The sequence below is a fragment of the Gossypium hirsutum genome, chromosome D03 (genome assembly GCF_007990345.1).
Source record: "Gossypium hirsutum isolate 1008001.06 chromosome D03, Gossypium_hirsutum_v2.1, whole genome shotgun sequence".
NCBI classification, from domain to species: Eukaryota; Viridiplantae; Streptophyta; class Magnoliopsida; order Malvales; family Malvaceae; genus Gossypium; species Gossypium hirsutum.
The window spans coordinates 48,795,048-48,867,136 of record NC_053439.1 but is presented as its reverse complement, the minus strand read 5'-3'; the positions used below and the strand labels follow the sequence as shown (position 1 = coordinate 48,867,136).

The following is a 72,089-nucleotide window of genomic DNA, read 5'->3' as shown; positions in this document are numbered from 1 at the left end:
CATATGAAACAAGTGGAGTTCACCTCCGTCGAGTGATAGTGAATTTGATATTTTTTTAGTCACAATTTTGAGTTTAATACAGTATAGGGTTTTGTCATTAAATTTTTTTAATCTAATTTCTTCTTTTTAGATTTAATGAGGATTTGCGAAACTTTTAGTAAAACTTTCAAAACAAATTGGAGGCTTAATGGAAATCAAAAAAATTTGAAGGCTCTAATTCAAAGTTTTAGAAATTGTAGAGGGTTTATTCAGAATTTTTAAAATTCTTGACTGATTTAATTAAAATTTTTAAAAAAAATTCAGGAGACAAATGAAAATTTTCAAAAACTTGACAGAGGGGGCAAGGCCAGAGAGGTTGAAGGAACTTACTTATGAAATGAGATTCAACCCAATTTGGCTCCGGACTGAAGGAAAACAAATTATAAAAGAGTAGATTAAAAAATGTTAAAGTGAATAGGAGGTCCTTATATTATAGGGATTAGATCAAATTAGTCCTTTTATTATTAAATAGGCTAATTTAGTCCTTTTACTATTAAAAAAGAATCAAATAAGTCCAATTTGTAACAGAGTTAACATTTATATAACTATAAAAACTTTAAACATATTAACTCTGTTAAATAGTAAAAAAATAATTTTCAAATAGAAAATGTTAACTCTATTCCAATTTGACTTTATTTGATTCTTTTTTAGTAGTACAAGGACTAAATTAATCCATTTAATAGTAGATGGACTAATTTAATCAAGTCTCTATAATAAATGGGCCTTTTAGGGAAATATTGTTTTTATGGAGTTAAAGCTATTTTTAGGCTAAAATTCAATTTAATATTGATTTTAAAGTCTATGGATCATTTTTAATTTCTATTTGCATTACTTTTATTTATTAAATTCTCTTATCACTTTGAATTAAAAAAAAGTTAAAATATGCCATAAGTCACTGTAATTTTCATAAATTTAGAATTTAGTTTTTGTACTTTTATTTTTAAGAATTTAGTCTCCTTACTTTTAGCTTTCAAAATTTAGGTCTAATTGTTAGTGTGACATTTTGGAATAAAAAAAATACTCATTTGATAATCATGTAACTAAAAAAATGATATTATAATGAGCTTGAATCTAACAAAATAATTTTATTAGTTAGACTTAAATTATGAAATCTAAAAAGTAAAGGACTAAATTTTAAATTTACAAAAAATACAAAGACTTGAGGCATATTTTAACCCAAAAAAATTGCCAAAGAATATTACTTTCATTCATGTTATTTTATTATGTAATATGAAATTAAATTAAATTAATATAAATATGTTAATCATGATGTCACATGTAAGCCATATTTCAAGATTTAATATGATTAATTATGTGTTATATTCAAGTTTTAATTAATATCCAATATGGATAAATCCCAAAATATGGACTTTGGTTAAATATCCAATATTATACGTGAGTTTTGATGTTGTGTAATTTTATACATGACATTTTAATTTGATTCAATTTTTATAAATAATTAATATCTTTGTCGATATAACACCATTTTACATTTACATTTTACACATAAAAATAATTATACTTATCAAATATAAAAATAAATTGGTGTATTCATTTATTTAAATGTATACAATTGTATCAAAATTAAAGTTTCATATTGAATCAAAATCAAATTTTAATGTGTACAATTACACAAAAGCAAAATTAATTAATTGCTAATGTAACATCCACATGGCAACCCACATGTATGCCACATTAGCAAAGTTAACATATGTTAGCTTTTCCATTCATTTTGGGTGATTTGACAAACAATACAAATTTAAAGGTTAAAAGAGGTGAAAAAATAAATAAAAGGCTAAAATGGGTTTTTTTTATAAAATTGGAAGGCCAAATTAGTCATTATACCTTTTCAATATTCTACAATTATATTGGATTCTAACTAAAATTAGACAAGAGCGAAGTTTTTTCAATGTTATATTTTTATTCACGAAACTCAAAATGAAATATTATAAAAAAATTGAAATCAAAGTTTTATTTAGGGATAAAGTAATATTTAATTTTTGAATTCAGTAACTTTTTAAAATTTTATCTGTGAACTTAGATTCTATTAAAGTGTGGTGATTTATCAATCTAAGATTATGTCATATCAGTACATGAAAATTTTAGAAAATTTTATACGAAATCTAAAATAAAAATGGTAAAGAAATTATAAAAGTTTTAATTTTTTAAATTTTTTTAAAAAACTTCAAGCAATGGTGTGGTGTAATCTTAAATTTCCACGTCATCATATCTTAACTAGATCCTAGTTTAGGAACCAAATTTTAAAAAAAATATCAAATTCTTGAACTAATATGGATAAAAAAAAGCTCAGGGTTCAAGATGAAAATTTACCAAATTTAACGATTAAATGTTATTTTACCCCTTTTATTTAAGAAACGTAGAAATTGTCGAGTAAAAAACAAGACAAAACACAAAAGACGTGCCGAATCAGACACAAAGGGTGAGGGCCCATTGCCAACTGTCTTACTTAACGCTTTAACCTTTTTCCACACGGAATAGAAAAAATTGTGATTGAAGAGCGTGTTTCTTCACTTTCCTTGGCTTTATCTACACTTATTTTTGGTCAATTTTTAATATTAGTCCTTGTATATATTTAACTTGATGATTTAATCTTTATATTTTAATTTGATATAATTTGATTCTCCTAAAATCATCAATATTATTTTTTAATATAAATAAATAATACCGTTAAAAATATTGGGTAATTAATCGATGTGAAATTTAAAAAAGATACATTATGAAGCTAAGTTTGATTTTTTTTAAAATAACAAATTAATAAAAAATAATTATATGATTAATCTCATGTATTAAATGGTATACTAAATCATAAAATTAATAATCAAAATATTGATACTAATTTCTACCAAAAAAAATATAGATACTAAATCTCAAAAGTTGAGCATAATACACAATGGCAGAGCCAGAAAATTTTTTTGGGGAGCCGGAATTAAATTGTATATTTTTACAATAGTAAAAATATAATTTTACCATTTTAATAGTCTATATCCTTATAGTTTTTAAAGGATTCAATCAAAATTTATTATTTTTTGAGGGGCCAAAGTACAATTTTACCATTACTAATTTAAAATTTAATAAATTATAAAGGGCCTATATAGAAATTTTTTATTTTAGGGACAAGCTCCTGCTATCCCCCTTGGCTATAATACATTAACAAAAACAAATAGTTTGACAAAGTAGGTCAAATTCTATAAAAGATCCCTGCCTTGCTCATTTTTTTATGTAATTAACAAAAAAAGTTAGCTCATCTAAAATAACTACACATTTTGAAAATTAGATGAATTAAACCCGTAAAAATGTAAAGTATGGGTACCTTTTATAAAATTTGTCCAACTTCAAGCTCGGCGCAAGAGAGAATATGAGGCAATTTCTAGACTCTTTCCCTTCCATTCTATATGCATGCATGCATGCATTTGTATATATATATGACGAACGTTTTCCTAAGCAATATTAATGATTTGAATTAAAATAAAATTTTAATAATAAAACCACGTTTAATTTAACAAAATTATATTACGAATCAGCTTTGAAATTAATGGTCCACATCTATCCGTGGTTGATGGTTCGATCATTGTCTTGACTATAAAGTAACTTTAAACCTCGTGATTAGTATTTATCCTTTTGGCCTATAGAATGCGAATCATTAATTACTAGGTTCACTCCAGTAGATACTTATGAATTTTGAAAATTAAGTTTGGTACAAGAATCAATCTTATTCTTAACCAGAAAGCCATATGCTTATAGTTTTTTTTTTTGAAAGAAAAAGTACTTAAAGTAATTACAAAATTTAACTTATCCACCCTTGCAGGGAGACTTCAAACAAACATAAATCGTATGTTTTATGGTAAGCTAGTTTAATCAGTCTATTCGCATGTTGGTTATCCTCTCTAGAGATGTGACGATTGTGCCAGTGACTTAAACGCGTCAGCAACTGATGAATTCTCCGAACCAAAGTAGAATTAGAACCATTTGAAGTATTCTCCTAAATAGCTAGACCCCCCTCAAGATTATGAGTTTGGATTAAGACACTATCATAGCCTCGATCCATCCAAAATGCCCCACAATTTAACATCGAAAATAGAATAATTTTTCAAATATCTGTTAAACCAAAATCCACTCCCCTCTAAAGTTAATGATCAAACTTTTGCATGGCCCCTCAAAATTTGTTTAAATTTAATGTTGGTATTTTACGAAAATCAAGAAGTTAATTTATTTAGATAATATTATTAAATTTTGTCCTTATTATTTATTTAAAAATTTGCAGTTGTATGCTACGAATTAATAAATATCAATAGTTCCAAGTTGAAGTATTTACACAAAAAGTAGATAACTTTTTTCCGTTTGTGTAAAGTATGAGGATTAAATTATTATAAATTAAAGTATAGGGTTAATTTCATAATTTTTGTAAAGGAGGGGTTAAATTTAAATTAGACCCATTGGCTACTTTTGACTACTTAGACTTCCAAGGAAATCCCTAATTTGCCACTATACGCGTAAGCCATATACCTATTTAAATACATACAAATGGTTTGGTTCTCACTTCTCAGACACTTAAAACGTTAAACGCGGCTTTCTCTCTATTTCTTTTTTGCAGCGAGTTACTGAGTCAACACCACGATGGCCGAACGAATCTACCCCGGTGACTCACCACCGTCTTCCGGCGAACACTCGAATCCCAAACCAGCTCCTCCTTCTTCAGATAAACCTATTCCACAACCCGGAACTTACGTCGTCCAGATCCCGAAGGACCAAGTCTACCGTGTTCCTCCGCCGGAGAACGCCCGCCGCTACGCTCATCTGTCGAAACGTAAGTCGAGTCGCAGCACCTGTTGCCGCTGCTGCTGCTGCTTTTTAACAACTATCCTCTCTCTCCTCCTTGCCGCCGCCATTGCCGCCGCTGTGATCTACTTCGTTCTCAAGCCCGAAGCTCCAAACTACTCCGTCGAGAGCGTTGCGATCAAGGGATTCAACCTCACGTCACCTTCTCCGCTATCGCCAGAATTCGACGTCACCGTCCGGGCAGACAACGGCAACGACAAGATCGGCATTTACTACGAGAAAGGTAGCTCCATCAATGTTTACTACCAAGACGTTAATCTCAGTAACGGCGCGTTGCCGGTTTTTTACCAGCCAACCAATAACGTAACACTGTTCAAAACGGCGCTGAAAGGCTCCGGCATCGAACTAACCGCCGCCTCGCTTAGGTCCATTTCCAATGATCAAAATAAAGGAACGGTGCCGTTTACTTTGAAGCTGAGAGCGCCGGTTAAGATTAAAGCTGGATCCGTTAAGACGTGGAAGATTACCGTTAAAGTAACGTGCAAGATAACAGTGGATAAGTTAACGGCGGCGTCCAAGATTGTATCCAAGGATTGTGATTATGGAGTAGATCTTTGGTAAGGTTTTTTTTTCCTTGGAAATTCTTTTTAATTATATGATAAGACGTGACAGTAATGGCATACATGATGGATATTTTTAAATGACATTGAATGACATTACATGTTTATGTAATTGTTTTTAATTATTTTATTTGATTAATCTAAATCATTAGAAATTTAAATATAACTCGAAAATAAGACTCGATTTTGTATTCAATTAAATTCAATTTAATTTGAACATATTCAAACTTAAATTTCGTATCAACTCGAAGTAATTTAAAAATCCAAAATGATTCAAGCAAATAATTTGAAATGATTTAATTTTGATATAACTAAAACAAACTCGTAATGACCTAATTCTCATATGTGAATGATTTGAGCCTATAGAAGGTTCAAACTCGTAATTGCCATAATATGAAATTAGTTTAAATTCAGAACTTATCGAAACTAATTTGATTAAAAAATTTAAAATCAAAATTGACCCAATCCATATTAATCGACCTAAAACTAACACGGCTTAAATATATAAAGGGTGAAAACTTATTGGAGTTCTATTATTGTTACTATTGTGGTAAAAAGCAAGAGACTTGTTGGATGTGGCTGAATCATATATACTATATCTTTTATTCCAAATCTTAACTCGATCAGTATGTATATTGTTACCAATACAGGAGGACGTAAGTTCAAATGTGTTAAAGCGCATTATCTTTTTACCCAGGGTTGAGGAGAAACAATAAATTTTTTAAAAAAGAGTAGATATGATCCCATCTATTTTTTACCAAAAAAAAAATCACCCTGCTTTGATCATTGCTCCGAACATTGCATTCTACATCTCAACAGATGCTTCTACAAATGTCTTCAATTTTTCAGAAGGAAAGCTAAGCTTGCCCTAGAAGAAGCCTTCAAAGCCGAATGTATCCATTATAAGATATTTCATACCTTTATAGACGATTTCAATCCTTGAAGCTTGCTGTACCAAGCTCATGTTATGTATATCAAAGGGTTGATGTTTTTTTTTTTTCAAATGTTAGGTTTCAAAGTTTTCTCTTAAGGCTTTTCTAGAGGTTTTTGAGATATCGAAACACATTTTTCGAGGTAAATTGGTAATTTTATTAGTTATTATTGTCGAAGTGATGACATAAAATTTTTCTTCTTTTTCAATTCTCTTAAATATTCAATTTGATTGTAAATTTATTATATGTTGAACATGATTGACAATATTTTCACATAAACCTGATTGGATGACCAAATAACAATAAAACAACTAGGTTAGAGATTAAATCTCGGTTTCTAACATATCAAAGGAACTAAAACTATAATTAGATTGAAATACCCTGTACTCATCCCCTCCCCCTATTGGTATCAGAGGTGCCGGTGTAACGACTTTCTGGAGAAAGTAGCGTAATATTTATTGTAAGTTTTAATCTTTGATTTACATTTCTGTTTGTTTCAAGATTATTTGTTTCAAAACCTATATCTGTTAATCTGTCTTCTTGTTGTCGTTGAGTCCGGGGTGGACGTTTAGGCGTTTGGTGAAGACGTTAGGATTACAGGCTGGTCTTAGGTACCCGAAGCAAATAATATGGAGCAAATCGAGTGTCAGTTTAAAGATAAAACTTGTGATCATATTATGCATATAGACTCTAGAAATGAAAATAACATTTCATCTCTGAGTAAGGGTATTAATAGTCTTGTTGATATGACTTCTTTTTATTTTGGTAAATTATATAGTAAGGTCAGTTCTGTATAAGAAAAAGTAAATAACATAGGTAATATAAAAGATTTAGACTTAAACCATGAGTCTAAAGAAATATTAACTAATATTAATAATAAATTAGATCAAGTTTTTAATAATAATATAGAGTCCGATGTAGATTTAGGTCCTTTATATTATGGTAATGGTCAAGATCATATTTTTGTTTTATCTGATGAAGAAAACACTTCATCTGATGAGTCATCATCTATGATAAAAAATTATAAAAAACATAAAAAACGTAAAAAAGTTGATAAACAAAAAGAATATGATTTCCAGTCCTATAAAACACTTATAGAACATTGGAAAGAAAAATTTACTAATACTAATGATCAACTTGAAAGAGTTGAATATTTAAAACTAATAGAAAAACTTTATGAAAAACATAAAGATCTATTTTCCATGTTTAATTATCATTATATGTTAAAATATGATGATAGTAGTAGTACAAGTAATTCTGAAAAAACAGAATTATATAAGAAACAATCTGATGAAGAAAAAACTTCAACAGATCAGGAAATAAAAAATAGAATTTTATCTGATGAAGAAAAAACTTCAACAGATCAGGATGAAGACATAAAAGTCTCAACCTATACTTCTGATGGAGAAACCACTTCATCTGAAGAAGAAAATATAGATATTCCTGAACTCATGGATACTGAACAACCAGATCCTCGTGGAAAAAGAAAGTTAGAATCTGATGGTCAAAGAAATGATTATTCTATTAAGGATCAATGTACAACCAGTATGTTGACTAGTAATATTAAAAATTTAAATATTAATGAGAAAAATCCAAGAAATATAAAAAATTTTATAGAAAAATTAGGAGTAAAACCCAATACTCATCATAGACATAAAAAGAAAAATTATAAAAAACATGTTATAAGAAAACTAGAAAATAAAAAATTTTCTGGTCATAGTAAGAGTCAATATTTTAGAAGAAAAACTTCTAAAGAAATTAAAGATATTTTACATATGAAAACAATTCATATAGTCAAAGACTTTTCTAATAAAAGAAAAGAAATTGAAAAAAGAATTAAAAGTCTTGAAAAACAAGATTTACAAATAAGTCATAAAAAGGAAATAAATTCTTATAAAATTAAAACTAATAAAAATGAAAAAATATTTTTATTAGAAAATTCTATAAACAATAGAATAAAAAAAATACAAACTATTATTCAACAGATGAAAATTGAAAAAAATGATATCATTACTTTTTCAAATTTTCAACCTAAAAAATATTATACTTATATTGAAATTAGTTTTCAATTTAGAGAATATAAAAAGTATTCTTTACATGCTTTATTAGATACTGGAGCTATTCCTATAGAAAAATGGGAAGTTATGAATAATCCTATAAGAGCAATAGGAATAGATGGTAACGAAACCATAATTGAATATAAAGCTAGAAATATACCAATCTACATAAACAATGTTAGATTTGTTATCCCTAAAATTTTATGTTTTCTTGAAATGCATGGAGACATATTACTTGGTAATAATTTTATATATCAACACTTACCTTTTTCTATAGATAGAAATTTTGTTATTTTATCTGTAGAAAATTTCTCAGTGGAAATACCACTTGTAGAAAACCATAAGTTTGTGTGTGATCAAAATTTCATTCCAACAAGGAAAGAACAAATTAAACAACTAGAAACAAATCATTGGTTGTTTAAAATTCTTGAAAATAATTTTAGTGAAGAACCATTAAAATTATAGAAAAACAGTCCAAGATACTGTGAAATAAAATTAATTAATCCTAATAAAATCATTAGGGTTAAACCTATAATCTACACTAAACAAGATATAGATGAATTTGATGTTCAAATATACGAATTTCTAGAAAAAGGATTAATAGAAAAAACTAGTAGTCCTCATTCCAGTCCAGCTTTTATGGTAAGAAATCATGCTGAAATTAAAAGAGGAAAAGCTAGAATGGTTATTAATTATAAGAGATTAAATCAGAATACTATTTTTGATGGATATTTTATTCCACGAAAAGAAGTATTAATTAATCAGGCTAAACATGCTAAATACTTTAGCAAATTTGATTGTAAATCGGGATTTTGGCAAATCATGCTAACCGATGAATCAAAACCTTTAACAGCCTTTAGTGTCCCTAATGGTCATTATCAATGGAAGGTAATGCCATTTGGTCTTTGTAATGCCCCACAAGTTTTTCAAAGATGGATGGATTCCATTTTTAATAAGTATAAAAAAATTTGTGTGGTATATATAGATGATATCTTAGTCTTTTCAAAAACGCTTGAAGAGCATAGAAAACATCTAAATATTATTTCTCAAGAATTCCTAAAACATGGAATTATATTAAGCCCAAAAAAGATAGAGCTTGAGAAAACAGAAATTGAATTTTTAGGATTAAAGTTATCAGCACATGGTCTTCAACTCCAAGATTATATTATTGTAAAAATAAAAGAATTTCCTGAAAAGATTGAAGATAAAAAACATCTTTCACAATTTTTAGGAATTATTAATTATGGAAGAATTTTTTTCCCAAAATTAGCTGAAAAAATAGGAGGATTATATGATAAATTAAAAAAGAATATTTGTTTCTGTTGGACTAAACAAGATGAAGAAGTTGTAAAAAATATAAAAACAGAAATTACTTATAATCCAAAAGTTTATTTACCTAAAAAAGGTGATAAACTAATTTTAGAAACAGATGCATCACAATACTATTGGGATGTATTCTAAAAGCTAAAACAGCTACTAATAAAGAAGAACTAATATGTGGTTATAGTTCAGGAAAATTTAAACCTAATGAGGTTAATTATATTATTTATGAAAAAGAATTATTAGCCATTAAAAAAGGGATAAAAACATTCCTTATTTACTTAGCACCTGAAAAGTTCATTATAAGAACTGATAATCAGGCAGTTAAACAGTTTTTAACTAACAACAGTTTAGAAATTGTTCCTAAAAGAATTAGATGGTATAACGATTTATGCACTTTTAATTTTGAAGTTTTTTATATTAAAAGTGATGAAAATTTACTTGCTGATTTCTTGAGCAGGCCTCATGGATAGAGGTAAACAACCTCTAATTATGGGTGAATGGACTACCGTTCATAAAAAACCCAACAAAGGGAAAGCAGAAGCAAACTCCAAAAAAGGATTTGTACTTGCAAAAACACCATTTTATCCTAGCCAAGGATATTATGTGTCTTATCCAATGGTAAACTAACCATTTGGAACAAATGTTTTAAATTACCCGATGGTAAACCAACAAATGGAAAATACTTTTTCATTGACCCCAAACACGGTGAGTCAATTACAATGGTCCCAAAATTCGAATTCAGTATCACAAACAAGTTATGCTGAAGTCATTAAGGGAGCAGAGAATTTGTTGAATCAACAACAAATTCAAGATTTAAATGATCTTTCAAAAATTAAAGATTTTTATAACCCTGGTCTATTACCAGAAATTTATGATTTTATAAATGAAATATGGAAAACCCATGTTTCACAACAAAGAGCCAATTTCCGTAGAGCTCTTACCAGATTTTCATCATTCTTAGTTGAAAAAACAACTAAAGAGAATGAAGCTGAAGATTTATTATTAAAATCTATTTTATATAGAGAATGGGATGAATTCCAGTTAGAATTCATTGATATTAAGGAGATAAACAATCTTCTTGATATTTTCCAATATTTTATTCATAAAGGAAAAAACAGTCCTATTATGAATAAGGTATTCAGGATTTGTTTATATAACAAATCTAGACAAATTCTGCCTGTGGAAATATTCAACAAAATTAATGGAATTATCTGTAATCAACAGATTCAATTCCAAAAGGCTTTTTCTGAATATTTTCTACAATCTTATGTTTTTATAAATTTTATTGGAAATAATTGTCCAACTATAAAATGTTTTTATAAATTTTATTGGAAATAATTGTCCAACTATAAAATATAGATTGGATCACGAACCATTTGATATAACCAATATTGAATGGGGTTTTGTTAGAGAAATAATAGTACAAAATTTCTCTTTTCATCTTTTATTAGATTTTCCAGCAATAGTAAAATCATTTTTACAAACCATCATAAACAATGATGATTTCTTTTACTATTTTTATATTCAAATTAGTACTTTTATAGGTATTTCTGAAAAAGAAAAATTTTTTCAGCCATACCAAATATGGTTTATTCATACTATGCTTGATAGTCCTCGATTATCAGCTTTAAATGAAGACAAAGAACACCTGGCAAAATAATTGACAAGTGTCAAAAAGATCCAAGCTATTATCAAATCCAAATCGGAATTGATTTAATGGCTAAAGCCAGATATCTTCTTCAAGAAAGAAACTACTACATCAGAACTGATGGAAGAAGAATAATGGCATATTATTCTAGAATTGGTGATAAAGACGAAGAATCCATTCAACTATTAAAAAAGATAGCAGAAATGGATATTAATGATTTCCCGCCTCATATTCTGCAACAAATCAGAAGCGCATGGGAAAATTGCCATCAAGATATATCTAAAGTTCATTATGATGGTTGATGAAGACAAAAAGTCATACATCAAGAAAACTATCAAAAAGGTTGAAGTCAACAAAGACAGCAACCTGATAAGAAGGAAATCCACATACTGGCAACAAAGTTTGGCAACATGGATGTCATCATCAAATCCATGATGGAGACAAAAGAAGACAATCCATATGCAGACAAACAAGTCTTGCAACGTGGAAGCTATCATCAAACCAATGATGATGTAAGCAATGATGGAAGCTACCATGACATAAGCAAGTGATGGAAGCAGCCATTAATACAAGCATGCAACGTGGAAACAACCAGGTCCATGCAATTAAAGTTACAAAAAGATGGAGACGTGGAAGCAACCACATCCACAAAGAAGCCGAATCCTTATCAGAAACACTGTTCGGGATTCAAAATACAATTATATAGAATTTTTTAATTTCTTCTATAAATAGGGAGGAAAGCTCAATTGTATGGAATCGAAAAAATTTACAAAAAAAAATTTACGATCGAAAAATTTACTAACTTCTTTACTTTTTAGTTTTCTCTCTTTTGTAAACATTTTCCTTTTGTAATAAAGAATCTATATTCCCTTCCGCTCATACTAATCTAAATACCCTGTACTCATCCCCTCCCCCTGTTGGTATCAGAGGTGCCGGTGTAACGACTTTCTGGAGAAAGTAGCGTAATATTTATTGTAAGTTTTAATCTTTGATTTACATTTCTGTTTGTTTCAAGATTATTTGTTTCAAAACCTATATCTGTTAATCTGTCTTCTTGTTACCGTTGAGTCCAGGGTGGACGTTTAGGCGTTTGGTGAAGACGTTAGGATTACAGGCTGGTCTTAGGTACCCGAAGCAAATAATATGGAGCAAATCGAGTGTCAGTTTAAAGATAAAACTTGTGATCATATTATGCATATAGACTCTAGAAATGAAAATAACACTTCATCTCTGAGTAAGGGTATTAATAGTCTTGTTGATATGACTTCTTTTTATTTTGGTAAATTATATAGTAAGGTCAGTTCTGTAGAAGAAAAAGTAAATAACATAGGTAATATAAAAGATTTAGACTTAAACCATGAGTCTAAAGAAATATTAACTAATATTAATAATAAATTAGATCAAGTTTTTAATAATAATATAGAGTCCGATGTAGATTTAGGTCCTTTATATAATGGTAATGGTCAAGATCATATTTTTGTTTTATCTGATGAAGAAAACACTTCATCTGATGAGTCATCATCTATGATAAAAAATTATAAAAAACATAAAAAACGTAAAAAAGTTGATAAATAAAAAGAATATGATTTCCAGTCCTATAAAACACTTATAGAACATTGGAAAGAAAAATTTACTAATACTAATGATCAACTCGAAAGAGTTGAATATTTAAAACTAATAGAAGAACTTTATGAAAAACATAAAGATCTATTTTCCATGTTTAATTGTCATTATATGTTAAAATATGATGATAGTAGTAGTACAAGTAATTCTGAAAAAACAGAATTATATAAGAAACAATTTGATGAAGAAAAAACTTCAACAGATCAGGAAATAAAAAATAGAAATTTATCTGATGAAGAAAAAACTTCAACAGATCAGGATGAAGACATAAAAGTCTCAACCAATACTTCTGATGGAGAAACCACTTCATCTGAAGAAGAAAATATAGACATTCCTGAACCTATGGATACTGAACCACCAGATCCTCGTGGAAAAAGGAAGTTAGAATCTGATGGTCTAACAGATGACTATCTTAGATTTTCTAACAAAGATTTTGAATTTTCTAACAAATATTTTTTTTATTGTAAATTTTTTCGATCCTATACAATTGAGCTTTCCTCTCTATTTATAGAGGAAATTAAAAAATTCTATACAATTGTATTTTGAATCCCGAATAGTGTTTCTGATAAGGATTCAGCTTCTTTGTGGATGTGGTTCCTTCCACGTCTCCATCTTTTGTAACTCTAAATGCATGGACCTGGTTGTTTCCACGTTACATGCTTGTATTAATGGCTGCTTCCATCACTTGCTTGTGTCATGGTAGCTTCCATCATTGCTTACATCATCATTGGTTTGATGATAGCTTCCACGTTGCAAGACTTGTTTGTCTGCATATGGATTGTCTTCTTTTGTCTCCATCATGGATTTGATGATGACATCCACGTTGCCAAACTTTGTTGTCGGTATGTGGATTTCCTTCTTATTAGGTTGCTGTCTTTGTTGACTTCAACCTTTTTGATAGTTTTCTTGATGTATGACTTTTTGTCTTCATCAACCATCATAATGAACTTTAGATATATCTTGATGGCAATTTTCCCATGCGCTTCTGATTTGTTGCAGAATATGAGGCGGGAAATCATTAATATCCATTTCTGCTATCTTTTTTAATAGTTGAATGGATTCTTCGACTTTATCACCAATTCTAGAATAATATGCCATTATTCTTCTTCCATCAGTTCTGATGTAGTAGTTTCTTTCTTGAAGAAGATATCTGGCTTTAGCCATTAAATCAATTCCGATTTGGATTTGATAATAGCTTGGATCTTTTTGACACTTGTCAATTGTTTTTGTCAGGTGTTCTTTGTCTTCATTTAAAGCTGATAATCGAGGACTATCAAGCATAGTATGAATAAACCATATTTGGTATGGCTGAAAAAAATTTTCTTTTTCAGAAATACCTATAAAAGTACTAATTTGAATATAAAAATAGTAAAAGAAATCATCATTGTTTATGATGGTTTGTAAAAAGGATTTTACTATTGCTGGAAAATCTAATAAAAGATGAAAAGAGAAATTTTGTACTATTATTTCTCTAACAAAACCCCATTCAATATTGGTTATATCAAATGGTTCGTGATCCAATCTATATTTTATAGTTGGACAATTATTTCCAATAAAATTTGTAAAAACATAAGATTGTAGAAAATATTCAGAAAAAGCTTTTTGGAATTGAATCTGTTGATTACAGATAATTCCATTAATTTTGTTGAATATTTCCACAGGCAGAATTTGTCTAGATTTGTTATATAAACAAATTCTGAATACCTTATTCATAATAGGACTGTTTTTTCCTTTATGAATAAAATATTAGAAAATATCAAGAAGATTGTTTATCTCCTTAATATCAATGAATTCTAACTGGAATTCATCCCATTCTCTATATAAAATAGATTTTAATAATAAATCTTCAGCTTCATTCTCTTTAGTTGTTTTTTCAACTAAGAATGATGAAAATCTGGTAAGAGCTCTACGAAAATTGGCTCTTTGTTGTGAAACATGGGTTTTCCATATTTCATTTATAAAATCATAAATTTCTGGTAATAGACCAGGGTTATAAAAATCTTTAATTTTTGAAAGATCATTTAAATCTTGAATTTGTTGTTGATTCAACAAATTCTCTGCTCCCTTAATGACTTCAGCATAACTTGTTTGTGATACTGAATTCGGATTTTGGGACTATTGTAATTGACTCACCGTGTTTGGGGTCAATGAAAAAGTATTTCCCATTGGTTGGTTAACCATCGGGTAATTTAAAACATTTGTTCCAAATGGTTGGTTTACCATTGGATAAGACACATAATATCCTTGGTTAGGATAAAATGGTGTTTTTGCAGGTACAAATTCTTTTTTGGAGTTTGCTTCTGCTTTCCCTTTGTTGGGTTTTTTATGAACGGTAGTCCATTCACCCATAATTAGAGGTTGTTTACCTCTATCCATGAGGCCTGCTCAAGAAATCAGCAAGTAAATTTTCATCACTTTTAATATAAAAAACTTCAAAATTAAAAGTGCATAAATCATTATACCATCTAATTCTTCTAGGAACAGTTTCTAAACTGTTGTTAGTTAAAAACTGTTTAACTGCCTGATTATCAGTTCTTATAATGAACTTTTCAGGTGCTAAGTAATATTTATTACTTTATTACAAAAACTTACAGGGTATTTGATAGTATGAGCGGAAGGGAATATAGACTCTTTATTACAAAAGGAAAATGTTTACAAAAGAGAGAAAACTAAAAAGTAAAGAAGTTAGTAAATTTTTCGATCGTAAATTTTTTTTTATTGTAAATTTTTCGATCCTATACAATTGAGCTTTCCTCTCTATTTACAGAGGAAATTAAAAATTCTATACAATTGTATTTTGAATCCCGAACAGTGTTTCTGATAAGGATTCGGCTTCTTTGTGGATGTGGTTCCTTCCACGTCTCCATCTTTTGTAACTTTAAATGCATGGACCTAGTTGTTTCCACGTTGCATGCTTGTATTAATGGATGCTTCCATCACTTGCTTGTGTCATGGTAGCTTCCATCATTGCTTACATCATCATTGGTTTGATGATGGCTTCCACGTTGCAAGACTTGTTTGTCTGCATATGGATTGTCTTCTTTAGTCTCCATCATGGATTTGATGATGACATCCACGTTGCCAAACTTTGTTGTCGGTATGTGGATTTCCTCCTTTTCAGGTTGCCATCTTTGTTGACTTCAACCCTCTTGCATGTTGTTGAGATTCATTTCTTCGATCTCATCCAAATGTAAAAAATCTGATGAGAGTCTTGGTGGTGAGTTCCACATCTCCCATGTATATTTGATTTTTTCTATAATGTGAGATGGAAATTCTTCTATCTCCATTTCAACAATCTTTTTTAATAGCTTCACAGATTCTTCATTTCTTTCCTCCTGGATGTTTCCATTCGGAAATGTCAAAATTCTTCTACCATCCGTCCAGAGTTTGTAGACTTCATCATAGAGAAGATAATAGGCTTGTGATAATAAATCTAATCCTGTTTGGACTTGAAATCTTCAAACTTATTATAACATTTATCAATTGTTTTTGACAAATGTTCTTTATCTTCATTTACAGCAGATAATTGGGGGGTTCCAATCATCCTTTTAATAATCCAAATTTGATACGGCTGATAATATTTTTCTTGTTCAGCTATACCAATTAGACTACTAATATCAATATGAAAATAGTAATAAAAATCATTATTGTTTATGATGTTTTGTAACACAAACTTTACAATAGCTGGAAAATCTTTTAAAAGATGAAAAGAATATGATTTCCAGTCCTATAAAACACTTATAGAACATTGGAAAGAAAAATTTACTAATACTAATGATCAACTTGAAAGAGTTGAATATTTAAAACTAATAGAAGAACTTTATGAAAAACATAAAGATCTATTTTCCATGTTTAATTATCATTATATGTTAAAATATGATGATAGTAGTAGTACAAGTAATTCTGAAAAAACAGAATTATATAAGAAACAATCTGATGAAGAAAAAAATTCAACAGATCAGGAAATAAAAAATAGAAATTTATCTGATGAAGAAAAAACTTCAACAGATCAGGATGAAGACATAAAAGTCTCAACCTATACTTCTGATGGAGAAACCACTTCATCTGAAGAAGAAAATATAGACATTCCTGAACCCATGGATACTGAACCACCAGATCCTCGTGGAAAAAGGAAGTTAGAATCTGATGGTCTAACAGATGACTATCTTAGATTTTCTAACAAAGATTTTGAATTTGATAATGAAAAATTTAGAATCTTTGGTAACAAATCCGAAGATATAGCTACTAATGATGTTAAACCTGAATATTTAGGAGAAACATCTAGTCAACCTGTTCAACAAAGAATAGATGACTTAAATAAAAGAAATGTTGCTCAAGGAGGACTATATTTAGATTTGACTAATATTTCTATTCCAGACTATGAAAAAACCATAGAAAATTGGGCACAGTCAATGACGATTGTTGTAAACAACAACACATGGTCAAAAGAAAAGTTCTTAAATTATTTTGTAGGAACTTTTCAAGGGGATGTTCTTCAATTTCTTAGACGATGGGAAGAGTCTGAGAAAGGAAAAGAACAAAAAGAGTTATTATTAAGTCAAATAGAAACCCCTAAAGATCTTTTGAAGGGATTAACCTCAATTATAAAAACAGAATTTTGTGGCTATTTTGATAAAAAAGATCAAGATAGTGTTGTTACCTATATCCTTTCAAAAATTAAATTATGTGATATTAGATATTTGGATGAATTTTCTAAAAAATTTCTTCACGAATATCAGAAATTAAAAAATGAAAATATAGAGTTTTGGAAAAACCAATACTTTCATAAATTACCCCCACCTTGGGATGAGATATGTATAAACAAATATGTATCTTATTTAGAAAAACATCTGGGCTTTCCTATGAAAATTTAGATTCTATAGGAAATAGAATTTATTTTGCAAGAGAAAGAATAACTTTGCATTGCTTGCAAACTAAAGCGGCTAAACAAGTCAAAAATAAATTAGGTTATAAATATTGTTCTAAAATATTAGAAAATGAATGGGAATTTGGGTGTAAACAAATATATCCTAAAACCTATAAAAAACGTAAAAAAAATATAAATTTAGAAAATGGAAACCAGGTAATAAAAAAATTTCTGGTCAAAGTCAAAAAGTGGTAAGGAAAAAGTCTTCCAACCAAAAGAAACAAATATGTAAATGTTTTATTTGTGATGAAGAAGGTCATCTAACTAACAAATGTCCTAATAATGGGGAAAATGCTAGAAAAATGATCAAAAATCTTGAAGAACAAGATTTAGAAATATGTTTCATACAGGAAACAAATCCTAATGAAATATTATATGAATTAATATCAGAAACTAATTCTGATGAAGAATATATTTTTATGTTTAATATAGGAAATAATTCTAAAAATCAATTAGAAGAAATTCCTAATTCTGAACAACAGAATATTAAATTAGGAAGTCTAATCGAAGAAGAAAAAGACTTTTCTGATGAAATGATAGAGAAGATTAACAAAAATCATATCTCTAAAGAAGAAATCTATAAGATCTCTAAGTTCAAAATCTGGACACAGAGACATAGAAAAAATTAGCGGTAATACAGTCGCTAAAGATACAAGAGGGGGATTAACAGAAATTTCACTATTTACTAAAGAAAAAATTAAGAAGATTAAAAAGAAATATCCTCAGGTTAGATATATTCATTTAGGGATAATCATGATTACTATTAGAGCAGGACATGATATTCCTATAATTGCTATCCTTTTAGATAAAAGATTTGAGAATCCAATAAAAGCACTTATTGAAGGAATTCAGTCTAATTTACATACAGGCGTAATAGGATTTAAAGTTAAACCCAATTACTTTATTTCCATTACAGATCCTCTAATAGAAGAGTGTCTTTGCCTTAGAATTCAGACAAAAAATTCTGATATTAATGATTTAGCAGAAGATCTAGCAATCAGTTGGACTTCTATTAATGAATATACAAATACTGCTGAAGTAGAAATAAAAGAGATTAATAACAAAATTATTGAACTCTTTGAACCAAACCGGTTCACTACTGAAATCCAGCCTAGATTATTAGATATAAGAGATCTGTCAATTCCAAGAGATTGGATGATAGATAAAATTAGTAATGCAAGTACTTCTAAACCAGTAAGTACTATAGAATATACGTCATCTGGAAGCAAATTATATTTTAAAAATAATTGTATAACCAATACAAATGAAAATTTAGTTTTACCCTCTAGTTCTCAACCCGAAGAAGAAGAGGATAATATTAGTACAAACAGTACACCAATAGGAATTAAAACTGTACAAATTCCTATATTTCCTTCTGAACCTAGTACTAATTCTAGAAAAACTAGAATGGAAGAAATACAGGTTTCAACGATTGATAAAAAGTCAAAAGTTGGAATAAATATAAGAATTACATTCCAGTTTAGTAAATATAAACCATATTCTCTAAACGCTATGATAGATACTGGAGCTACAATCTGTAGTTGCAGAATGAATGCGATCCCTGCAGAAAGATGGGAATTAATGAGAAAACCTATATTAATAAAAGGTATAGATGGTAATAAAACCATTATTAATTATAAAGCTAAAAATATACCAATCTACATAAACAATGTTAGATTTGTAATTCCTAAAATTGTATGTTTTCCTAGTATGCAAACAGATATATTATTAGGAAATAATTTTATACTTAGACATTTACCTTTTACTATTGACAAAAATAGTATTTGGTTATCAAAAGAAAAAGATTTTATAAAAATACCAATTGAAGAATATAATAAAATTGTGTGTAATAAAAAATTTACACCAGTTAAAATTAATTACTAATACTTGCTGATTTCTTGAGCAAGCCTTCTGGATAGAGGTAAACAACCTCTAATTATGGGTGAATGGACTACTGTTCATAAAAAACCCAACAAAGGAAAAGCAGAAGCAAACTCCAAAAAAGGATTTGTACCTGCACAAACACCATTTTATCCTAACCAAGGATATTATGTGTCTTATCCAATGGTAAATCAACCATTTGGAACAAATGTTTTAAATTACCCGATGGTAAACCAACAATTGGGAAATACTTTTTCATTGACCCCAAACACGGTGAGTCAATTACAATGGTCCCAAAATCCGAATTTAGCATCACAAACAAGTTATGCTGAAGTCATTAAGGGAGCAGAGAATTTGTTGAATCAACAACAAATTCAAGATTTAAATGATCTTTCAAAAATTAAAGATTTTTATAACCCTGATCTATTACCAAAAATTTATGATTTTATAAATGAAATCTGGAAAACCCATGTTTCACAACAAAGAGCCAATTTCCGTAGAGCTCTTACCAGATTTTCATCATTCTTAGTTGAAAAAATAACTAAAGAAAATGAAGCTGAAGATTTATTATTAAAATCTATTTTATATAGAGATTAGGATGAATTCCAACTCGAATTTATGGATATTAAGGAGATAAACAATCTTCTTGATATTATTCAATATTTTATTCATAAAGGGAAAAACAATTCTATTATGAACAAAGTATTTAGAATATGTATGTTCAATAAAGCTAGGAAATTATTACCTGTAGAAATATTCACAAAAATAAATAAAGTAATTTGCAGACAACAAAACCAATTTCAAAAAGCTTTTTCAGAATATTTTCTACAAGCTTATGTTTTTACTAATTATCTTGATAATGAATTTCCTACTTTAAAATACAGACTAGATCATGAACCATTTAATATAACTAATATTGAATGGGGTTTTACTAAAGAAATAGTTGTGCAAAATCTTTCTTTTCATCTTTTAAAAGATTTTCCAGCTATTGTAAAGTCTGTTTTACAAAACATCATAAACAATGATGATTTTTATTACTATGTTCATATTGATATTAGTAGTCTAATTGGTATAGCTGAACAAGAAAAATTTTATCAGCCGTATCAAATTTGGATTATTAAAAGGATGATTGGAACCCCCCAATTATCTGCTGTAAATGAAGATAAAGAACATTTGTCAAAAACAATTGATAAATGTTATAATAAGTTTGAAGATTATTAAGTCCAAACAGGATTAGATTTATTATCACAAGCCCATTATCTTCTCTATGATGAAGTCTACAAACTCTGGACGGATGGTAGAAGAATTTTGGCATTTCCGAATGGAAACATCCAGGAGGAAAGAAATGAAGAATCTGTGAAGCTATTAAAAAAGATTGTTGAAATGGAGATAGAAGAATTTCCATCTCACATTATAGAAAAAATCAAATATACATGGGAGATGTGGAACTCACCACCAAGACTCTCATCAGATTCTTTACATTTGGATGAGATCAAAGAAATGAATCTCAACAACATGCAAGAGGGTTGAAGTCAACAAAGATGGCAACCTGAAAAGGAGGAAATCCACATACCGACAACAAAGTTTGGCAACATGGATGTCATCATCAAATCCTTGATGGAGACAAAAGAAGACAATCCATATGCAGACAAACCAGTCTTGCAACGTGGAAGCCATCATCAAACCAATGATGATGTAAGCAACGATGGAAGCTACCATGACACAAGCAAGCGATGGAAGCAGCCATTAATACAAGCATGCAACGTGGAAACAACCACGTCCATGCATTTAAAGTTACAAAAGATGGAGAAGTGGAAGGAACCACATCCCCAAAGAAGCCGAATCCTTATTAGAAACACTGTTCGGGATTCAAAATACAATTGTATAGAATTTTATAATTTCCTCTATAAATAGAGAGGAAAGCTCAATTGTATAGCATCGAAAAAATTTACAATCAAAAAAAAAATTTACGATCGAAAAATTTACTAACTTCTTTACTTTTTAGTTTTCTCTCTTTTGTAAACATTTTCCTTTTGTAATAAAGAGTCTAAATTCCCTTCCGCTCATACTCTCAAATACCAGTACTCGCCCCCCTGTTGGTATCAGAGGTGCCGGTGTAACGACTTTCTGGAGAAAGTAGCGTAATATTTATTGTAAGTTTTAATCTTTGATTTACATTTCTGTTTGTTTCATGATTATTTGTTTCAAAACCTATATCTGTTAATCTGTCTTCTTGTTGCCATTGAGTCCGGGGTGGACGTTTAGGCGTTTGGTGAAGACGTTAGGATTACAGGCTGGTCTTAGGTACCCGAAGCAAATAATATGGAGCAAATCGAGTGTCAGTTTAAAGATAAAACTTGTGATCATATTACGCATATAGACTCTAGAAATGAAAACAACATTTCATCTCTGAGTAAGGGTATTAATAGTCTTGTTGATATGACTTCTTTTTATTTTGGTAAATTATATAGTAAGGTCAGTTCTGTAGAAGAAAAAGTAAATAACATAGGTAATATAAAAGATTTAGACTTAAACCATGAGTCTAAAGAAATATTAACTAATATTAATAATAAATTAGATCAAGTTTTTAATAATAATAATATTGAGTCCGATGTATATTTAGGTCCTTTATATTATGGTAATGGTCAAGATCATATTTTTGTTTTATCTGATGAAGAAAACACTTCATCTGATGAGTCATCATCTATGATAAAAAATTATAAAAAACATAAAAAACGTAAAAAAGTTGATAAATAAAAAGAATATGATTTCCAGTCCTATAAAACACTTATAGAACATTGGAAAGAAAAATTTACTAATACTAATGATCAACTCGAAAGAGTTGAATATTTAAAACTAATAGAAGAACTTTATGAAAAACATAAAGATCTATTTTCCATGTTTAATTGTCATTATATGTTAAAATATGATGATAGTAGTAGTACAAGTAATTCTGAAAAAACAGAATTATATAAGAAACAATCTGATGAGGAAAAAACTTCAACAGATCAGGATGAAGACATAAAAGTCTCAACCTATACTTCTGATGGAGAAACCACTTCATCTGACGAAGAAAATATAGACATTCCTGAACCTATGGATACTGAACCACCAGATCCTCGTGGAAAAAGGAAGTTAGAATCAGATAGTCAAAGAAATGATTATTCTATTAATGATCAATGTACAACCAGTATGTTGACTAGTAATATTAAAAATTTAAATATTAATGAGAAAAATCCAAAAACTATAAAAAAACCTTACAGAAAAGTTAGGAGTAAAACCCAATACTCATCATAGACGTAAAAAGAAATATAGAAAACAGGTTATAAGAAAACTAGAAAATAAAAAAGTTTTCTAGTCAAAGTTTACATCAATTTTTTAGAAGAAAAACTTCTAAAGAAATTAAAGATATGAAAACAATTCATATAGTCAAAGACTTTTCTAATAAAAGAAAAGAAATTGAAAAAAGAATCAAAAATCTTGAAGAACAAGATTTAGAAATATGTTTCATACAGGAAACAAATCCTAATGAAATATTATATGAATTAATATCAGAAACTGATTCTGATGAAGAATATATTTTTATGTTTAATATAGGAAATAATTCTAAAAATCAATTAGAAGAAATTCCTAATTCTGAACAACAGAATATTAAATTAGGTAGTTTAATCGGAGAAGAAAAAGACTTTTCTGATGAAATGATAGAGAAGATTGACAAAAATCATATCTCTAAAGAAGAAATCTATAAGATCTCTAAGTTCAAAATCTCGACACAGAGACATATAGAAAAAATTAGCGGTAATACAGTCGCTAAAGATACAAGAGGGGGATTAACAGAAATTCCACTCTTTACTAAAGAAAAAATTAAGAAGATTAAAAAGAAATATCCTCAGGTTAGATATATTCATTTAGGGATAATCATGATTACTATTGGAGTAGGACATGATATTCCTATAATTGCTGTCCTTTTAGATAAAAGATTTGAGAATCCAATAAAAGCACTTATTGGAGGAATTCAGTCTAATTTACATACAGGCGTAATAGGATTTAAAGTTAAACCCAATTACTTTATTTCCATTACAGATCCTTTAATAGAAGAGTGTCTTTGCCTTAGAATTCAGACAAAAAATTCTGATATTAATGATTTAGCAGAAGATCTAGCAATCAGTTGGACTTCTATTAATGAATATACAAATACTGCTGAAGTAGAAATAAAAGAGATTAATAACAAAATTATTGAACTCTTTGAACCAAACCGGTTCACTACTGAAATCCAGCCTAGATTATTAGATATAAGAGATCTGTCAATTCCAAGAGATTGGATGATAGATAAAATTAGTAATGCAAGTACTTCTAAACCAGTAAGTACTATAGAATACATGTCATCTGGAAACAAATTATATTTTAAAAATAATTGTATAACCAATACAAATAAAAATTTAGTTTTACCCTCTAGTTCTCAACCCGAAGAAGAAGAGGATAATATTAGTACAAACAGTACACCAATAGGAATTAAAACTGTACAAATTCCTATACTTCCATCTGAACCCAGTACTAATTCTAGAAAAACTAGAATGGAAGAAATACAGGTTTCAACGATTGATAAAAAGTCAAAAGTTGGAATAAATATAAGAATTACATTCCAGTTTAGTAAATATAAACCATATTCTCTAAACGCTATGATAGATACTGGAGCTACAATCTGTAGTTGCAGAATGAATGCGATCCCTGCAGAAAGATGGGAATTAATGAGAAAACCTATATTAATAAAAGGTATAGATGGTAATAAAACCATTATTAATTATAAAGCTAAAAATATACCAATCTACATAAACAATGTTAGATTTGTAATTCCTAAAATTGTATGTTTTCCTAGTATGCAAACAGATATATTATTAGGAAATAATTTTATACTTAGACATTTACCTTTTACTATTGACAAAAATAGTATTTGGTTATCAAAAGAAAAAGATTTTATAAAAATACCAATTGAAGAAGATAATAAAATTGTGTGTAATAAAAAATTTACACCAGTTAAAATTAATTACTAATACTTGCTGATTTCTTGAGCAGGCCTTATGGATAGAGGTAAATAACCTCTAATTATGGGTGAATGTACTACCATTCATAAAAAAACCCAACAAAGGGAAAGCAGAATCAACATCCAAAAAAGGATTTGTACCTGCACAACAAACACCATTTTATCCTAACCAAGTATATTATGTGTCTTATCCAATGGTAAACCAACCACTTGGAACAAATGTTTTAAATTACCCAATGGTAAATCAACCAATGGGAAATACTTTTTCATTGATCCCAAACACGGTGAGTCAATTACAATGGTCCCAAAATCCGAATTCAGTATCACAAACAAGTTATGCTGAAGTCATTAAGGGAGCAGAGAATTTGTTGAATCAACAACAAATTCAAGAATTAAAAGATCTTTCAAAAATTAAAGATTTTTATAATCCTGGTCTATTACCAGACATTTATGAGTTTATAAATGAAATATGGAAAACCCATGTTTCACAACAAAGAGCCAATTTCCGTAGAGCTCTTACCAGATTTTCATTATTTTTAGTTGAAAAAACAACTAAAGAGAATGAAGCTGAAGATTTATTACTTAAATCCGTTTTATATAGAGAATGGGATGAATTCCAGTTAGAATTCATTGATATTAAGGAGATAAACAATCTTCTTGATATTATTCAATATTTTATTCATAAAGGGAAAAACAATTCTATTATGAATAAAGTATTTAGAATATGTATGTTCAATAAAGCTAGGAAATTATTACCTGTAGAAATATTCACAAAAATAAATAAAGTAATTTGCAAACAGCAAAACCAATTTCAAAAAGCTTTTTCAGAATATTTTCTACAAGCTTATGTTTTTATTGATTATCTTGATAATGAATTTCCTACTTTAAAATACAGACTAGATCATGAACCATTTAATATAACCAATATTGAATGGGGTTTTACTAAAGAAATAGTTGTGCAAAATCTTTCTTTTCATCTTTTAAAAGATTTTCCAGCTATTGTAAAGTCTGTTTTACAAAACATCATAAACAATGATGATTTTTATTACTATTTTCATATTGATATTGGTAGTCTAATTGGTATAGCTGAACAAGAAAAATTTTATCAGCCGTATCAAATTTGGATTATCAAAAGGATGATTGGAACCCCCCAATTATCTGCTGTAAATAAAGATAAAGAACATTTGTCAAAAACAATTGATAAATGTTATAATAAGTTTGAAGATTATCAAGTCCAAACAGGATTAGATTTATTATCACAAGCCCATTATCTTCTCTATGATGAAGTCTATAAACTCTGGACGGATGTAGAAGAATTTTGGCATTTCCGAATGGAAACATCCAGAAGGAAAGAAATGAAGAATCTGTGAAGCTATTAAAAAAGATTGTTGAAATGGAGATAGAAGAATTTCCATCTCACATTATAGAAAAAATCAAATATACATGGGAGATGTGGAACTCACCACCAAGACTCTCATCAGATTCTTTACATTTGGATGAGATCGAAGAAATGAATTTCAACAATATGCAAGAGGGTTGAAGTCAACAAAGATAGCAACCTGAAAAGGAGGAAATCCACATACCGACAACAAAGTTTGGCAACGTGGATGTCATCATCAAATCCATGATGGAGACTAAAGAAGACAATCCATATGCAGACAAACAAGTCTTGCAACGTGGAAGCTATCATCAAACCAATGATGATGTAAGCAATGATGGAAGCTACCATGACACAAGCAAGTGATGGAAGTGGCCATTAATACAAGCATGCAACGTGGAAACAACCAGGTCCATGCATTTAAAGTTACAAAAAGATGGAGACGTGGAAGCAACCACATCCACAAAGAAGCCGAATCCTTATCAGAAACACTGTTCGGGATTCAAAATACATTTTTATAGAATTTTTTAATCTCCTCTATAAATAGGGAGGAAAGCTCAATTGTATAGCATCGAAAAAATTTACAATCAAAAAAAAAATTTACGATCGAAAAATTTACTAACTTCTTTACTTTTTAGTTTTCTCTCTTTTGTAAACATTTTCCTTTTGTAATAAAGAGTCTATATTCCCTTTCGCTCCTACTAATCTAAATAACCTTTTATTTAAGTCATCTATTCTTTGTTGAACAGGTTGACTAGATGTTTCTCCTAAATATTCAGGTTTAACATCATTAGTAGCTATATCTTCGGATTTGTTACCAAAGATTCTAAATTTTTCATTATCAAATTCAAAATCTTTGTTAGAAAATCTAATATAGTCATCTGTTAGACCATCAGATTCTAACTTCCTTTTTCCACGAGGATCTGGTGGTTCAGTATCCATGGGTTCAGGAATGTCTACATTTTCTTCTTCAGAGGAAGTGGTTTCTCCATCAGAAGTATAGGTTGAGACTTTTATGTCTTCATCCTGATCTGTTGAAGTTTTTCTTCATCAGATAAATTTCTATTTTTTATTTCCTGATCTGTTGAAGTTTTTTCTTCATCAGATTGTTTCTTATATAATTCTGTTTTTTCAGAATTACTTGTACTACTACTATCATCATATTTTAACATATAATGATAATTAAACATGGAAAATAGATCTTTATGTTTTTCATAAAGTTCTTCTATTAGTTTTAAATATTCAACTCTTTCAAGTTGATCATTAGTATTAGTAAATTTTTCTTTCCAATGTTCTATAAGTGTTTTATAGGACTGGAAATCATATTCTTTTCATCTTTTAAAAGATTTTCCAGCTATTGTAAAGTCTGTTTTACAAAACATCATAAACAATAATGATATTATTACTATTTTCATATTGATATTAGTAGTCTAATTGGTATAGCTGAACAAGAAAAATTTTATCAGCCGTATCAAATTTGGATTATTAAAAGGATGATTGGAACCCCCCAATTATCTGTTGTAAATGAAGATAAAGAACATTTGTCAAAAACAATTGATAAATGTTATAATAAGTTTGAAGATTTCAAGTCCAAACAGGATTAGATTTATTATCACAAGTCTATTATCTTCTCTATGATGAAGTCTACAAACTCTGGACGGATGGTACAAGAATTTTGACATTTCCGAATGGAAACATCCAGGAGGAAAGAAATGAAGAATCTGTGAAGCTATTAAAAAAGATTGTTGAAATGGAGATAGAAGAATTTCCATCTCACATTATAGAAAAAATCAAACATACATGGGAGATGTGGAACTCACCACCAAGACTCTTATCAGATTCTTTACATTTGGATGAGATTGAAGAAATGAATCTCAACAACATGCAAGAGGGTTGAAGTCAACAAAGATGGCAACCTGAAAAGGAGGAAATCCACATACCGACAACAAAGTTTGGCAACGTGGATGTCATCATCAAATCCATGATGGAGACAAAAGAAGACAATCCATATGCAGACAAACAAGTCTTGCAACGTGGAAGCCATCATCAAACCAATGATGATGTAAGCAATAATGGAAGCTACCATGACACAAGCAAGTGATGGAAGCAGCCATTAATACAAGCATGCAACGTGGAAACAACTAGGTCCATGCATTTAAAGTTACAAAAGATGGAGACGTGGAAGGAACCACATCCACAAAGAAGCCGAATCCTTATCAGAAACACTGTTCAGGATTCAAAATACAATTGTATAGAATTTTTAATTTCCTCTATAAATAGAGAGGAAAGCTCAATTGTATAGGATCGAAAAAATTTACAATCAAAAAAAAAATTTACGATCGAAAAATTTACTAACTTCTTTACTTTTTAGTTTTCTCTCTTTTGTAAACATTTTCCTTTTGTAATAAAGAGTCTATATTCCCTTCCGCTCATACTATCAAATACCCTGTAAGTTTTTGTAATAAAGTAATAAATATTACTTAGCACCTGAAAAGTTCATTATACTAACAAAGATTTTGAATTTGATAATGAAAAATTTAGAATATTTGGTAACAAATCCGAAGATATAGCTACTAATGATGTTAAACCTGAATATTTAGGAGAAACATCTAGTCAACCTGTTCAACAAAGAATAGATGACTTAAATAAAAGAAATGTTGCTCAAGGAGGACTATATTTAGATTTGACTAATATTTCTATTCCAGACTATGAAAAAACCATAGAAAATTGGGCACAGTCAATGACGATTGTTGTAAACAACAACACATGGTCAAAAGAAAAGTTCTTAAATTATTTTGTAGGAACTTTTCAAGGGGATGTTCTTCAATTTCTTAGACGATGGGAAGAGTCTGAGAAAGGAAAAGAACAAAAAGAGTTATTATTAAGTCAAATAGGAACCCCTAAAGATCTTTTGAAGGGATTAACCTCAATTCTAAAAACAGAATTTTGTGGCTATTTTGATAAAAAAAAAAAAGATCAAGATAGTGTTGCTAGCTATATCCTTTCAAAAATTAAATTATGTGATATTAGATATTTGGATGAATTTTCTAAAAAATTTCTTCACGAATATCAGAAATTAAAAAATAAAAATATAGAGTTTTGGAAAAACTAATACTTTCATAAATTACCCCCACCTTGGGATGAGATATGTATAAACAAATATATATCTTATTTAGAAAAACATCTGGGCTTTCCTATGAAAATTTAGATTCTATAGGAAATAGAATTTATTTTGCAAGAGAAAGAATAACTTTGCATTGCTTGCAAACTAAAGCGGCTAAACAAGTCAAAAATAAATTAGGTTATAAATATTGTTCTAAAATATTAGAAAATGAATGGGAATTTGGGTGTAAACAAATATATCCTAAAACCTATAAAAAACGTAAAAAAAAAATATAAATTTAGAAAATGGAAACTAGGTAATAAAAAAATTTCTGGTCAAAGTCAAAAAGTGGTAAGGAAAAAGTCTTCCAACCAAAAGAAACAAATATGTAAATGTTTTATTTGTGATGAAGAAGGTCATCTAACTAACAAATGTCCTAATAAAGGGAAAAATGCTAGAAAAATGATCAAAAATCTTGAAGAACAAGATTTAGAAATATGTTTCATACAGGAAACAAATCCTAATGAAATATTATATGAATTAATATCAGAAACTGATTCTGCTGAAGAATATATTTTTATGTTTAATATAGGAAATAATTCTAAAAATCAATTAGAAGAAATTCCTAATTCTGAACAACAGAATATTAAATTAGGAAGTCTAATCGGAGAAGAAAAAGACTTTTCTGATGAAATGATAGAGAAGATTAACAAAAATCATATCTCTAAAGAAGAAATCTATAAGATCTCTAAGTTCAAAATCTGGACACAGAGACATATAGAAAAAATTAGCGGTAATACAGTCGCTAAAGATACAAGAGGGGGATTAAAAAAAATTCCACTCTTTACTAAAGAAAAAATTAAGAAGATTAAAAAGAAATATACTCAGGTTAGATATATTCATTTAGGGATAATCATGATTACTATTAGAGCAGGACATGATATTCCTATAATTGCTGTCCTTTTAGATAAAAGATTTGAGAATCCAATAAAAGCACTTATTGGAGGAATTCAGTCTAATTTACATACAGGCGTAATAGGATTTAAAGTTAAACCCAATTATTTTATTTCCATTACAGATCCTCTAATAGAAGAGTGTCTTTGCCTTAGAATTCAGACAAAAAATTCTGATGTTAATGATTTAGCAGAAGATTTAGCAATCAGTTGGACTTCTATTAATGAATATACAAATACTGCTGAAGTAGAAATAAAAGAGATTAATAACAAAATTATTGAACTCTTTGAACCAAACCGGTTCTCTACTGAAATCTAGCCTAGATTATTAGATATAAGAGATCTGTCAATTCCAAGAGATTGGATGATAGATAAAATTATCTTTAAATAAAAGGTTACTCGTGATTTGTTTACAATTTCACATGGGAGGCATGTATAATGATATGCATATAGATACATTCGATGACTACTATTATGGGACTAGAATTTTAGTTTGACGAACTGTGTCAAGTTTTTTCTAGAAAAGGTGAGAATCCTCAAAAAAATTCTCTAAGGCACCGAAACTTAGCGAAAGCAAACTCGCAAGCGAAAAAACAAAGAGCGAACAGAAAAGCCACAAGAAAGCAATGCGCACAATGATTGAGTAAGTGTCAAAATGTTTGATTACTTCAAATGAAATTATACTGAGTGATTACAAATGAGTGGAAATACCTTTATTTATAGTTGCACTCCCCCTAATCCAACGGTACAGTTTAAATTACATCGACAATCAATATTAAAGCATATCTACAAGATGTGAGTCTTAAGGGATTCAAACACTGTACAATATTATCTTTTAGGATTTACAATATTTGTCCCGATTAAAATACAAGTTACTGGAATGTTTCAACCAGACTTCAAGTAAACGAGTTTCTCCATATGTTCACGAATTGGACCAGTTCAAGTGAATAAATGAACTCCACTTAATCAATTGACCTCTATGAGACGTTCTATGTGCATTCGTCTAGGATCACAACAGAAATTAAAGACAAGTAAAATTAGATAAAAATCAAGTTAACTCACCTAATCAATATATTTTAATTAATTTGGTTTAATTAATTCTATTTTGATTTTGAATTAATTAAATAATTCTATATTTGTCATCTTTATATTAATAACATAATTAATTAATTTTATATAAATATATCAAATTTATAAAAGTTATATTCACTAAACCCAAATCCATTATCCAAATAAATATATCCATTATTCAAAACTCAAATTATAATATTCTAATGATGTAAAATTATTATGGCATTATAACTTATTTGACCTTTCAACTTTATAAAAAAATCATTTTAACCCTTCATTTATTTTTATTTTTTTGCTTTTTTTAGTCCTTAAATTTATGTTTTTTGTTAATCAAAATGGATGAGAAAGTTCACGATTGTTAAATTTGCCGATATGGAATATACATGGATGATACATCAACATTTAATTAATTTTTTAAAATTTAAAAAATTAAAAAATTATTTTTAAAAATTAAAAATTATTAAATTTATTTAAAAAGTATAAAAATATATATTTTTTAAATGTTAAAGAATTAATTAAATGTTGACATGTCATTCATATGGCAATCCATTTGTATGCTACATCAGCGTGCTTTATGAGTCGTCTTAAGCCTTGCGATTCACCTTTATCCTAAAAATATATCGAAATTTTTTACATACAAAGAATTTACTTGTTACTAATATAGTCTAGCCTTTGCTCTTCTTTAGATCCCTTGTTTCACTCTGATAGTATAATTAAATCGGGTCGATGCAGAAGAAATGAATGCATTTTCAAAATTAAAAAAGGTTAATTTTTCCATTTATTTTAGAGTGATTTGACAATAAATACAAGTTTAAGGGCTAAAAAAAGGTGAAAAATTAATTGGAGGGCTAAAAAAATCATTATGCTTGTTATTCTTTATATAATTATTGAACAATATTTTTTTTTTTTGGTGAAAAAAAAAACATTACAAAGAACTACTTAGAGATATATCCAAGCCCCCTTAGAGGCATGCATTTCAAAAAATTAAAGACCACAGTTATAGCCAACAGTCATTTTTGTTAACCTATCAGCATCTTTGTTGAATTCTTTGAAAACATAATGAATCGACCAATGCACCATTTTAGCCAATAACAATCAAATTCTTCATACCAAAGTGGAATTCGAACCCTTTGTAGAACTACTCTGTAAAACTTGAACCTCCTCTTGACTATTTGAAAAAATTATCAATCTGTCAAATCCTCTATCGAGTGTAATCATTAAACCATTCCAAATACCCTATAATTCTACATCTAAGTTAGAACAGATTCCCAAAAATCAATTATAGCCAAGAATTCAACTCCTGTACCTGTCTTGTAAGACCCCTCCAATCATGGCAAACCTGGAATCCTCTTTTACTATATCATCAATGTTCAATTGAATCCAATTCTTGAATAAAGGTGGGACTGAGTTTGAAACTTGCCATTTGGAAACATTTACCTTATGGTTTAAGGTATATTGTTTAACATAGTTGAAACTTAAACCAACTCCTCTGACATTCCATGTTATTACCTGAAAAACAAATAAGTTACATTTCTTCCAAATATGCCAGGCAACCATACCAAGGAAATATTGTCAATCCACCCCTTCCAATTGCATTCTAAGTTTATTCTGTAAGTTGGCAGCTAACCACTCATGCAAACCCCCAAAGACAAAGGCATTAAACTAGTCTGCTGGTATCATCCGAGACCATGCTGGTATTACCCGAGACCATATATCCTTAGTTGCAGGACAATCACGAATGATGGGTAAGATACCTTCAGAGGCCCATCCACAGAAACCACAAGAACTATCCTACCCAATCCCTCTCTTCAAACGCTCTGAATTAGCAAGTAAACGTTGTTTGAGAACGAACCAAATGAAATATCTAACCCTCTGAAGACCTTGAAACTTCCACCGGGAATTGCCAAATGGCATCTTTCGAATTCCATGACCCCTCTCGAATTTTAAACAAACACAAAAGAACTTATTTATAAACATTAATGAACTGAACAAACTTTATTAGCTTGATAAGTGAACCTCAAAATTTTATTCATATTCATTTATTAGCTTGATAAACGATCATAATTGAACACAAACCAAACTGTTCAATGAAGATTCTATTGGTCCTACTTACTGTTAGGAGAATTGAAACTTTGTGCAAGATGAATCAAAACAATATATATGATATAAGCAAAATATAGAGCAAGTTGAGTTTCTAGAAAAATATAAAGCAACCATCATTACGTTCCCTCATCTACATAAAATCATTCACCTTGGATGTGCAGAGCTCCTAGTTACTCTTTTCCTATTAGCACCTGATGCCTGAGAGCTACACCCGGCAGTTTCCACATTGTCGAGTCTTTGCCTCTTTCTCTTGGATCTTAAAGATGGTTGACTCGGACCGGGATTGGAAGATGGCTGGCTTTGGACGGGCTCAGTTTCTTCATCCTTGACTTCTATGGGTTCCGCCTTGGGTGGCTGGTACTGCCACTGAGTATCACAACTTGGACAAACTAACATGCCCTGAAATTCATCATGCAAAACTTGTTAACGACAAGAAATGTGTCAATGATAGGAAATGAGAAAAAAATGCAAAAGAATACTCGTACTTTCTGAGAAAATCTCTTCTTTAGGCAGTAATGATGAATTCGAACTGCACAACCGTCGTTTGGGCACAATTTGGCCTGCAAAAGATTCAAAACTCCGTAAACCGACCCTCGAGAAAACAAATTTCCCATTAATTTTTTATGTTAGAACATAAAAATATGCAAAAGTAAGAGTTTAGGCAGCATCTACAAGAAAAGACAAGGCAAGCTCTGAAAAGAACCTTAAATCCAGCTTCATTGCAGACTTGGCATGAAGGAACCCCGGCATTATGGAACCAACTTCGCAGATCGAGAATGGACCTAATACCAAGTCCGATATTATCGTCTTCGGTGTAACAAAGCCACTTGTCTTTCACTAGTTGATCGAGTGTTTTTTCCTTGTGAGACACTGTGAAGTTCTTGAATGCAGCAGGGACGTCCTGAGATTGCAACCCCGAACTGTTTAGAACCTAGAGGGAAAAAAACCCCAAGATTTATCAAGTTTCGATTCGAACAATTATTAACATAAACCACCATTATCTCTCACAACAACCAATATAATCAAACCATACCACTCGATTTTTAACCCTAATTTCTACAGTTTCAACTTCTTTCTTACTCATTTTTCAACACAAATTCTTTCGATTACTGCTGTTTTCCCTCTAAACCATACCACTCAGCTACAAAAAAATATGTAAGCCCATAAAGTTTTTATACATAGTTATATATAAAGGTCAAACCTGGTTCTCCAACTTAATATTGAGAGCATCCAGGTTGCAGATAGTGCCCTCTGCTGTAACATCTTGTGCTATTGCTTCGACCTATACACAAATCAAACTCATCAATCTGCATCACATACGTACAGAGAATACCCGTCTTCCATATCAATTAGGGGGAAGGGGAATTGACTTACAATGGCCTTAAAGAAAGCAATTTGAGGGACAGAATATTTGGTTCCAAGCTTCGATTGATCGTCCGAAACATTGTTAACAACTCCAAAATAAACTCGACCGTCGTACGGATCTCTACAAGCCCTTAAATCCAATTGAACATACGAAAGTTCCCTGTTTATCTTGAGAAGATAATCATTGAATTTCCCTTGATGGGTACCTAAAAAGGGCAATTTTTCTTCCAAATAAGTATTGGGTGGGTTCAATCGTTTAAAAAAAAAATTGCACAAGGAAATAAAGAGGACCTGGGTTTTGGCCCGTGATGCCAGTGAAAATGAAGTGGAACTCTTTCTCCGTTAGAGGACCGCGTTCAAGCAACGATTGAATGAGCGTGTGGTGCTTCCAGCTTAGCACCGCCATTGTCAGATAGCTTTTTCCTAAGGAATGAAGTTGTGTTTGGATGCTGGGAAATTTTTCAGATTTTACCGGGAAATCACGGAAGTTAGGGTTTTTATATGGCGGGAAATAATGAAGGTTTTCAATTTGGGTATTTATAGTTGTCTCTATTGGACCTACCAAGGGCCATTAGACTCGGCCCATTGGATTAATTTTCTTTTTTTCAAATTTGAGCCTACGGGCCCAATCCAAGATATATTCTCTTTTAAGTATGGCTTAATTACAAGTTGGTACCTAAACTATACCCTTTTTCCCATTTGGGTACCTACATTTTTTTTTCGTCGCAAATGGTATCTACTTTTTTTTCTGCAAGTTGGGACCTCCGTTGGTCAAGTTAGTCAAACTATTAAATATATTTTTAAGAAAAGCTTAATCCATAAATTTATACCTAAACTATGCTTATTCTCATTTTGGTACTTAAATATTTTTTTTATTACAAGTGGTACCTAAACAATTATTCTGTTACCCATTTATACAAAAGTATAATATCCGTTAAAAAATTTCTACCCAATAATAATTTGCCACATTATATAAACTTAAAAAAATTAATTCTTTTTTTTCTTTTACGTTATTTCTCTTTCTTTCTTTTTCTTTTACAATATATGACAATACTAGGAACACTCGAAATTTACTCACTTGATGTCAAGATGATGGTGATTAATTTCATCAATCAAAACTAATGTTTTCATAATCAAACCGAGATAGGAATTTAACCAATAGACTAGCAACCGATATAGGCCAATTGAACCGAGCTAAAAAATAATTGAACCGATTTTCTCTATTTTACTTATTTATTTATTATGGATTTTTACTAATATTTAATCGAATTGGAAGAACTAATCAAACTAAGAACCGATTGCCTAATCGATTCGACCACCACTTTGATTCTAAAGAAAGAAAAATAATAATAATAATAAAAGCATCATAAATATATAAAAGATAAAATAATATTTTTTTCTTTTTTGCCACGTGTCAATTTTTAGTTGGTTATCTTTTTAAAAAAATATACTTAACGATTTAACTAACAATTGAACTAAGAGATGTACTAACTAAAAAATGTTTAGATACAAAAATGAGAAAAATGCATAGTTTAAGTACCAATTTATGGGTTAGGTTTTTAAAAAAATAAATTTAATGGTTGGACTAATGAAAGTAACAATTTTGGAAAGAAAAAAAAAGTACTTTAGGTACCATTTGAGACAAAAAGAAAATTTAGATACCAATTTGTGAATTAAGTCTTTAAACAATGAAACAGAATATGATTCACACTTGTACAATAAAATTTATCATCTTTTAAACTAGGATACACTTGCTCCATATACACCTTGAATGTTAAACTTTATGAGAGCTGTTTCCTTTTATTTAACATGTATATAAGTGACGCATTTTGAATATGATTAAAGTTAAATATGCCAAATTAATAACTAGATTAACAAATGGACTTAATTGATATGTTACTGATATTTTAAAACGTTCTAAAATTTAGGGGTCAATTCAAAACTTAGACAATAATTTGAGGATGTTTAGCATAATTAACCCTTAAAAGAAATGATTTTATAGATTTTACGGTACCTTGGTTTCTGAGTGGATAAAAGTATATTCACATTACTTAACCTAACATATAAATGGCCCAAAGAAACCTACTACAAACCCAAGCCAACCAGCTAGGCTTAAAACTCGAATCACACGAGGAAACCAGCCCTGCCATAAGTTGGAGGGCAGTTTCAACAAAAAGCATGGAGTCTGGAGACACGATATCATCAAGAAAATGACACCAATCACATGCGATGAGCAATTGTCACCTTACACACACTCTCATGCAATGACAATCGTGAGGATGCATATAAAAAGGTTAAGATACGATCACTGTAGTCACTGTTGCTTTGCTCAAATATCTTTCTCTCCACCTACTCAAGTAGCTTTACATTACTTCTCAAATCGTTTCTAATACAGCATGTTGATTTTTTTTATTATCAAACCAAGTCAAAGGGGCAGATTTTTTTATTTAAGTCGGAAATGAAATGATAAGCAGAAACAAATTGCCCACACCAATCCAAGAAACGATCAAATTTATGGCAAGGTGGATCAAACATCCAAATACAGAATAAACCAAAACAAAATATGGTATAAGCAACAATCTTAAACGAAATTAACTCACAAAATTCCTAGTACACAAGTCAAATAACAAAGGAAGTTCCAAATTTCGGAATAAGATGCCTTTAACATCAATGTTTCCAGAAACCCAAAAGAAATATAAACTAAATTGGAACAAAACCTAGTATGATGTGTCGTCCGCTGTTGCTCAGTGATCTCCGGGCATGCTCTTAATAATATCAGAGTCGCCTGAAAAAAACACAATATTACCACAATAAGAAGTATACATCTAGAGAATTTGTAAATTCAATATGTTATCAAACTCCTATATTTACCCGGGTCGATAATGCTGAGGCAGCACACTCTGAAATATTTGCCGCAGGCAGTGCCCAAGTCAACATTGTCTGAAAAACCAAACAACCACATTTTCAAGGGAATGGTCTTCTATAACAAATGTTGCATTACTAGAAAACTTAAAACAATAAAGTAAAATCCATTACTCTATTGAACTGGGAATAACAAGGAAGGTGACAATCAATTCATTAAAGGGCATTGGCAAAAGTTCAGTTATTCATTCTATTGTATCATATTCACAGAATATCGACCAATTCTGTCTAGATTTCCACAAATACTTTCAACTATAAGCTTTACTATTATAAACTAAAGAATCGAAGGGGGCAGGAGTGAGGTGATTAATTTTGTAGATAATCCGTTAAACAATAACAGGGTAGGTGGCTTCCATCAAGGCACAATGTCATAGAGATAAAGAACATACACCATAGACCTTATTGATCAATTAATTAAATGGCTTAGACGAACATAATTCTTTATTCATTATATCATTTCCATCAGCCGTTATAGAAAGCACGATTATGTCATGCTTTTTGCAAGTATCTTGAACTAAGATGAATTAATTTTGTCAATAACCTGTGAACTACAACAACTGGAAGATAGTTTCCATCAAATTATCATAGCCAATGATGATCGATTCATCAAAGGGCTTCAACAAACATATTAGTTATTCATTCTACCATTTCCATCAGCTGTAAAATGGAAAATGCAATTGTCTGGCTTTTCACAAATAACTTCAACTACATGATGCTCTACCATTTAAACAAACTTATAATCGGTATTCAATTCAATGTGATACGAAAAAACATAATTCAATAAACAAAGTGATTGAATAGGTTAAGGGACATACTTCCATTATAGTGGTGAACTCCAACCTTGCACAACATGGCATAATATTCAATCTCTGACTTCCTAAGAGGAGGGCAGTTGTTGGCAATTATAATCAACTTACCTACAAAAAAATTAAAATAGAATTACAATCTTCCAATTCTAAAAGATCAATGAACATTAGATTACACATCGGCGAAGAGAACAAATCCAATATCAAACTAAATCAACCAAAAAATACTAGTGTTGACCAAATAGAGCAAATAAAAGAAAACCCAAAGGCGATCTGAACCATGGTATTTGGTGTTGTTCCGGTTCACAAGTTAAAAAAACCATAATTATCCAACGGTTCAGTTTTCCGAACCCGACCCGAGCTAAACCTTTATCACCCCTAAAAAAAATACCAATGCCCTTGTCCTAATTAAGCACTATTTTAACCAAAACCAGAAGGAAATTCATTCTGCTTCAATTCACTATCCAAACCAATAGAATTTTAAAATATCACATCATTTTTATCTGAACTAAAAGTGCCAAGAATATTCAAATCAACAATCAGGTAGCTAAACAATTTAGCAATAGAAAGACAAATAAGCATATTTAAAAAAAATACCTTTGGAGTTTCTGAGAGATTTAAGAACAGTTTTGTAACCCAAAGTGTATTTACCACTCTTCATAACGAGAGCCAATCTGTTGTTAATGCTCTCATGGGTCTTCTTCTGCATTTTTCATCAAATACCCAGATAAAAAACAGGAACATTAATTAGCATACTTTTCAGAAAATTATAAAGAAATAAGCGTAAATATTTAAAATATTAAAATGGGAAACAAAAATTTTTACGGTCTTCTTAGCGGCCACCATTGTCGTCGGAGGATGGGGACGGCTTCGGGATGGAGGCGGCGGGGGAGAGACAACAGCAGCTACAAATGGTTCACCAAAAGGCAGAAGCGGAGAAACCCTAAAATCTAACGAATATATTGATTATGAATCTAGGGTTCTTAGTGGCCTCCTTATTGGGTTTGGGTTTTGGGACTTTAGGGCCCATTAGAAGCAAATAGATCGGGCCGAACATTACTGATTAAAATCTAAACCCTAATTTCCGATTAAAATGCAAAGATTAATTTTTTTTTTGGATAAATCTCAAAATTATACATCAACTTTAATTTAATGTGTAATTATATACATGAATTTTAATTTAGTGCAATTATACACGTAAAACTTTAATTGTAGTTCATATATATACTTGAAACTTTAATTTTGATTTAACCATGCACGTTTAAAGAAATAAATACATCAATTTATTTTTATATTGGATAAATATAATTATTTATATATGCGATATATAGATATAAAATAATCTTATATCAATAATTGTATTAATAATTTATAAGAATTAGATCAAATCAAAATTTCATGTATAAAATTACACAAAGTAAAAAACTATGTACACAATTACACATTAAACTATAATTCATATATAGTTTTGGTATTTATCCCCTTTTTTTACACAGTTTTCTTTTAAGAGAAAATATTTGATACACTATCAGTGGAGTTTTTAAACTCCACAAGTAAGATCAGAGAGTAACAAATATCTTATAAGAGTATTGTAGATTATTAAAAATTTATATAGAAAAAAAAACACGTGTCAATTTTTTAAAGGTCCTTGTGGAATAAAAAAATATACACTGCCTATCAGAGTACCAAATATTATCTTTGTTTTTTTAAGCATTCCTTTCAACTTATTATGTTGATTTATATTTTTCTTTTTCTTAGTTGGAATGGAAAAAAAAGTTAGCATTTTAATTTAAATAATTAATTGGGTTAACTATTTGGATATTAACTAATCTCGTTATAAAAGTAGAAGAATCTAATCATATAAAATTAAAATGGTTTAAATGTATATCTTTATACTTTTTTAAAATTTAAAGTTTAATCTTTATACTTTAATTTTGAGACATTTGAGTCTCTATATTTTTTTATTTCTAAAAAATTGTGGGCTCTTTATCTAATTTTGTCGTTAACGTTGTTAGCCTAGCAATTATTAAAAAAAAAGGAAAATAATTATTTTAGTCCTCAATGATTATAATATTTTCATTCTTTAAAAATATATTTAAAAAATTTAAAAATTCATATTTTCAATAAGAAACTAATTTTTTTAAAAAAAGTTATATATTTTTTAAAATTTCAAAAAGTTTTAAAAAATTTAATATTTTATATGTTGAATTAAATTTAAATAAAAACGCTTTTGACATGTAAATTAATTTAAGTTTAATTGAAAATACTCATTTAAATCTAACTTAATACAAATGAAACGAAAATTTTATGTTATACGAAGCATTTCCAATTTTTTGAGGCAGTGCGAGAATTGAAGTAACTACAGAGGTAATTACACCTGAATTCATTTTTTTTAAAATATTTTTATACAAGTTATAAATAGTATATTATAAGCATGAACACGTATGAGTGTTTGAGATGATTACGGAAAAAATTTATTATATTATAAAAACAATTTTTGTATTTTATAAAGTTATAAAAAATATTATTTAAATCCTGCAAATTTTCTAAAGTTATGGCCAAAAATATTTACATGTTATAAAAATGTTATAATATTTTTATTTATAAAAGGGTATGGCAAAATATAGACATAACTTATTTATGTGTTCATGCTATATATTATTAAAAAAATTATACTTATTCATAAAAAAAATTATACTTTTTTATAATTTATTTATAAAAAATAATTTTTTAAGATTATAAAAAAACCATATTATTTATAAGAAATATTACGAAAGTTTTAAGCAATTTATATCATTTTTTTATAAAGACTATATATTATAAAAAAAATTTGTTAGTTTGCATAATTCTTTCTCCAAATTAAGTTTATATAATTTTTTATAATTAAAGCTATAAATTATTTGGACTATGATTTCAAATATTATAAGGTTGATGCTAATTATACTAATAAAAAAAAGTTTTCTTACACTATATCGTAGGGTATGGTACCACATAAGAGAATGGTGTCAGATACAACCACCATAAACAACTCATAAACTTTTTAATTTGAGACATTCAGGGATTCAAAATATGGTTCAGAAGACATTTGTTATTTTAAAAAAACATTTATCATCTTAACATCACGTTAGTATAACAGAAAAATCAAGGTTGTACCATACTAGCATGTTGCATATTTCATAACTTCAATCATAGGGGCAATTGAGACAGTCCATACTTCATAGAGTACATGGAAGAATGAGATCTTGATAATTTTAATGATGTAGATTCAAATTCAGATAATGATAATGAAGAATTTAGTCAATGACTAACATATGATGATAAAAAGTTGCTATTTTTATTCGTAATCATACACATGATGATTTGATTTTAATTTTTGTTACTTATTTAGAATTTTTTTTATTATACTAATAGTTTTTTATAGTAATTAATATTTTTTAAAATATAATCAAGTAACTGTATAATTACAACTTGTACTTGTACTACCAAACATGACCTGAGAATTAGGATGTAATTATACTTTGTTAGCCAAGCACGTCTAAAGAATTACAATTTTTTATAACTACAAGAGAGTGTAATTACTAGGGTAGTAATTACACTTTCATTCAATTATTTTGTGCTGTCCAAACTCCAAACAAACTCTTAAACCAATTAAGGTGGTGCTTGAAAAGCCACCTAGTAATTGAAATAGAGTATAATTGCTTGTAATTACACTAGAGCAGTATGTTTGGGTAGCCACTTTAATTGGCGAGTCCCATTGACTGAGTGTAATTGGAGCACCGCAATTACACTTTCCACTTATTAGGAGTGAGTGTGAGAATTAAAGTAATTATACGAATAATTACACCCAAGACTAATTTTAAATATTTGTTTTTTTATGTAAGTTTAAGTTATAAAAATTTTATTATTAGTATGAATATGTTTAAGTGTTTGTGTTGGTTATAGCCAAAAAATTATTATATTATAAATCCTATAAATGATATCATAAAAATAATTTACGTGTATTTTATAAAGTTATGATAAAACATTATATTGTTTAAATATTAAAAAAATATAACGTTATGATCAAAATTTTTATTACATGTTATAAAAATATTATAATATATTAATTTATAAAAAATTTATGGCTAAGAAGTATGGACACAACTTATTTATATGTCCATGCTATAGATTATAAAAATAATATACTTATCCATAAAATAAAGTGTTTTTAATTTTTATCATAACTTATTTATAAAAAAAATAACTTTTTAAAAATAATAGCAAAAAGTTATATTACCTATAACGAGTGTTATAAAAGTTATTGAAACTTTATAGAATTTTTTTATAAAGGTTTTAGATTATAATTTTATATTATTTTTACTTAATTTACGTATTATAAAATTGTTATAACTTAGCATAAATCTTTCACTAAATTAAGTTCATATAATTTTTTAGAATTAAAGCAACAAACTATTTGATCGTTAACTCAAATATTTTATGGTATATACTAATTATTTAAATACAAAAGTTCTTTTTAGCAATATATCGTGGGGTATGATATCATTTGAGAGAATAAAGCTATACATGAACACTAGATATAGCTTACGGACTCTTTAATTTAAGACATTTAAGGTTTTGAAATGTAGTTGAGAGGACATTAGTTGTTCTAAAAAATATTTCACATATCAACAACATCACCTTAGTGTAGTATAAAAAAAACAAGGTTGAATCGCATTAGCATTGTTGACACCATTTTTTTTTTCGACAAAATGGTCGTCTTGATTTGAAACGAAACGGGATCGTCCATCTTTTATAGTGTATCGGATCACATTGAAAGTGGTTATTTTTAATAAGCGATTTGATTTTATTAAAACAACGATTTTGGTCCACAAAATTCAGAAAACGGGTTCGGGAGTTGATTACGTACGAGAAAGGATTAGCACCCTCGTAACGCCCAAAAATTGGTACCTAGTTGATTAGCTAATGTCTTGATGTCGAAAATTGAGAACATTGAAGAATTTTAAAAAATACAATCCTTGTATTAAAATGTTAAGTTTTTTTGGAAAAATGAGCATATTTCACGTTAATCGAGAAAGAGAATCATATTCAGTAAGTTAGGACACAATGTCTCAAATTCTCGATATACGAATGAATGCTAAAAATTTGCTTATTTAAAAGATATTTAGCTATTTCGGATTTTAAAAGAAATGGATCAGGCCCAGTAAGTTAGGACTTGATCTTTTCTTAATTTTCGAGATCGTTTAAAGCTTAGGTTTGAAAAAAAGACTCGCGTATTTAGATTCATCGTGAAAATCGAAACCCAGTAAGTTAGGGTACGACCTTCTCGAATTTCCAAACGCAAAACATTGCATTATTTTGAAATTTTAATAGGATATTTAGCTATTTGGTCAAACGAAAAAATTGAAACCCAGCACATTAGGGCACGTTTTATCGAATTTCCAAACGCAAAATATTGCCTTATTTATTTTTTAGAAAAAATCCTCATCTCGGAAAAACGTGTCATATCCAATGCGTTAGGACACGACTTATTGAATTCCCGATAATGAACTTTTTACTTATGTTTTTTGATTAAGGAGCATTCTCGATTATTTAGATTCAACGAATAAAATCGAAACCCAATACGTTAGGGCTCAATCCTCTCGAAGATCCCAAATACCGAGTATTACTTTTATTTTCGAAATTTTTCTTTTTCAAGAATCTGAGTAAAAATGAATGTAATGGAATAACAATGATGATAATCAAACAAATAAATAAATAATAATATCAAAAAAATTCAATCATGCAGGCACAATGTCAAATAATAAACAGATAGAAACTAAAGCATAAACAATAATAATAGACATGTAAACAAATAAATAAATGAACGAAATAATCAAAAAATTATGAAAATATAAAAGATATATATGTATAAAATTATGAAAATATGAAAAACATATGTATGTACACATATTTTAAAGCTATTTTACATGAAAATATATGTAAGTATATATGTACGTATAAATATATATATACTTATAAAAATTTTAAAAAATATGTATATAGATATGAATATATGTATATATATAAATTATAATGTATATATAAAAATAAATATATATAAATCAAAGATATGTATGTATATATGTATATATATAACAAAATTTGAAGTAAAAATATAAATAAGGATAATAATAATATTAATATTACTAATAGAATAACAAAATAATCTAAAGTTTAAATATATATATGCGTATGTATATAAGTAATTAAAATAATAATAATACTATAATAAGATAAAAATATTTAAAATTTACATAAGTATAAATGGAAATATAACAATAATAACAATAATATTGATAATAATACTAATAACAATAATAATATATATTTTAATAATAAAATAACCAAAATACAATCAGAGGGCTAAATTGAAGTTAAAAATAAAATTCGGGGTCAAATCGCAAATAAATAAAAAGAGAAAGGACCAAACTGAACGCGCTGAAAAACTAAAAGGGGGCAAATGGGAAATAATCACATTCCTGCAAAGCGCAGAGTTCCAGTAGGGACTAAATTGAAAACGCAAAAACAATCCGGGGTAAAATTAAAAGCAATAAAAATACTTGATTATAAAACCATTAAAAAGCGGAAGGGCTAAAGGTCCAATTATCCCTTCCGTCGAAAACACGCGAATCTTTCAGGCGGGTCGGGTTAAAATCCGGGTCAAGAGCAAAACGGCGCCGTTTTAGCTATTGGTGCCGAAGCCCAAAACGACGCTGTTTCAAGGCTATATTTAAGCTAAAAAATTTCCAAAAAATTTCATTTCCTTTCCTCTCCAAAAAAAAAAATTCTTTCTCTCAAAATCTCTCCTCTTCCTCTCTCTTAGCCCAGAATCCGGCGAAGGTGCCTACGAGCCACCACCGCGCCGGCCGCCGGTTGTCGGTGCCTGCGCCGCCGTATGCGGCGGCGGGGAACTGAAAGGTTCCCCTTTTTATTTGGCACGACTTCTTGGCTCCGAATGCTCCGGCGACGGCGACGAACGGTAAAAAAACTCCCTTTTTCTTTATTTATTGTGTTTCGAAATAAAAAATTGAATAAAAAATAAAACAAAATAATCAAAAAAAAGAAGAACAAGAAAGTTACTTTTATTTCTTTGAATCTTTGTTTTTTTCCCTTTTTTTTTCGAATCGGTTTCTCCCTTTTTTCCCCCAAAAATCCCCTTTTTACATTGGTTTGAACGGCTTATATAGCCGATTTTTACACATTTTTATAAACTGTCACTTCTTTCTCTGATTTTACAGGTGCAAGTGGCGGAGTTGGTGGCTGAGTTGGTGCGGCAGTGGCAAGTGGTGCTGACAGTCGCGGCGGCAGAACAGTTGGTGGCTAGGGTAGGTTAGGGTTTCTGTCACTAGTTTATGTTATGGGCCATTAGGGTTTAGATAATTGGGCCAGGGTGTTGGGTTTAATTTTGTTGGGTTGTATTTGGGTAAATTGTTTTGGACTTATGGATTGTTTTATTAATTGGGTTGCTGGGCCTGGTTGTAATTTGATTTGGTTTTGGTTATTTGGACCATATTGGGCCCTGGGCAAAATTGGCTTGTACAAGCATGTTGCATACTTCAAAACTTCATTCATGGGTGGAGTTGGAATGATCCATACTTCAAAAAGTATATAAAAGGAGATCTTGATAATTTTAATGATACATATTCAAATGATAATAACGAACTCGGTCAAGGACGAACAAATGATAATAAGGAGCATATGTTAAATATTAAAGAATGAATAACCAACAAATATGAAATAATAATAATTAAATAAAATTGTGTAAGATATTTATTTTCTTATTTTTATTAGTAGTCGCATTATCAGATACTTTTTTTAAACTAGCATAATACACAGGATGACTTAATTTTAATTGTTGTTAATTATTTTTTAAAAATGTAAATTATAAAAGTATATAATTACAATTTATACTTCTAAATAGGAGATAAAAATTATCATATAATTATACTTTATGAAAAATTACAATTATTTATAATTAAAAAAAACAGAATATAATCACTACCATATTAATTACACTTTCATTCAAACAACCAATGAAAAGGAGGTTTACTGATTCAATATCCGATCTGATTTTTTAATCATTGATTAAAACCATAAAGTTTTTACTATTGTTTATAACAGTGCATTGCCCTAACATGAGCAAACCTACAAAAATGATTTTATTTTTTCCTTCAAGAAAAAGCCTAATCATTACAGGTATGGCTAAATCCACTAAACAAAATGTGTAAACCAGACCACAACATCATGATTGAATTCACAATTTCTTTTACATGTACATGTACATACATAAATATAAACAGGTTACACAAGGCACTCGCACAAGGAGGAGGGAAAAAAATTACAAAAATCCATTAATACACAGGTTGTGTCCACAAGCAAAGGAGCATTCCCATATTACCATCATCATCTTGCTGTAAGTGACCAATGAAAGATGGCATACTTAAAAAATCCCAACTTCAATGGCTTATTATCTCCTATGCTTCTTTGGTAATGGCTCTGCTTGTGCTTCATTCTAAAAAAACACAGTAAAAGATTCCATGTCAATTAGAGAACAAATAAAAAGTGGAAGTAGACCTATCAATTTTCAGGTTTGGATCATTCTAGTTTGGGTCATTAGTGTTTTTCGGGTCTGGTCATTACGTGTCCAGGTCATTTCAGGTTCAAGTTAGTTCCAGGTCGTTTCTGTTCAGCTGAGTTTCAGGTTCCAGTCAGTTTGGGTTTGTATTGTTGACTTTTTATTATCAAAAGTGAATTACGAAGGTGAGATCTTATGAGGAAATGGTAGAGTATAAAAAGCTCGGACGGGAATTGAGGATAATACCGTATTCAGTTATATCAAATGATGCATATTGAATGATAGATAACTGCAATTAGTAAAGGAAGAGGATGCTTACACCATTTGAAAGCTGCTCTTGAATGTAGGCCATTGATCTCAACATTGCACCTAATGTATCCCTCGATACCTGGAATTTAACCTCTGATTCTCCGGTAGTAGTCTCGCTGTCTTGAAGCTATAATAGAGATGATAAAAGAAATCTAATAAGCAAATGACTGATAGCAAGCTGTTTAAAAGGTATTAAAAAAAATACAGCAGAAGCCTTAATTTGTTGTCTAATGGAAAGCAAAAAAATCATTGAACCACCACTGCATCATCAAATATAGGTGTTAAAGCAAGAGCCAAATCATCGAAAATTTAGATTCAACACAATTCCATTAGAAAACCAATCTAACAAGCCGATTAGTTAACGAGAAAACACACATGAAAATGTTATACAATCACAATTGGTCAGCCCCATAGAAAATATCATAGGTTTATTTGCTCAAATATCGTAATCATTTTGGAAGAGGCTATGGCTCAATTATGGCTTAACATACCTTCAAATTGATGACGGCAACCCTGTTAGCTGGGGTGGAAAGCTGTTCACTAATATAAGCCATGGACCTCAGCATAGGTTCTAAAGTAACCCTTGAGAGCTGAAACTTAACCTCCATTTCAGCTGATGGATTCTTGCCAAAATCTTGCAACTGTATCAATGCATAAGAGAAGGGTTTGGAATAAGGTGAAGAGTGTAATGACTAATAATAGCTATGAACTATATCACTTGGACTCGGGTGTGAGTGTCAGATACGGGTATGGTTAGATTTTTCAAAGGTTTTCCTTGTATTTGGAGATTATATCCCCATATTCAATGTGTTGGACATGGGTACTTGAAGAAAAATGAAGAGTCCAAGCAACAAAGGCTATGAAGTCCATAATTACAGACGTATCCAAAGAGTTTTGAAGAGTTCCTTGTACTTCACTTCAGCAAATAATTGGAAGGTAAATGCAACAAAGTTGTGACTGCATTTTTATGTACTCACTGGCTATTAAAAATTTATCATATGCATACCTTTAAATTAATAACAGCCACTCTATTTCCAGGCATTGAATTCTTATTCTCCATCTCCCATGTCATTGATTTTAGACAAGGGAGAACAGGCTACATCAAAGACACCCATAAATTTTATCAAGTTAATATCCTGTACTTCAATTCCAAACAAAGGATATATGAAATGGCATTAAAAAACCCGAATTACTTGTTGTACCATGTTATCTGGATGACTATCATCCCGATGGAGAGAAACAGGAGCCATATGTGGCAGATTCAAATCTGAGACAGATTGAGGTGGGGCACCAGTGTCATTAAGATTGAAACGCCGTGTAATTTCGTCTTGCTGTGGCCATAGCAAAGGGGCTGTATCTGGACCTAAAGTTGAGCTGCTATTGTCATCATAAGCTGCAGTACTAGCCTGTGATCCAGGAGGTGCAAATTTTGCGACATTTTTCTTTACAACAGACACCTTCTTCCCACCTTCCTTAAGAGCACCCATTGCAATGTTATAAGTCTCTGTAGCTATTGCCCCATCTTCTGCATATTTGATTGCTTCCCGACATAAACTATTATACCGTGCTGTCAGGGATACTTGGCCATGCAATTCACCACCACGTTCATCTGTGCCAACCCCAGACTTGGCATTTCGTGTCCACCGTTTCAAGATGTAATGAGATGGTAGAGTAAGTACATTTGTGACAGTGAAGACCGTCAAAACATGTCTACAAAGGATGCCAGAATACTCGAACATTTGACAACTACAATTAGCTCTCATTTCAGGGTAGTTTAATGTAACCATGTATGCTTTGTTGACGTCCTCAAACTTTGCAACTCTAAATGTGCTGATAGTTTCATCCCCGTCAATTCTATTAGCAGTATAAACAAATGTTTCGACTAGTTCTTCTTGAAATTTTGTGAATATTTTCCGTGTATATAGGTCTGCTGCCTGTTTCTCCATAGGAGATGGTGTCCGCAGCACAGGTGTTGTGCAAATAGTGTCAAAATCAGCTTCAATCTCCCTTTCAAACCAATTCTCCATTGCTCGTTCATACTGTCTAAAGAACATAGGAATCGTGGTCTGTTGATTCACATAACCATAAAAAAAAGAGCCATCAAATCCTTGATTGAGAGATATTGCAGCAAAAAAGGAATCCCGAAAATAGACAGGGACCCATTGAGCTCGAGCACTATATAATGATTGAAGCCAATCATGTGCACTAAGATTATACTTCTCAATAAGGGAACTCCACGATAATTCAAACTCCTCAATGGTTTCAGTCAAATTTATGCAATTATACAGTTCTACCTGAAAATTAGGATGCACTTGACAAACATGAGCAAGCTTCTCCGGGCCTTCTCTTAAAATATGCCACTTATTAATACAATGGCGAACACCAGGGAACACCTGAGACACTGCTGTCTGTATAGCTCTGTCTTGATTAGTGATTAAAGAAACAGGTTGACGATCGTTCATTGCTGTAAGAAATGTTTTGAAAAGCCAAACAAAAGAAGCCTCGGAATCATCTAGTAGTAAAGCACAACCAAACAAAATGGTCTGACCATGATGGTTCATCCCTGAAAATGGAGCAAATGGCACCCTATACTGGTTTACTCTGTAACTGGTGTCCAGTTCCACAGCATCACCAAAATGTGCGTAGGCTGTCCTTGACGTTGCATCAGCCCAAAACGCATTAGCCATTTGATTATCATCATCCAACTGTATTGCATAAAAGAAACCAGGGTTCTCTGCCTGCATCTTCTTGAAATAATCGAGCAGATTTTGAGCATCCCTCCCCAAAGTTCTCTTTCTGGTAACCGGCCTAACGGCATAACTCAGGGTCCCGAAATTCTTAGCTGAGCGATTTGCTTCTGCCAGAGGTGTGTTTCTGATGCCACGAGTATTCGCATTCATGGAGGCACGATTTCCATCCATAGAAACATACATCACACCGCTTGGTACGATTCCCACCCCTTGGCAAGTATCAACCATTGTCTTTGCAGCACCAGCAAAGTGCCTACGGGGATGAAGGTAATGCACTTTGCTAGGACTCGTCACTGAATGTCTATGCTCCTTCACAAATTTAGTAACAACCCACTTATCTCCCTTTAACTCTATTCTAAGCATTGCATCACAACTGTCGGCAGACCTTCTTTTCAGACCGTCTTTGCCACAGACAAACTCCCTAGCAACTACTGTTCCATCAGTCTTGGAACGGCTAAGCTGGCCAACTTTGGAGTTAAATCCCATATGTCTACAATACTCATCATAGTACGTTTTAGCAGCCCCTTCAGAATCAAATTCCATACCAAGATGCGGCTCGGAAATCTCATCCTCATCATCAGCTAGAGAATTGTTTAAATGATTTAATTCAGCTTCACTAGGTTCAGCATCCCCATCATCCGAAATTCCACGATGGCTCATACCCTCTTCCGGACCAATCACATGGACATCCATACTAATCCTTCGTACAACAATAGTTCATTAAGGTTCCTTACTTCGCGAGCAAGTTATGATTTAGTACATTGCATATTCTATTATTTCTTAAGCAACCTGATCTCGTTTTCTGCCAGCTGATATGAAGCAATTCGGTAAACATAATCAACAAGCCAGCACTCTGAAAAACAAACACACACAACTGTTAATCGCCAAAATGGAACTATTGATGCAAAATAGTCAATGTAAACACAAAGTGAAGAACAACTAATCACCAAAATGGCACAAACTCAACTTCCAAATTGATTAAAGGCCCTAAAATATCACTCAAAATTTGTTCTGTGACATAATTATACATACGAATGGACTCACACGTGTAAGAAAAACAATGAGTTGAACCCCGCCCCCCTCCCCCCCCCCCCCCAAAAAAAAACAATAAGGCCTTTTCCTCATATCCATAACAGCAAAGAAACAAATCGAAGTGCTCAAAACTGAAACTCCATAGATTGAACATAAGAACTAAAACTAAAGAAAACCCATTTCTCAGGATTATGTAAAAACAGAAACCCACATGGAAAAAGGGCAGAAAGGCACTGGCTTTTAATCAAATTCATGAATATTCAATGGATAACTTAAAGGAAGTGAAGAGTTAAGCAGTACCTGCAAATGTGAATCTCTAAAAAAGAAGTTGAAAAAGAGAATAAAGATGAAGAATTTAAGAAAAAAGGAGCCTTGGGTACTAGGAGTAGGATTATGAGAATTTGATTGTGACTGAAAATCCTCTTATTCATTTCATTATTAATTTTTTATTTAGAAAATGAGAAACCCTAAACTCTTGCTGTTCTAAATTTTCCAAATTTGCAAAGACGCCCCCCCTCCCAAATGGTCTTGTTAAGCAATAATTAATAGCTAAAACATCTCGGCCATCGAATATAATGCTAAAGAACAAAAGGAACCCGTTATTTTCGACCCGGGACCAACCTTTTCGGGTCAATTCTTACCCACTTTATTTGATTGAAAATTTCCCTACTCACGTATGATAGGGTGTGATGTGGTGCATTTGGCTTACTTTTTGTCTCACGCTACAGTATCATTATAATATTTAGTCTTACCGCTACCGTTATTTTTATACTAATCACAGGTAAACGCACCATTCCTCTAAACCCACCATTAGTAGTGTGAAAAAGTTCACTTACCAGTTGAAAGAAAAGGTTAATATAATCCCCCCCCGAATTTGATGAGTATACTTTACTATTTGTAATTTTTTATTATTCAAATTTGATAATTAGGTCTATTTTCGTTCTTAAATTTTTAAAAAAATATAAAATTTCTAATGATATGATACATTGATATTGTGCCATATCATCGTTTGAAAGAAAAATTTTAATGATGTAATACATTCTCAAAGTAATATATCGTTGAACTTTTACATTTTTCTAAGCTCATGGATTAAAATTGATCTAGTTGCTAAGTTTAGGGGCTAAAAATTACATTAACTCTTGAAAAAAATTGTAAGATTTGTTTGCTATGGTAGTTAAAATTAGATACGAAATATAAATTAATTGTTTGATAAAAAGTAAATTGTAAATTATGAAAGTTTTTATTTAACATTTTTATCATTATTTTTAAGGAAAAATATTCAATATATTGTTGGTGTAAGTTTTTAGACTCCACAAATAAAGTTAGGATGATGATATAATAAAAATATAAAAATATGTGATATGTAATAATTTTTAAAATTTACTTATAAAATTAAAATAATATACTGCAAGTATACCACATAGACGTTTTATGTTATTTAAATGATTTTAGGTTGTAAATAATTTTGAACTTTCTATAAAATATTTAGAATAAATTATATTAATATTCCAATTTGAATGTTAATGTTTAGGAAAAAATACAAAATTAAGAAAAGAAAGATTCAAAATATTTTACTCAACAAAAAAGAGAATGAAGAGTCTGTATAGAGTAGAGATTAAATAACGGTAACATCCCCACTTCTTTAACCAAAAAAAAAAAACAATATTTATGGTAGAAGTATTTAAATAAGTGATCTATAAATAAATAGTAGTATAAGAAATTGTGATCGTTTTTAGAGAAAATCATCAGACATGAAAATACAAAGGATTATTAGTAGGAGTATGTGATTAAGTTAAAAATTTAGTATCGAGTTCAGGGATTAAATCGAATAAGTTAGAAAAGTTTATTTTGATGGAAAAGGACTTAATAACAATTTTTCCATTATTTAAAAAAGTTAAATAGTTTCCTGATGATTTTTAAATGATTTTTTATTAAATAATAATATTTTATTAATTAATATTATAATAAGAAAAAAGAGAGAAAGATAACTCATCTTTCCTTTTTTTTTCAGTCAAAGGGGGAAAGAAAGAAAAAAATTTCTTCCATCATTTTCCTTTAAATTCAAGTGTAAGGTATGGTTTTTCTTCAATTTTTTTTTATTTTGAATCTTTGAATTTTACTTTACATATATATACCAATAGTTTTTTTTATCAAATATTTACAAGTTGTCATTAAAAGATATTGATGGAAGTTGATGGGCGACGAAACCTGTAATAGCCCGATTTTTAAAAATGTTGAAAACAGTGATACGAGATCATCAAATTCAAAAAATAAGCTCGTAAATTTTATTATTTAATAATTACGAATCAAATATGATTTTTAAGATATTGTTGAATTAGTAATTTGTGTTTTATAAAAATTTATTAAGTCAAGAAATTGAGGAAAAGAATTATTGAGACCTCGATGTTATAAATCGAGCCGTAAATATTTTTATAAATATTTACGGAGTGTCAATATGGTAGTGTTAAAGTTTCGTCAGAAAATTTTAACGTTTCGGCAGTCAATTAATTAAAAAGGACTAAATTGAAAAGATGCAAAACTTGCTAAAGTGATTAAATAGCTTAAAATTAAATAATAAAGGACTAAAATAGTAAATTGACCAAATTAAGTGGCAGAGACGGCATACCGTTAAAAAAATCAAAGATTTTTATATATTTAAGGACAAAATTGGAATTACAATAAAGTTTATGTAGCCAAAATTTATTTTAAGGATTTCAAGACCATTTTTTCTTGAAATTTCGGTGGGAAACAGCCATGGAAGAGAGTTTAGAGCTGGTCTTCCATATTTTAGCTTCAAGTAAGTGTAATTCTAACTTTTTCATTGAAATTTTTATATTTTTAGACTTTTACAATTAGGTCCAACTTAGTATTCTACTAGTTTCTCATTTTGTTGAAAGTTTAGGAAGATACCATTGATAGGTTCATATGATTTTTGTTATTTTATGATGAAATTGATATGTTAATGGATGTTTAAAGGCATTTTATTAAAGAATTTTGGATGAAAACATGTTTTAGGGATTAAGTTGAAAAGTATTGAAATTATGGAAAAATTCTGAAATTTCATGGAATCCATGAGCTGTTATTGATATGTATGAGAATTATTAGGCTAGGATCAAGGATTAAATTTCAAGAATTTCATTTTCCGAGCCTAGGGATGAAATTGTCATATATTAAAAGTTTAGGGTCAAATTGGTAATCAATATTTTACACTAAAACAGTTTTGGGCACCAGCAGTGGTTTAACTTTGAAAAATCACCAAAAATTGTGGGAATCGAATTAGAAGATGAATAAAATATGAAATTAAAGCTTATTGAGTCCAGTTTCTCATAGAAGAAATGATGTAAGCAATGAAATTGAAATTCATGAGATATAATAAATTTTGTGAGACAAGATCAGAATAGTTTCAAGTTCCCCTGTTCTGACTTTGGAAAATCATTAAAAATTGTAAAAAAATAATTATGGGATAAACTTTATATGTTTAGAATATTGAATTAGTCTATTTGCAAAAGAAAGAAACGAGAACATTATCTGAATTTTGTACAATGAGATAATTAATTTTTAGTGAAGAGGGGTCAGAACTGTCGAACAGTGAAACAGGGGAAACTTTAAAGAATAAACTGTACTTATTGGCTAAGCCAAAAATTATGAAAATTTTATGGTAAAAATATATGAGTCTAATTTCAGGGAAAATTAACGGATCTTAATTTGGAGCTCTGTAGCTCTAGATATAAATAAATTAGTGATTCTTATTCAGACAGATAGCTTGAATTTACATACAAGAAAATAGTGAAAGTATGGATAATGTTGGTTAAGTGTGTTATACACATTAAGGATGTGGAATGGAGAGGAGGAGGAGGAAAATATATGAATAACTTGTGTATAAATTGGTCATTTTCCCGATTTTAATCGATAAACGTTGAATTAGAAATGATATAATGTTTTCTTTTAAATAGTGATTATGAAATTATGATTATCGTTGTGTTATAAAATCGAATTGTAAGTTCATATGGTTAAATTTTAATGATTATTTGATAATTTTAGGAATAACATAATATGTTAATTCATATGTTTGCTATTGAATTGTGAAAATTGTAAAATAAAAGAATATATATATATATATATATATATGAAAATTGAATTATAAGTTCAAATTGAGTAGAACGTAAGGTTGAGTACTTCTGATCAGTGACAAGAGATAAGTGGTAAGTGATTCAATGTAAGACCATAGCTGGGCTATGGCATCGAAGTGTGTTATGTGATTATGTGTAAGACCATAGTTGGACTATTGCATCGAGGAAATGAAGTACTTAATTCTGTAAGTCGTTATCTAATTTGACAAATTGTGGTAAGTGTTAAGTAAATTTTATGTGATAAAACATATTGAATAGTGAAATTGAGCTCAATTATGTGATCTCGGCATTCAGAGATTGTGTTTGACAGGTTATGTTAATAAATTATGTGTATGTGAATTTAAGTGACGAAAGTTAAACAGCTAATGATATTGAGCTCATTTACATGAATCTGTCATTTGAAATTGTGATTGACAGGAAGAAATAGTGAATTGTAAATGACTTGAATTATCCGAAAATATTCTGCAATCTTTTGTAATACCTCGAAACCCTATTCCAACGATGGATACAGGTTAGAGGTGTTACACTTTGGCCAAGTTGTGGTTGGATTATGCCACGTTAAACTTATAAGTTATGCATTGAAATGATTTATCATGTGGTTAGTTCCAAAAAGAATTATGTTTAAATTCACTAGCTTGCGACTTTGGTTGAATGATATGTTTATGTATTGTGTGATATGCATAGGAAACGAGTGTGAAAAAGTAATGAAATAGTAAGTTCATACTTAAAGTGTAAAATGACGGAAAAGGGGATGATTAGTTGAATTGATGTTGTTATTTAAGCTAAAGTGATATTTTCACTGCAAAGTTGAGAATTTCATAAATGTGTCAATGAATGGTCACTACACCAAAACAGGCTTTTAGCGGCGCTTTTTTAGGCCTTTAGCGGCGCTTTTAAAAGCGCCGCAACAGATGCCGCTAATGAATGCGCCGCTAACTTTAGCGGCGCATCTTGCACAAACGCCGCTGAAGACTAAGACCTTTAGCGGCGCTTTAGTGGAAGTGCCGCTAAAGACCCTGATCTTTAGCGGCATTTTTTGTAGGTCTTCAGCGGCGCTTCTCTCTCAAACGCCGCTAAAGACCCTAATCTTTAGCGGCGATTTTCGTAAAAACGCCATTAAAGATCAGGGTCTTTAGCGGCGCTTTCCCCTAAAACACCGCAATAGACCCTGATCTATAGCGGTGCTTTGACCAAAAACGCCACTAAATTTGGCAGATTTGTAAAATAAAATTTTTTATATTTTCAGCCCTCCTGTAAAAACAAATCAAAAGAAATCATATCTAAACCAGCCAAAAGTAATAAATAAATATATTAAACAAATAATATAATAAATATCAATAAATAAAATAAAAATCGTATTATTCTTACAAAAATGTTAAAAGTTAAAATAAAAATTAAAAGTCAAAATCAAAGTATATTTACACGATGTCTAAGACGGCGGCTGTTGCGACTGCTGAAACATCTTCATCATACTCTGAAGCTGCTGCTGGAGTTCATCGAACTTTTGACGCTGCTCTACTTCCCTCGCTGCAGCCTCTGCTTCCCTCGCTGCAGCCTCTGCTTCCCTCGCTTTAGCCTCTGCTTCCCTCGCTGTAGCCTGTACTTCTCTCGCTGCCGCCTCTACTTCTCTTGCTGCCGCATCTGCTTTAAGCTGGTGCTGGAGTTCTTCATACTTTCGTTGAACCTCAGCTTCTCTCGCTGCTGCATCTGCTTTCAGTTGTAGCTGAAGTTCTTCATATCTTTTTTGAACCTCAGCTTCTCTCGATGTTGCCTCCGCTTTAAGTTGTGTAATTTGCTCAATTGTTGTCACTTGCATACGAGCCATCTGGTCTCTTAACCTCTGAACTTCAGCTTCGGCTCGACTCCCCGAAGGCATATATTGTTGCGAGCTAGATCCAAAAAATTGGGATGGGTTAACAAAAGATCCTTGAAATCGAACCCGACCATACCTTTCAAGACCTAAAACTTCAGTGATAATCCGGTTATCAATGTCGTCAATATGAACAGAACTATCACTGGAAGCAATCGCTTCGTACTCCGCCTTTTTATCCTTTAATTTTTCCTAAAAAATAAATCAAATAGTTAGGAACGCAATATATATTAAAAAACCCAATGCAACATAACTTAACAATATTTGCATTACAATAAATGAAAAAATCATTAGAAAATAAACACTATAAATAATTAAAACAAGTGAAATTGTATTAATTAAGCAAACGTACCATAATTTCTGCAGCTTCAGGAGTCATAGGGTTTCCATCTTTCTTCCTATGTGTAATGTCAAAAAGTTGAAGGCGTCCAACTTTTTGACCGGACGATAGTTCCTACAATACAATAGTAAAAATATTAATGTAAGTAGTAAATATCTCTCAATTATCAAATTGAAAATACCTCTGCATGAGCTACACACGCAAAACTTTTCGACCCAGCTGTGTGAGTGAATTTTTGTTGCTGCCTACTTTTTTTTCCAACTTCTTCACGATCCTACATTATGAAATTATTAGTACATTAATTAGGAAATACTATACACCAAAATAATTTCAAAATTTGCTAAGTTACACATACCTCTCCTTTCTTTGAAGTCCAAAATCTAACGACCTCTTCCCACTGGTACCTCAGCATTCCCGGCGGGGCATTTTGTAATCTCTCGTCCAGTGTTGTTTTTGTCTTAAAATAGTCTTTCTTTAAAGTGCTCTTATGGTCTCTCCATATTTTTCCCAATGCCTTCTTTGCATAAGCATCGGAGACCTCTAGAGCAAATCTCGCCTACAAAAAACACAACTTAAGAAAGTAAATGTAAACGAAACTTAAACCCAAGTATTATAAATGACATACACGTTTTGTTACCTTAATGTTATCGAGAGCTTGGTTCTTGTTACTCTCGGGCACTTTATGCCATGACTCGAAGTTAATTGACAACATATTTGCATTCCGTGCTAGAATGCCCATGTATCATGCTAAAAGGCGAGCTTCTGATCCAACAGGCTGACCAAAGCTATTACTGGATACTTGGACATGCTCGACTGGATCTAGGTCGTATAAATCGCTCAATACCGTACGTCCGTGACCTCTCCGCGTCCCACCAGTTTCATCTGAAAAATAAAAGTATTGTAATATACGAAATTAGAAAAAAACAAACAAGATGTCAACACACATGTAAATTAAATGTTAAATTACTTTGAACTTCTATAGGTTCCTCAGGTGTAACCGGAACATTCGAAGATCCAACAGCAGTCTGTTGTTCAGTGCTGTTTGTTTTCGCCGAGTTTGGAGTACCTTGAACAATGCGGTGCGATCGCACTTTTCTTCTAGGCATTTTATCTGCAATACAAATAAATTAGTTGAAAACTTAGCATACAATTACAACAATAATATAACATATAAAATAGTTGAAATATCATCATTCGTAGATGTAATTAGATAATCGTAAAAGCTTACTACATTATAATTCGTAAGTCTCTTCATCCATATCCTGGCGGACCCATTGAAATTGTGTACTAGTACTAGGGATGTTTTCATTTAAGTTCTGTTCTGGAAATGGTAAAGTTTGTGTTCTGTCGTCAATGTCATCTCTACTTCCACTGCCCATGTTGAACAAGTCTCTAGGGATGTTACAGAGTACAACGTACCAACCCTCATCAGTTGGGTCTTTTGAGTAAAAAACTTGTTTGACTTGAGAAGAAAATACATACGGCTCATCAATCAATTGTTGTCCTGTGTGAATCAATCGATCGAAGTTTACCATTGTGAAACTAAATTGATCTTGCTTGATTCCACGTGCAGTATTAACATCGGCCCAATCACCTCGAAATAAGACAACTTTCCATTTCCCGTAGTAATCCAACTCAATTATGTTAGTAAGAAGTCCAGAATATTCCACATTTCCCTCCACAGGATTATTGTCCCTAGCACTAGCATAACTTGTAATTGAGGAATTAACCACTATTCCACAATTTTCCGTTCTCCTCAATCTCTCGCGATATGTTGTATGAAATCTGAATCCGTTTATGAGGAACGCACTATATCTTTTAACCACCTGATTTGGACCTTGGGAAAGCCATTTAACTTCGTCAGTGACGTTCTTCCCACTCCAAACCTATTGAATGGAAAGTAAACTGAGTAATTAAAAATGTTTTGAGTAAATATTATTATTTGTCGGTGAAAGCTCCAATTACATACCGTTTGGCTTAACCATTCATGAAAAGATTCTATAAACAACTTATTGATATCTCGATGTTGTGTTCTTCGGGAGCGCGAACGAGATCTCAATATTTGTTTGTACTCACTATGTTAAAAATATGTTCAGTTTGTTAGACTATAAACAATTTTTTAAACGATGAATATTTATCAAATTTCTAGAACTTACTTGCGTAAAGGTTCCATTGATTCGTGGTGAAACAGAACATATCGATGTGCTTGAACCCATGATAAATCATCTAATTCTGCAATTTCAACTTTACCGATTGGTTCTCCAAAACTTTGGAACAAATAATTATTGGCAAAGTTATGATCCGTGAGTCCAGCATTTCTATTTGGTCTGTTCAACCTTGTTTCAACATCTTCCAAATATCTTGAACAGAAGGTCATACATTCCTCTGCCAAGTAGCCTTCGGCAATCGATCCTTCTGGATAACGCTTGTTGCGGCAATAAGACTTTAATTTGGATAGGAACCTAAACACGGTATACAACATTATCAAAAGTTGTAACGAAAAATACATAGGTGAATGAAGGACAATTTTCAAAATTGTAATTAACACCTTTCTATGGGATACATCCATCGATAGAAAACGGGTCCGCCAAGAATTGCTTCATGCGGGAGATGGATTATCAAGTGAACCATAATAGTGAAGAAGGAAGGTGGGAAGATTTTCTCCATGTTGCATAAAGTTAAAGCGGCTCGATCCTATACCTTCTGAAGTTCTTGAACATCCAAAACTTTGCCACAAATGGCTTTCATTATATTGGATAGCTCAATTATACAAGACGTCACCTTCTTTGAAATACAACATCGTAGAGCAACTGGCAGTAAATCTTGCATCAAGATGTGATAGTCATGTGATTTTAGCGAATATAGTCTTCGATCTTTAACACTAACACATCGAGATATATTAGATGCATACACATCTGGAACCTTTATATCCTTCAACACCATGCAGAACACTTCTTTCTCTGTCTTTGACATTGAGAAAATAGAAGGCGGCAACCGATATTTACCATTCGGAAGTGGATTCGGATGAAGATCAGGTCGAATTCCCATCTGAACTAAATCAAGTCGACTCTGAAGATTGTCTTCTAATTTTCCGTCTACATTCAAAATTGTACAGACAATGTTCTCGCAGGCATTTTTCTCAATATGCATAACATCAAGATTGTGTCGTAAAAGGTGGTGCTCCCAATAAGGCAACTAAAAAAAATACTTCTTTTCTTCCACAAGTCCGCCTCATTAGGATCATCCTCTTCATCGGAGTTATCATCAGCTTCATCATTTGATCTTCTATTTCTTTACGTGTTTGCCGGTTGATTCATCTTCCCATAACTGAAATTCATATCTTCCAACATTAACAAGATTTCAGATCCACTTGTCTGCGAAGGAGCTTCTCTGAACTCTTCAGTACCGTCAAATGCCGAACTCTGAAATCTAAATCTATGATTTTCCGGTAACCACCGACGATGCCCCATGTAAAAGAACTTCTTCCCATTGTATAACCATTGCGAACATGTTTGTGCAGCACAACAAGGGCACGCATAACGACCCTTTGTACTCCAACCGGATAAATTGACATAAGCGGGGAAGTCATTAATGGTCCACATCAAAGCTACACGTAAATTAAAGTTCTCCTTTCTCAGCACATCGTATATCTCGACACCAGCCCATAATTGTTTTAACTCTTCAATAAGTGGCTGCAAATAAATGTCGATATCATTCCCGGGCCCTTTCTCTCCAGGGATAATCATAGATAAGATAAGGGAAGATTGCTTCATGCAAATCCACGGAGGTAGATTGTAAGGAACAAGCACTACTGGCCAAGTACTGTACGCAGTGCTCATGATCTTGAAAGGATTAAATCCGTCAGATGCTAGCCCAAGCCTTACACTCCTAGGATCGCTTGCAAAGCCTGGAAATTTATTATCAAATGATTTCCAAGCTAAAGAATCTGTCGGATGCCTTAATAATCCATCATCGGTTCGTCCATCATGGTGCCACGTCATAGACTCCGCAGTTTTCGACGACATGAATAGCCTTTGAAGCCTCGGTATCAGCGGAAAATACCGTAAAACCTTGACTGGCTTCTTTCTTGACTGTGCATCATTTTCATCGTCGTTCCCACCTTCTAAGTTTTTACTTATCCAACGGGAGTGACCGCATACATGACAGCACTGTTGATTTCTCCGATCGCCCCAATACAACATGCAGTCATTTGGGCAACTATGGATTTTGTTGTACCCAAGGCCTAAATCTTTTATCAATTTCTTCATATCTTTGCATGACTGAGGGATTTTTGCAAAAGGAAACATTTCTCTCAAGAACTCTAACAGCATTGTCAAAGAGTTTCCGGTCCACCCTCCCAAACATTTTAATTGAAAAAGACGAACATAGAAAGACATTTTTGAAAATTTTGATCCCTCATACAGGTCGTCGTTCATGTCATTAAGTAGCGCATAAAACTTCGCCGCTTCTTCGTTCGGCTCTTCATGACGTACACTACTTCCCGATTCGGTAAAAGCATTTCTCCCAATATTACAATCATCAGAAGCCACAAAGTCCGTTGGGAACGACTGGACACCATGATTGTGCATATTAAATGCATCCCGCAACATACCTTCCATGTCATCCCCTCTATTAGACTGGTGGTAAGTAGTACTGTCATAAGACACATCCATCCTTGAAGAGGAAGTACTAGGCGGGCATTCTCCATGAAAAAACCATTGTTTATAACCCCGAACAAACCCATCAACAATTAGATGCTCATATACAACTTCACGATAATGCCAGTTTATGTTGACACACTTCTTACACGGGCAAAGAATCATGTTCTCTTGGCTTGCATATTGAAATGCAAAATTTAGAAAAGTCTGTACTCCATTTCGATAACCGTCGCTTACCCTTGACAAATTCATCCAAGAACGGTCCATTTCTTATTTCTTGAAGTCTGATTGTCACCAGAAATTACAAGGGTAAGTTGTTCAGTGGTAAGTATAAATGAGTTATGTAAGTATATCATATAATATATATATTTATGTATTAAGTAAATTATGTAGGTTATGTACGTGTATAAGTTATGTAAGTTTTGTATTAAGTAAACTATGTAAGTTGTGTATTATGTAACTTATGTAAGTTATCAAAGTAATGTATGTTATGTAAGTTGTAAGTTATTATGTATTATATAACTTCTGTAAGTTATGTAAGTTATGTAAGTTGTGTAAGCTATTTTAGTTATGTAAGCTTTGTATTATGTAAGTTATGTAGGTTAAGTAAGTTGTGTAAATTATGTAAGTTCTTGTACATACAAATTTTGGTTATGTAAGATATGTATGATGTAAGTATATCAGTATTACGTATCTGATTTATAACCGATTTAAAACTATAATATATTTTAACAAGTTCTGTAAGTAATGTAATATATACTTAAACTTATAGCGGGTAATGTATTCAAGTAACATATTTAAGTAAAATTTAGTAAAAAATATGTTTTATTTATTAATATTGTAAGCCATCTAAAATATACTTAAAAATATATATTTAAGTAATGTAATATATAAATTTTGAAAAACGATATTCGAACAATATATGTATTAGTAATAAGTTAAATTAAATTGTAAAAATATTAACATATATATTTAAGTAATGTAACATATAAATTTTGAAAAATTATATTCGAACAATATATGTATTAGTAATAAGTTAAATTAAATTGTAAAAATATTAACATATATATATTTAAGTCATGTAATATATAAATTTTAAAAAAGTATATTCGAACAATATATGTATTAGTAATAAGTTAAATTAAATTGTAAAAATATTAACATATATATATTTAAGTAATGTAACATATAAATTTTGAAAAATTATATTCGAACAATATATGTATTAGTAATAAGTTAAATTAAATTGTAAAAATATTAACATATATATATTTAAGTCATGTAATATATAAATTTTAAAAATTATATTCGAACAATATATGTATTAGTAATAAGTTAAATTAAATTGTAAAAATATTAACATATATATATTTAAGTCATGTAATATATAAATTTTAAAAAATTATATTAGAACAATATATGTATTAGTAATAAGTTAAATTAAATTGTAAAAATATTAACATATATATATTTAAGTAATGTAACATATAAATTTTGAAAATTATATTCGAACAATATATGTATTAGTAATAAGTTAAATTAAATTGTAAAAATATTAACATATATATATTTAAGTCATATAAGATATAAATTTTAAAAAATTATATTCGAACAATATATGTATTAGTAATAAGTTAAATTAAATTGTAAAAATATTAACATATATATATTTAAGTCATGTAATATATAAATTTTAAAAAATTATATTCGAACAATATATGTATTAGTAATAAGTTAAATTAAATTGTAAAAATATTAACATATATATATTTAAGTCATGTAACATATAAATTTTGAAAAATTATATTCGAACAATATATGTATTAGTAATAAGTTAAATTAAATTGTAAAAATATTAACATATATATATTTAAGTCATGTAATATTTAAATTTTAAAAAATTATATTCGAACAATATATGTATTAGTAATAAGTTAAATTATATTGTAAAAATATTAACATATATATATTTTTAATATTAATAAGTTAAATAAAAACTAAAATGTGTCAAAATCATTGTTGCCTATGTATTATCTTTGCTATTTCCGTTACAGCACACAAAACTATACAAGTAGAGAAGTGGATAATGTTGTTACTTGATCGATAGAATCATCAAATTGAACCAATCCTCTCTAACATCCTTTTGTCATCACAAAACTCATAACCACATCAAAAGAAAAAACTTGTAATTGATGATTTTGACAAATAATATTTTTCTCAATGTTTAGCAAACTGCTGATACAAATTAATCTAAACTGGACAACCTCCTCAAGATGGAGCAGTGGGGGAACCACTCGGTTTTTGTTTCCACTTGATAAACACTTCATTCAACAGAAAATAGCAAAACAGAAAACAAAAAATAGAAAACAGAAAACATAATGCAAAAAACAGAAAACAGAAAACAGAAAATAAAGAAACATAAAAATGGTACAGAAACATAACATGCTAGAGAAATAGAAATTTCTGTGACCATATTCCTTTCAAAGCTGCAAGATTTGTTACCAAGTAAAAGAATTGATTTTCATGAAAGAAATCCAAACAAATAAATACATTTGATGATTTAAGCAAAGTCTAAATTATAATCCCTCATCAGTTTATAGTTTCTGTTCCTAAATAAAGAAAAAGAAAACTATATATAATAAAGAGAATGAATCAAAAAATGTATATTAGTATATTATAAAAGAAAAAAATCAAAAAAAAAATAAGATTTGAATCTCCCATTTCGATAACCAAAAATATTACTTTGCTCTTTAGAAGTTTGAACTTACAAGTTTTGAACAGTGCTGTATGATGTTGAGTTCCTTGCCACTTGTAATTGATGATTTTTTCTAATAGTAGTATAGTAGCCTTGCCATAGCAAATATTAATAGATATCATTCAATAGGTTTTGAACACTAGTTTGCAATTTTCGACAGAACAACATGCAGTAAATGATTCAACATGGTAGCAATTAAAACTATATATATTATATATTAAAAATGTATATAAATTTTAAATATATTATCAAAGAAAAAAATAAAAAAATAAGATTGAATCTCAGATTTCACATAAAATATTACTTTGCTCTTTAGAAATTTGAACTTACAAGTTTTGAACAATGTCGAAAATTGTTCAGTTCCTTGCCACTATTGGATTTTTCCTAATATTAGTATAGCAGCCCTGCCATAGCAAATGATTCAACATGGTAGCAATGGAATTTTCGACATGGTTTTGAACAATTTTGAACAATTTTGCAATTTTCGACAGAACAGCAGTAAATGATTCAACATGGTAGCAATGGAAACTAATTTTCGACAGAACAGCAGTAAATGATTCAATTTGAAATGAGAAAATCGAAATGCTCAAAAGCCCCAAATTCCAGTAATATTCGAAAGACCCATTTTACTGTACGCAATTAGCTAGTAAATATTTGTTGAAAGCCCCAAATTCCATGTCAATATTCGAAAGACCCATATTTGTTCAAATAGCAAAGATTATCCAGAAACATTCGCGCATGAAGAAGATGAAAGAAGTAGTTGAACTTACCGAAAGGTTGCGGCACCAGACACGGACGGAGGCATTAATGCAGTGAAGCAGACGGGTTGGGAGAATGAGAGGTTGTGATGCAGTAAGAGATTAGGGAAATTTTAGGGGTTTGGGAGAATGAGGTTGGGGATGGGGAGAATCGGGTTTTAGCTTCAGTCAAAACGATGGGAAAAAAACGACGTCGTTTTCATCAAAATAATTAACCTATTTGCGACGTTTATATACCAGCGCCACTAGTAATATGATCAAACGCTGTCGTCTCCCGATCAGTTAACTCTAAGTCATTGCGTTTTAGAGAAAACGGCATCGTCTCCATAAAAATTAAAACATTTTTGCGGCGTTTACTAAAAGCGCCACTAAAAGTAAATAAGAAAACGAAGCCATTTTCCTAAACAATTTCTGTACTTTGCGGCGTTTATATACTAGCGCCACTAGTAATATGATCAAACGCTGTCGTTCCCCGATTAGTAAACTAAAACTCATGGCGTTTTAGACAAAACGGCATCGTCTCCATAAAAATTAAAATAATTTTGCGGCGTGTACTAAAAGCGCCACTAAAGATAAATAAGAAAACGGTGCCGTTTTCGTAAACAATTTCTTAAAATGAATGCAGTCCATTAACTCGAACTCCTGGCGTTTTAGCCCAATCGCCACTAATAATATAGATAAAACGGCAGCGTTGGCGTAAATCTTAAAACATAGTTAAATTAATTTGCGGCATTTTTTTAAAGCGCCACTAAAAGCAAATAATAAAACGGCGCAGTTTTTTATCAAATGGTATGAATCTCAGCCAAAAACTGCACCGTTTTATCTCCAATATTAAGAATATTTCGCGGTGTTTGTTATAAAACGCCGCTAATGTCTATTTTATAGCGGCGTTTTTAATAAAAACGCCACTACTACATTAAATTTTCTATTGAAACGGCGCCGTTTTGCCAGATTTTAATGAATAGCTTTGTTAATTTCGGTAATTTTTAAAAAAATTAGATAAAATTATCAATCTCAGTTTTTTAAGTAATATTTATAAAAATTAGGTAAAAATAAAAATTTTAGTTTTTTTATTTCTTTTTATTTTTTATTTTCATTTTATTTTTTGTAATTTTGACAATTTTTTTACAATTTTTACAATTCCAAATTATTATATTCAAATTATTATATATTGCATATCAATTTTAAATTAATAATCTTTACAATTTATTATTATCTCCTTTACATTTATATAAAGAACTTATTTAATATGTTAATTAAATAAGTACTAATTAATCCAAATCTTAATCCCTAACCCGACTCCAAACCCATAACCCTAACCCCTAACCCCTAAACTTTATTTAATATATAAAATAAAAAACACTAATTAATCTAAACCTTAAACCATAACCCAATCCCTAACCCCTAACCCCTAACCCTTAACTCCTAACCCTTAACCCTTAACCCTTAACCCTAAACCCTTAACCCATGATCTCTAACCCCTAACCCCTAAAACTTATTTAATATATACTTAAAACACACTAATTAATCTAAACCATAACTCTTAACATCTAACCCTTAACCCCTAACCCATAACCCCTAACCCCTAATCCATAAACCTTAAATCACATTAACCCTTAAACCAGAATCCCTAATCCATAATCTATAAAACTTAAAATTGTACCTCCTAAACCGGTCTTAAATCCTAAATTAATTAACCATATATATACCCTAACCATATTTATTAAACCCTAAACTATAATGATAATTAAATTAAATATTTTAAAATCAATACTATCTTATCTCTTACAATTGTATTTGAAATAATTTACCACATAAATTAAAAATCAATAGTATTTTAATTTATCCATTTTTAACAAATATTTTAAATTATTTTAAATCCCTGAGTATTAGTGGCGTTTGAAACGCCACTAAATCCCCAAAAACCAAAAACGGCGTCGTTGGGATGAAGTAGTTTTGCGGCGCTTTACCGAAAACGCCGCTAATACTATTCTTTAGCAGCGTTTTACCATAAACGCCACTAATTCTAATATACATCAAAACCAAACACTGCGTTTTGGTTAAGGCATTTTGCGGCGCTTCCAAATAAACGCCACTAATTATGTTCTTTTACGGCGTTTTTTTAAAAACGCCACTAATATTAATCTACCTCAAGACCAAACGGTGCGTTTTCGTTAAGATGTTTGCGGCGTTTTATCGTAAACGCCACTAATTCTAATATACCTCAAAACCAAACGCTGCGTTTTGGTTAAGGTATTTTGCGGCGAATAAAAATAAACGCCACTAATTATGTTCTTTTACGGTGTTTTTTTAAAAACGCCACTAATACTAATCTACCTCAAGACGAAACAGTGCGTTTTCATTAAGATATTTGCGGCGCTTTACCGAAAACGCCGCGAATACTATTCTTCTGCGGCGTTTTATAGAAAACGCCACAATGTCTAATATACAACTGAACCAAACGTTGCGTTTTGGTTAAGGTATTTTGTGGCGCATCCAAATAAACGCCACTAATTATGTTCTTTTACGGCGTTTTTTTAAAAACGCCACTAATATTAATCTACCTCAAGATAAAACAGTGCGTTTTCCTTAAGATATTTGCGGCGCTTTTTGTTAAACGCCGCTAATACTATTCTTTAGCGGCGTTTTTATAAAAAAATGCCACTTATTCTAATATACAATTGAACCAACGCTGCGTTTTGGTTAAGGTATTTTGCGGCGCTTACAATAAACGCCACTAATTATGTTCTTTTACGGTGTTTTTTTAGAAACGCCACTAGTTCTTCAGGTTTTAGCGGCGTTTTAGGTTTAGCGCTGCTAATGATCGATTTTTAGCAGCGTTTGTTAATCAAACGCCACAAAAAATGCCGCTAAAAGACTGTTTTGGTGTAGTGGGTATAATCGATAAACGTTGAGTTAAATGGTAAATACGCATTAGTATTAAATTTAATGATATTGAATTGTACATAAATTAAATGGAAATTGTTAGTGATATAATTTGAATTGTAAGCATGAGAAATTGTGAATTGAATGAAATGGGAATGAAGCATTGAATTGCTTGAGTATGTATCGAGTCTCTAGGTCCTATTATTTATGAATATAATAATTTGAGGATATATTGTGAAGAATTAGAAAAACATTTTAATAATTTGAAAGTTTTAATTTAGATGAAATTTTATAACTTGGATAAATACGTTTACAAGTGTATGTGTTCTGGTAATGCCTCGTATCCTATTCTGGTGTCGAATACGGGTAAGGGGTGTTACAAAACCTCCAAATATAAATTCTACAACAAAATAACAGTAATTAGTAATATAGAGTAGTAGGGTCAAATCCACGGGGACTGGTTGTCTAATTTTGCCTTTTTCCGTGACTAGAATTGTTGTCGCAGCCACAATCGTGCCTACGACCTATGTGTAGAAATACTGAAAATAAAATAAAAATGGGGGGCTTAAATTTATTACAATAATAAAATAAGAAAATACAAAAAATAAGATAAAAATAAATTCGAAAATGCAAAAATAAATTTAAGAAAATAAAATAAATGGAAAAATAAATATATTTTTAAGCTTAGCCTTAGCCTCGGTGTACTCCAATCTTGAATCGATCCTTAAAACAGATTTTTCCTTCCAAGCGATAAGTTGGTTATAGCAATTGAAGGTCCCTCCAACCGCCAACTCTTCCTCTCGTAGTCAATCCTGGTACCACTTGCAAATCGACCTTTATTGAATTTCCAACCACATGGTACGTACCCAAAATTTAAGACTTCGACAGTCTTATGATCTGAAAAGCCCAACTCGAATTAAAGGTCTCAACCGTGTGAGTCGTTTAAATCTGATCACTATCTCCCTTGACGGAATCCAAGTAACTTTTTCAATTTGAACACGCCAATTTGTTCTCGGGATTTTGAATACAGCACCACCGACTCAACTTTCCAACTGTACGCCTAACAATTCCAACCCAATGCGGGATTTTTGAATTGAAATCGAATCAACTTTGAGCGACGAATTTGTACTATCCCATATACCTGAAAGATAGCGAATATCGAATTGTAAAGTATTTAGTATGAGTTCACATCTCACGATTACTTTGTCAAATTAATAACCGGACTAAGGCTAAAAAGAGTTTAGTTAATAATAAAGAAAATTATGCTTTGAAAATAGATTTGTAGAATTGTGGGTGATGGAAATGGGAATGATCTTGGAAGGAAATTAAACCAAAAGGTTTAAAAAAAAGAAAAAGAAAAAAGAATGAAACATCAATATTGAATCGCTGGAGGGGAGAAAAAGAAATAGAAAATTTATTAAATGCTAAAGGCAAAGTATGTGTTCTATTGGTTGTAGGCACTAGGTATTTATATACACTTCTAGTGCTAAAATTTAGCTAGATTTTTCCTAAATATTATCACTAAAAAATACTAAATATTATCGCTAAACAATCCTAAATATTATCACTAAATAATTCAAAATTTAAAAATTAAATTTAAACTAGAAATTAAATTTAAACTAATTACAGAGTTGTACTAATATAAAAAATGCTTCAACCTTTATCCAACTATTTTTTAGAAAATCTTCAACTCTTCAATCCTCATCTAGTCATCCTTGAATATTCAATCTTTCAATAAAGCCCTCCTCTTTACTTTTTGTTCCAATTTAGCCCCTTCTTATAAGAGTTTGAATTCAACACACCAACTTCATTCCTAATAAGAAAAATCCAAATTTAATAGTATGTTTCAGATAATTAGCTAAAAATAAATATACTAAAAACGCGAATTTATCTTGTTATCAGAAGCTTAGAAAACTTTAGTGAAATAGATATATTTTTGAATAGGAAATTATTAGAAGATGTTTTAGCTTGTTAGAAGTGTGAAAAAGAAACAAAAATGGATGAAAAGTTTATTTGGTATATTTGGCCATGTTAAATGGGAAGTAGAGAACATTAGCCGCTTTGTGCAATATTGGTGCTAAATGATAGCTTGTGAACTAGTGAGTACTCTAGTGAAGACGAAATTGAAAATGGATAATCGAGTCGAATGATATGCGAATTTCGGATTAGAAAACTTAAGTTGTCAATATGAATAATGATGCATATTTAAGTTTATTTTTATTAGTTTTAGAATGGATAAATGATGTTGTTTCGTATTGAATTGCTCCTATTGTAGCTAAAAACGAAGCGAACATCTTGAAGGAGAAAGGCAAAGAAAAGGAGTAAAGCGATTAAAACTTCGGTTTTTGCTAATATCTTATTTTCATTACATAAAGCTTTAGAATATTTAATTTAATATGACTAGTTATATTTATTTTATTTTATTTTTATGAGTTTTGGTTGAGCTTGAATAATTTAGTTATTATTTATAAAATTATGTTTCGAGATGAATACTATGTTTTTCATAAGACTAAATTAGCGATCTCATAATTATGATTTGGATTTGAGTATTATGATTTTAGATGATTGAACAAGAAAATATTTAATATGTTTCAAATTGGAAGCCTATTTTACATTAGGCGATATGTGATTTGAATATGAAACAGAACTGAAATGAGAATTATATGAAAATAGAATTGAAATGGATCATGAAATTTGTTTTTTATCCCGTTTCACTAAGTTAGACTAAATCATATATAGTTGGCATGCCATTGAGTCTTTATGTCAGAGAATTTAGATCTCCCCAATTCCCAGAGGGTCGAGGGAGAAAAGACCAAGTTAGTCAATTGTTATTATTGTTAGCCCCAATTTCCAGAGGGTCGTGGACTACTCTGATAGCCATCGTTGCCAAACAACTCAGGGTGGTGGATTCGTGTATCTAGTTATGAGCCTAAACTTTAGTACGGGGTCTAAATTGAAAGAAAAGCAAAAATAGAGCTTGAATTTATTTGAATTTCCATATTGTGTAAATTAAATTAATTATGCGATTTTGAATTTAATTAAAAAGCTTATTTTCTTTATTCGATTTGTCAATATCAAAATATTAAAGTTTATTAATATTAGAATTTTCTTTTATTGTGATGTTATTAATGATATTTATAATCATGTTTTAGTTTATTTCTATCAATTAATTTGTGTCCAATACTTATGTAATGATTTATATGATATTAGCACCACTGAGCAAAAAAATTGCTCAGCGTACAGTTTGTCTATTTTTCCATGCGCAGGTAGTTAGATTCGTTAGATCGTTCCAGCGGCGTCTGAAGAACTGAAGTTCAGCTCAAACAATGCTGGTGAAGAGTTTACTTTATTGTTGATGTAAATGGCATGTACCTAGGCTTATATATATAATATTATAT

At 30.4% G+C, this 72,089-nt stretch overlaps 4 protein-coding genes and 1 long non-coding RNA gene across 6 annotated transcripts; 2 read left to right on the top strand and 3 right to left on the bottom strand.

The window, feature by feature from the left end:
- Positions 1-4,594: 4,594 nt before the first annotated feature.
- Positions 4,595-5,568, top strand: LOC121215568 (NDR1/HIN1-like protein 13). Its single transcript, XM_041090358.1, has one exon. It carries the CDS (start codon positions 4,675-4,677, stop codon positions 5,455-5,457), a length of 783 nt encoding a protein of 260 aa, XP_040946292.1. The 5' UTR covers positions 4,595-4,674; the 3' UTR covers positions 5,458-5,568.
- Positions 5,569-33,535: 27,967 nt separating this feature from the next.
- On the bottom strand, positions 33,536-35,368 carry LOC121215567 (non-structural maintenance of chromosomes element 1 homolog). 2 transcript variants are annotated; one of them, XM_041090356.1, is made up of 6 exons: positions 35,153-35,368; positions 34,871-35,067; positions 34,698-34,778; positions 34,200-34,427; positions 33,982-34,056; positions 33,536-33,895 (listed from the first exon to the last, which is right to left on the bottom strand). In XM_041090356.1, exons 1-6 carry the CDS (start codon positions 35,265-35,267, stop codon positions 33,641-33,643), a joined length of 951 nt encoding a protein of 316 aa, XP_040946290.1. In that variant the 5' UTR covers positions 35,268-35,368; the 3' UTR covers positions 33,536-33,640. The 2 variants fall into 2 exon arrangements, with proteins under 2 accessions (XP_040946290.1, XP_040946291.1); XM_041090357.1 differs by having other exon boundaries at positions 34,200-34,397.
- A 1,974-nt stretch (positions 35,369-37,342) lies between these two features.
- On the bottom strand, positions 37,343-39,553 carry LOC121215566 (60S ribosomal protein L30). Its single transcript, XM_041090355.1, has 5 exons — positions 39,415-39,553; positions 39,187-39,292; positions 38,599-38,700; positions 37,733-37,801; positions 37,343-37,646 (listed from the first exon to the last, which is right to left on the bottom strand). The coding sequence occupies exons 1-5, from the start codon at positions 39,433-39,435 to the stop codon at positions 37,606-37,608; spliced, it is 339 nt and encodes a 112-aa protein (XP_040946289.1). The 5' UTR covers positions 39,436-39,553; the 3' UTR covers positions 37,343-37,605.
- Positions 39,554-45,406: 5,853 nt separating this feature from the next.
- LOC121215565 (uncharacterized) lies at positions 45,407-46,268 on the top strand. The gene is made up of 2 exons (XR_005911485.1): positions 45,407-45,607; positions 45,867-46,268. It is a non-coding gene; the product is annotated as an uncharacterized lncRNA (long non-coding RNA).
- Positions 46,269-46,764: 496 nt separating this feature from the next.
- LOC121215564 (protein FAR1-RELATED SEQUENCE 3) lies at positions 46,765-51,841 on the bottom strand. The gene is made up of 6 exons (XM_041090353.1): positions 51,595-51,841; positions 48,715-51,115; positions 48,519-48,608; positions 48,004-48,153; positions 47,523-47,639; positions 46,765-47,140 (listed from the first exon to the last, which is right to left on the bottom strand). Exons 2-6 carry the CDS (start codon positions 50,953-50,955, stop codon positions 47,096-47,098), a joined length of 2,643 nt encoding a protein of 880 aa, XP_040946287.1. The 5' UTR covers positions 50,956-51,115; positions 51,595-51,841; the 3' UTR covers positions 46,765-47,095.
- Positions 51,842-72,089: the final 20,248 nt, after the last annotated feature.

Bases quoted from the DNA above. Each gene is read 5' to 3' on its own strand.
- LOC121215568 (XM_041090358.1), top strand. From the start codon at position 4,675: ATGGCCGAACGAATCTACCCCGGTGACTCACCACCGTCTTCCGGCGAA.
- LOC121215567 (XM_041090356.1), bottom strand. From the start codon at position 35,267: ATGGCGGTGCTAAGCTGGAAGCACCACACGCTCATTCAATCGTTGCTT. The intron at 34,779-34,870 runs GTAAGTCAATTC...ATTTGTGTATAG, and splicing joins TTGCTTTCTTTAAGGCCATT to GTCGAAGCAATAGCACAAGA. The intron at 34,428-34,697 runs GTTTGACCTTTA...TTTTCCCTCTAG, and splicing joins ATATTAAGTTGGAGAACCAG to GTTCTAAACAGTTCGGGGTT.
- LOC121215566 (XM_041090355.1), bottom strand. From the start codon at position 39,435: ATGGTGGCCGCTAAGAAGACC. The intron at 39,293-39,414 runs GTAAAAATTTTT...TGAAAAATGCAG, and splicing joins TGGTGGCCGCTAAGAAGACC to AAGAAGACCCATGAGAGCAT. The intron at 37,802-38,598 runs GTATGTCCCTTA...TTGGTTTTTCAG, and splicing joins AGTTCACCACTATAATGGAA to ACAATGTTGACTTGGGCACT.
- LOC121215564 (XM_041090353.1), bottom strand. From the start codon at position 50,955: ATGGATGTCCATGTGATTGGTCCGGAAGAGGGTATGAGCCATCGTGGA. The intron at 47,640-48,003 runs GTATGTTAAGCC...TCTCTATTATAG, and splicing joins TTGCCGTCATCAATTTGAAG to CTTCAAGACAGCGAGACTAC. The intron at 47,141-47,522 runs GTAAGCATCCTC...GTGTTTTTTTAG, and splicing joins AAGAGCAGCTTTCAAATGGT to AATGAAGCACAAGCAGAGCC.